Source organism: Chelonia mydas, chromosome 8 (genome assembly GCF_015237465.2).
Source record: "Chelonia mydas isolate rCheMyd1 chromosome 8, rCheMyd1.pri.v2, whole genome shotgun sequence".
Classification (NCBI taxonomy): Eukaryota; Metazoa; Chordata; order Testudines; family Cheloniidae; genus Chelonia; species Chelonia mydas.
The window spans coordinates 2068230-2139349 of NC_057854.1; the positions used below are offsets into that span (position 1 = coordinate 2068230).

Here is a 71120-nt window from a genome sequence, read left to right on the forward strand (position 1 = left end):
TGGAAGTCTTTGCTTTGAGCATTATGGAGAATGCAGGTCGCACAATGAGGACAAGGAAAGAGAAGAGCTTTAGCATTTGGTTCCCACAAGCAGATCCCTGCATGGAGTCACGTTCTCCTCTCATCCATCGGTTCCAGACCTCTAAGAGCATCGCTGACTCCCCACCTGTCTATGCAATAAAGCAAACTCAGCAGAATTTGTGACCTCTGTGGGGTTTTTTTCCCCTTTCCAAGGAGGGACTCTGCTCTCCCGTGTCTCACACGAGCTCTCCCCAGCTTACAGACCAGAGTTAATGAGAACACAAAGTGCAATAACCAGTCACAGGCTTTAAGGGAGCCAGAGACTGGCAAGTATTATATCTCCTCCTGCCATGGCTTTTCCTACAAGATAAATCGATACACAAACCCCGGACACGTTCCCTGTGTCTGACTCCCTTCCAGGCCTGAGTCTTCTCCATGGACCAGAACATGAGCAGAGCTCACGTAAAAGGCCTTGACCTGGGAGAACAGCAAGGGATGGGAGGATACAGGATCCCCAACCCAGACATAGAGCCCAGGGGGCTACTTGTCGGGGTGGGAGGTGTAAAGGGCTTGTGGGCATGTGGATCCATGCTGTGCGTCACACCCTACACACCAACAAACCCCTGATCCTTCCGATACTGCCCCCCAGAGACCCACGAGCTGCCCAGCCTGTCCGTCTCCTCCATGGCGCACAGAGGACTGCAGAGTCCCTCTGACTGGGGTCTGAGCTGCGCTGATGCCCTGTGCAGCAGACCAACAACCTGCCACATTTGGCTCTTCATGTGCATGGAAGCTGCCTCACTTCTGGGCTGCCCTGGGGGAGCCTGACAGATCTCTGACCGTGCTGATACTTGCTGCAAGCCAGCGCCGCATCCCAGTGACTCATAGAATCATAGAATCATAGAATATCAGGGTTGGAAGGGACCTCAGGAGGTCATCTAGTCCAACCCCCTGCTCAAAGCAGGACGAGCCCCAATTAAATCATCCCAGCCAGGGCTTTGTCAAGCCTGACCTTAAAAACTTCTAAGGAAGGAGATTCCACCACCTCCCTAGGTAACGCATTCCAGTGTTTCACCACCCACCTAGTGAAAAGTTTTTCCTAATATCCAACCTAAATCTCCCCCACTGCAACTTGAGACCATTACTCCTTGTTCTGTCATCTGCTACCACTGAGAACAGTCTAAAGCCATCCTCTTTGGATCCCCCTTTCAGGTATTTGAAAGCAGCTATCAAATCCCCCCTCATTCTTCTCTTCCGTAGACTAAACATCCCCAGTTCCCTCAGCCTCTCCTCATAAGTCATGCGTTCCAGTCCCCTAATCATTTTTGTTGCCCTCTGCTGGACGCTTTCCAATTTTTCCATGTCCTTCTTGTAGTGTGGGGCCCAAAACTGGACCCAGTACTCCAGATGATGCCTCACCAATGTCGAATAGAGGGGAACGGTCACATCACTCAATCTGCTGGCAATGCCCCTACGTACACATCCCAAAATGCCATTGGCCTTCTTGGCAACAAGGGCACACTGTTGACTCATATCCAGCTTCTCGTCCACTGTAACCCCTAGGTCCTTTTCTGCAGAACTGCTGCCGAGTCATTCAGTCCCTAGTCTGTAGCGGTGCATGGGATTCTTTCGTCCTAAGTGCAGGACTCTGCACTTGTCCTTGTTGAACCTCATCAGATTTCTTTTGGCCCAATCCTCCAATTTGTCTAGATCCCTCTGTATCCTATCCCTACCCTCCAGCGTATCTACCTCTCCTCCCAGTTTAGAGTCATCTGCAAACTTGCTGAGGGTGCAATCCACACCATCCTCCAGATCATTTATGAAGATATTGAACAAAACCGGCCCCAGGACCAATCCTTGGAGCACTTCACTTGATACCGGCTGCCAGCTAGACATGGAGCCATTGATCACTACCCGTTGAGCCCAACAATCTAGCCAGCTTTCTACCCACCTTATAGTCCATTCATCCAGCCCATACTTCTTTAACTTGCTGGCAAGCATACTGTGGGAGACAGTGAGAGCCTTTTTCCAGTCGTCCGGGACTTCCCCCGATCGCCATGAGTTTTCAAAGATAATGGCCAATGGCTCTGCAATCACATTCCCCAACTCCTTTAGCACTCTCGGATGCAGCGCATCCAGCCCCATGGACCTGTGCTCGTCCAGCTTTTCTAAATAGTCCCGAACCACTTCTTTCTCCACAGAAGGCTGGTCACCTCCTCCCCATGCTGTGCTGCCCAGTGCAGTAGTCTGGGAGCTGACCTTGGTCGTGAAGACAGAGGCAAAAAAAGCATGGAATACATTAGCTTTTTCCACATCCTCTGTCACTAGGTTGCCTCCCTCATTCAATAAGGGGCCCACACTTCCCTTGACGTTCTTCTCGTTGCTAACATACATGAAGAAACCCTTCTTCTTACTCTTAACATCTCTTGCTAGCTGCAACTCCAGGTGTGATTTGGCCTTCCTGATATCACTCCTGCATGCCCAAGCAATATTTTTATACTCCTCCCTGGTCATTTGTCCAATCTTCCACTTCTTGTAAGCTTCTTTTTTGTATTTAAGATCAGCAAGGATTTCACTCTTAAGCCAAGCTGGTCGCCTCCCATATTTACTATTCTTTCTACACATCGGGATGGTTCGTCCCTGTAACCTCAATAAGGATTCTTTAAAATACAGCCAGCTCTTCTGGGCTCCTTTCCCCCTCATGTTATTCTCCGAGGGGATCTTGCCCATCAGTTCCCTGAGGGAGTCAAAGTCTGCTTTTCTGAAGTCCAGGGTCCGTATTCTGCTGCTTTCCTTTCTTCCTTGTGTCAGGATCCTGAACTCAGGAGAGTCTGGGGGCAGGGAGACGTCGGAGACAAAGAACGGGGAGGTTGGTATAAAGGGGCAGCCCGAAATGACTCTTGGGAAAGGGGGAATCTATACAGGAAGGATGGGCTCCACCTAAACCAGATTGGAACCAGATTGCTGCCACTTAAAATTAAAAAGGTCGTTGAGCAGTTTTAAAACTAAGGGCTGGGGGAAAGCCCAGAGGTGCGGAGGAGCACATGGTTGGGACAGAGACATCCCTTAGGGCAGGATCTACTAATGGAGATTTTCTATGTCCTAGTAAGGAGGAGAGGATGGAAGATGATAAAGTAAAGGTAGGATCTGATGAGAAACAGTCAAATGAAAAACGTCTCATTTAATTACATCATGCAACGGGAGACAGCTAAAAAGCGACACGTTTTAAAAGTGCTTATATACCAATAATAAGATGGGTGAACTAGAGCGCCTCGTATTAAATGAGGCTATTGATATAACAGGCATCACAGAAACCTGGTGGAATGAGGATAATCACTGGGACACAGTAATACCAGGGTACAAAATACATCGGAAGGACAGAACAGGTCATGCTGGTGGGGGAGCGGCACTGTATGTGAAAGAAAGTGTAGAATCAAATGAAGTAAAAATCTTAAATGAACCAAACTGTGCCATAGAATCTCTCTGGATAGTAATTCCATGCTGGAATGATAAGAATATACCAGTAGGGATATATTACCGACCCCCTGACCAGGATGGTGATAGTGACTGTGAAATGCTCAGGGAGATTAGAGAGGCTATTAAAATTAAAAACTTAATAATAATCGAGGATTTCAACTATCCCATATTGACTGGGTTCATGTCACCTCAGGACGGGATGCAGAGAGAAAGTTCTTGACACCTTAAATGACTGCTTCTTGGAGCAGCTAGTCCTGGAACCCACAAGAGGAGAGGTAATTCTTGATTTAGTCCTAAGTGGAGCACAGGATCAGGTCCAAGAGGTGACTATAGCTGGACCTCTTGGTAATAGTGACCATAATATAATTAAATTTAACATCCCTGTGGCGGGGAAAACACCACAGCGGCCCAACACTGTAGCATTTAGTTTCAGAAAGGGGAATGACACAAAAACGAGGAGGTTAGTTAAACAGAAATTAAAGGGTACAGCACCAAAAGTACAATCCCTGCAAGCTGCATGGAAACTTTTTAAAGAGACCATAATAGAGGCTCAACTTAAATGTATACCCCAAATTCAAAAACATAGTAAGAGAACCGAAAAAGAGCCGCCATGGCGAAACAACAAAGTAAGAGAAGCAGTGAGAGGCGAAAAAGGCATCCTACGAAAAGTGGAAGTTAAATCCTAGTGAGGAAAATAGAAAGGAGCATAAACTCTGGCAAATGAAGTATAAAAATATAATTAGGAAGGCCAAAAAAGAATTTGAGGAACAGCTAGCCAAAGACTCAAAAAGTAATAGCAAACATTTTTTTAATTACATCAGAAGCAGGAAGCCTGCTAAACAACCAGTGGGGCAACTGGACGATCAAGGTGCTAAAGGAGCACTCAAGGACGATAAGGCCATTGTGGAGAAACTAAATGAATTCTTTTTTTAAAAGGGCTCCAGAGGTAACCCCAGCAATTACAGGCCAGTGAGCCTGACTTCAGTAGTGGGCAAACTGGTTGAAACTATAGTAAAGAACAAAATTGTCAGACACAGAGATGAACATAATTTCTTGGGGAAGAGTCAACATGGTTTTTTAAAGGGAAATCATGCCTCACCAATCTACTAGAGCTCTTTGAGGGGGTCAACAAGCATTTGGACAAGGGGATCCAGTGGATATAGTGTACTTAGATTTTCAGAAAACCTTTGACAAGGTCCCTCGCCAGAGGCTATTAAGCAAAGTAAGCAGTCATGGGATAAGAGAGAAGGTTCTCTCATGGATTGGTAACTGGTTAAAAGATAGGAAACAAAGGGTAGGAGTAAATGGTCAGTTCTCAGAATGGAGAGAGGTGAACAGTGGTGTCCCCCAGGGGTCTGTACTGGGGCCAGTCCTATTCAACATGTTCATAAATGACCTGGAAAAAGGGATGAACAGTGAGGTGGCAAAATTTGCAGATGATACAAAACTACTCAAGATAGTTCAATCCCAGGCAGACTGTGAAGAGCTACAAAAGAATCTCACAAAACTGAGTGACTTGGCAACAAAATGGCAGATGAAATTCAACGTTGATAAAATGCAAAGCAGTGCACATTGGAAAACATCATCCCAACTATACATATAAAATGATGGGTCTAAATTAGCTGTTACCACTCAAGAAAGAGAGGTTGGAGTCATTGTGGAGAGTTCTCTGAAAACATCCACTCAGTGTGCAGCGGCCGTCAAAACAGCAAACAGAATGCTGGGAATCATTAGGAAAGGGATAGATAATAAGACAGAAAATACCATGTTGCTTCTACATAAATGCATGGTACTCCCACATCTTGAATACTGCGTGCAGATGTGTTCGCCCCATCTCAAAAAGATATATTGGACTTGGAAAAGGTTCAGAAAAGGGCAACAAAAATTATTACGGGTATGGAGCGTCTGCCATATGAGGAGAGATTAATAAGACTGGGACTTTACAGCTTGGAAAAAAGACAACTAAGGGGGGATATGATAGAGGTCTATAAAATCAAAACTGGTGTGGAGAAAGTAAATAAAGAAGTGTTATATACTCCTTCTCATAACACAAGAACTAGGGGTCACCAAATGAAATTAAGAGGCAGCAGGTTTAAAACAAACCAAAGGAAGTATTTTTTCACACAATGTTCAGTCACCTGTGGAACTCCTTGCCAGAGAATGTTGTGAAGGCCAAGACGATAACAAGGTTCAAAAAAGAATGAGATAAATTCATGGAAGATAGGTCATGGAGGATAGGAGGATGTACAGAGATGGTGTCCCCAACCTCTGTTTGCCAGAAGCTGGGATTGGGTGACAGGGGGTGGATCACTTGATGATTCCCTGTTCTGTTCATTCCCTCTGGGGCACCTGGCATTGGCCACTGTTGGCAGACAGAATACTGGGCTAGATGGACCTTTGGTCTGACCAGTGAGCCTGTTCTTATGTTCTTATGACTCAGGGACCCTGTTTTGGTTCTCAGACTGAGATGAGACTATAACCAAGAGGGCAAACGCCTGCTGGAAGGGTTTGATGGACTGGACTCTGCCATGGTCTCCATGTGGAAGCTGGGGACACCCAGACTGGCTTTTTTTTATTATGGGTTTTTCCCTCTAATGCTTTTTTTCCTAAATGAATGTACTGGTTCTGTGAAAGCCGGCTGGTCCAGGTAGCTTTGTCACCGCTGTAGGACAGAGCAGAATGGCATTTGCTGGATAATGATGATTCCCTGTTCTGTTCATTCCCTCAGGGGCCCCTGGCATTGGCCACTGTCGGAAGACAGGATACTGGGCTAGATGGACCTTTCGTCTGACCCACTATGGCCATTCTTATGTCCTTATGTTAAAGTCAGACTTGCAGCATGGTGAATTGCAAGGAGACTGCGAGCTTAAATCCAAACTCTGGAGGGAGAGGGACATGGCTCTTCGCCCTCTAAGACGTCCTCATGTTGCTAGCCCTGCTGAAGCCTGGGCCTCCACGTATTCCCCATTATTGTCTGCATGCTAGCTCTACTAAGGGTAGCTGCGTATGCCTACCGAGCTGCAATCACAGCTCCACTTGCACTGTGGACATAGCCAGGCACTCTGGGTGGTCAGAGTAACAGATTCCGTGGACTATTGTACACCCAGCACAGTCTGGGACAGGACTGGATGAGCCACAGGGAGCTACTCAGAGAGGGAACAGAAGAGGGGAAAAGTGGCTTTTGTAAAGCAGTCGTGTCAGTGCAGGAGTAACTAGCCCATCAATAAACACAAGAGGAAACAGAAGGTTGGTCAGGAACTCAGGTTCACGCCCATTCACACAGTATTTAGACCCAAGGAACAATTTGTTTCGTTTCTATAATTTCCAAATGTTTCATTTTGATTTTGACCTTTTCAAAAAGCTGTTTTAAAATATGTGGTTATGAAATAAAGGAAGTTTCGAACTGGAAAGTCACTTCTCAATGAAAAATCAGAACTCATCATTTTGACAGTGTCGATCGCACTTTTCCCATTTCTTTTTCCAAAATGAAATTTCACGTATATTTCCTTATTGAAAACCATTTCGTCAGAGTGTTTCTGGCCTATCTTTAGCCCGGAGAGCAACTGTCTGACTCTCACCTCTCACAGGTAGGCCCAAGAGCGCAGCGTCAATTCATTCCTGTAATGGGGACCTTTGCAGATGTTTTAACCTCTCTGCCCTCGAAGATTCCAGCTCTGAGTCAGTTCTGCATGGCAGGGCGAGGGGCGGGAATCTTGGCTTTGAGCACGGCAGAGAATGCTGAATTCTCCCTGGGACCAAGTGCTGAGAGGAAGCTGAATCCATTTTGCTTTCACTTTCCACCAACAGATCCCTGATGGAGACAAGTTCTCTGCTCATCCTCCATTCTGGAGCCCCTACAGCATTCCTGTCTCTCTGTCTGCTTGGTCAATAAATACACACAGCTGAATTCTTTCCCTGTCTGTATTTCCCCTTGCCAAGGAGTGGACGCTGCTCTCCAAGGTCACCTCGCTCGTAGGAGAGAGTTATTCTGCGGCGTGGACAGAGAATAGAAAGTGCAATAGCAGGACCAGGCACGACAGGCCCCACGTAGGCGTATCATATTTATATAGTACCTCCTCCTCCTCCCTCCCATCTGCTTTCCTTTCAGAGAAATCCACCTGCAACACCAGGTCTGTTCTGCACCCATCTCCTCTCAGACTCTGAGACTCCCCCCACCACACCCGATATTACTATATTTATAATGATAATACTAAGCAGCACTCTCCTATATTTGCCAGGGGTATTTCTTGCTGATTATTGCAGCGTTCAGCAACTCCCGTCTTGTTGTTCAGAGATGAAAGAGGCTGTCGCGGGGCCCAGTGACGAGTCAAGCAGGCTCATACCAGTATTTTCAATGGTGCAAGTCTGAAGCCAAGAGCGAAGCCAGAGTTCAAGGGCTTTGCCTGGGGCAGAGGGGAGGGGAATCCCCAGCCCAGAAGCAGGGCCCGGTGCACCCAGACAGTTACCCCTTCCCAGCTGCTCCTGCGTTTGGGAGCAGAGAAGGGAACATCCCACCGCTTCCCCCGCAGCAGCACTGGGGCCATGTGGTGTCCCCCTGTGCCATAGCCCACCGCGACCCCGCACCCCCCGATCCCCGCTGCAGAGACCTGTACGCTGAACCCAGCCACGACCTCCGTGGTGCACAAGGGGCGGAGGGGTCCCGCCGCATGGGCTCTGTGCTGCCTTCCTGCCCCATGCAGCCCAGCCACTGCTTGTCCCGCCCCTCTGGATCCCAGCAGACCTCTCTGCTGCCTTCGTTCGGGGCTGCCCCGAGGGAGCTCTGCCTGTGCCCATTAACATATGGACACGGGGCGACTGGCTGCACGCTGGTGCCACGTGGCCACTTCCCCTCCCTCCTGGCCCAGATCGAATTTCCCAGCTGCTGGTACCAACAGACTGGCAGGGGCTTGAATGGTAAAGGGGCTGGCAGTGCGCGAGGGACAGGGCGCACGGATCCTGGAGTATGCTGGTTTCTGGTGCGGGACAGCAAAGAGGAATGTGACGGGGATGCAAGGTGGCGGTTCTCAGCAACCTGCAGAGCCCGGACGCACCTGAAGTAACTAATCTGCCTTCCTCTGCAGGTGCGTCAAGATTTACAAAGGCTTACGCTGAATTCACCCATGTATGTCAGGGCAGTTTAACCTTTCCCCACGAATATTTATTGCAGTCCCCAAAGAGTATTTGATACAGACACATTCTTGCCCTACTTACGAGCATCCGGTAATGTGGGATTGTTAACATTAGGGTTGGTGAACTGCTCTTCTTCATGCCAACACCTGTGCTCATGTGACAATGACGAGTGTCGCTCATAAGAAAAGCATTTGTTATGTGTTAATTGGCACACGCAATCCTCCTTTTGCAAAAGTTTCAACCAACGAATCAGGGGGCACCAAATGTCCATTTGGCTTGGACGACCAGCCAGACATGATGAATTAGGAATCGGGAATGACCAATCACTGTATTGGTTTGTAGCGTCAGTGACCATTTCGACAGGGATTTCATAATCCAAGTGGAGAGAGAACCCAACCTCTTGTCTACATATATGAGATCTCCTCCCTTGGGCTGCACTGTGAGATCATCTGCAGAGCTCAGCACCAACAGACTCCAGCAGACCCACGAACCACTTCCACCCTGAAGACAGCAGCTGTCGTTGTGTTCCTTGCTCTGGGGCTCCTCCCCAGCTTTCAGGGGGAGTAACTTTTGCTGCAGCCTGTACAGAGCTCTGTGTTCTGACCCTCTAACCTTCAGCACGGACTCGACTGTTAAAAAGCATCTCAGCACCAGCTACGGATGTTTGGGTGTCAGGATTAAGCCAGGGAAGTGGCTCATGGCAGAAACAGCATTTTCCTTTGGAAAGATGTTACCTGAGGAGCCATTATGGGCTTTTAAACCAAACTCCAGTCTGGGAACTACAAACAATCGCACCTGCAATTAATTGTAGGCCCAGTGATGCTATTCGGGGGTTGGACTAGTTGACCTCCTGAGGTCTCTTCCAACCCTAATTTTCTATGATTCTATGATTTCAGGTCAGACTGTGGGTGCATTACTCTCCATGTTTCTATTTGTCACAGCAATTGGATGAGGGTGCAGGACTCCTTCCCATGGCCCCAGTTGCTGGTTAGCAATCTGCATCCGTCGTCCTAGGCAGAGATGACTGTTTTTTAGCTGGTTTCTCTCTGACATTGTGTCCTTTGTGTCTGTGTTTTGTTCCAGATGCTGTCGGCCAGGGTCATGGGGTGAGTCGAACTCTCACTGTGAATGAATTGTCACTTGCCCCAGTCTCTGGTATGTAGCATCATGGAGACCAGGACCTCCGGGTTAGAAACATGCTGGAACTCATTGAGGCAATGTGGGAGCAGATTGTACCCCAGGCCCTAATGAGGGGGAGAGCGGAATCCCTGTGGTCAGACTGATGGATTCCATGCACTATTGGACAGGACACCATCTGTGATGGGCCTGTGGGAGGCACCGGGAGCAACTCAGAGATGGAACGAGAGAGGGGATGGTATCACAAGAACACGAGGTTCTTTATATTTGAGTTAGACCTGCCCTCTAGCTCCTCCTAAACTAGGCCAGGCACCGGCTCCGGGCAGAATACGTGCAAGATCGGGACAGCAGGACCGTCGCTTACGCTCAGCTTTCCCCTGCTGTGGGGACCGACTGCAGAGTCTGGCCAAAAGAGGCTGGTAACATGGTAACTGTCAGGTGCTTTTGCTGGCTCGGTGCCTTTAACGTGCAGCGTGACGAATATGTTCCACGCTCACAGTCCTGACAATCAGGAATGTCAAGGTTTGGGTGCCCACGTGCGCCATGCTGAGCACTCAGCCCACATAACTACTCCATTATTCACCAAATCAAGGGTGTGACTTTTCCTCCAACTTATCCTGGAAACTTGTTGTGGAGGAAACATTGTTCACAGCTTGGGCATTCCCACTGAGAGCTTTGCTTCCGGTTGCCGGAGTTGTGAGTGACTATTTAGGGGTGAGTCACAATTGAAGCGTGGGTTCTCCGACACCCTATATATAGTGGGGCTCTGTGTGGGAGGTTTACTGAGGGAGCAGAGCACCAAGAGCCCACTGCAGACCAGACAGCCACGTCCGCCATGAAGATAACAGGGGCCGTTCTGCTCTTCGCTCTGGCACTTTGCTTGCTTCTACTCAGGTGAGTCACTTTGGCTGTAGCCTGTGCTGAGCCCCTGCCCTATACCCGAAAGGATGGGGCCAGCCTCACTCTCATCTATATAGGGGTTCGCACACCCCCACAGTGCCTGATTCCAGGAGCAGCTGGTTTATTTCTGAGATGCCACTGCACAGCCTGGACACTGAGCAGCAGGCTGATTCCAGGAGCGCTGACCTCCCTGCACGGATCCCAGAGCTCGAAGGGCTGTTCCCGGGCTTCTCTCTGGGTTGGGGTCTCACTGACTCTGCCAGAAAACTGAGGCAGCTCAAAAGATTCACAGCCACTAGAAAACAAACATCCATGGAATCCCCTTTCTTTTTGAATTTCTTCTCATCCACGGTTCTGGTTGTTTTCTGATTATTTTGTTGGGGACAAGGGGGTTGGTTGGCAGTAAAATTCTTGATCTAGTTGCCTAAATAATTTTAATTCCTGTCATTGTTTATTATGAAACTCCACAAAGAGGCCATTAGGTAGGGTGACCAGATGTACCGACTTTATAGGGACACTCCCAATATTTGGGGCTTTTTTCTTCTATAGGCGCCTATTTCCCCTCCCCTTCCCCCCAATTTTTCACAATTTTTATCTACTTACCCTACCATCAGGAGTCAAAAATTCCCACCCTGGATCAGACCAGGCACCCTTCTACCCAATCTCTGTTTCCAACACTAGCCTGTGCCAGTGTATTTAGAGTGATGTACAAGGCCCTCAGCAGTTCTGAGGGAAGCTTCCCACAGGAAAAATTTCTTCTTACCTTGTATTACGTAGGAGTTGCTTTATGGCCTGAATTAATTCAATTCAACGATACTTTATTAGCATGACAAGATCTATGGCATTGCCAAAGTAGAAAGCGGAGGATTTAGATCCTCTCCAAACATTTGCTTTTTTGGGGTTAAATCCCTACCTTGTAATGCTGGATGATCCCGTTATCCATAGCTCCTTAATACAGATAATCTTCACTTGGGGGGCTGATATCTTAGTCAATTGGATAGAGTTTCATTAACAAACAGAGTCAGACCTGTTCAGAATGAAACGTCTCATTAGAATTGAGTCATTGTTGATGTAATTCTGTGCTATGGCTTAACTCTGAAGACACACTCAAATAATGGAGGTTACAGAGTAGCTGCCGCGTTAGTCTGTATTCCAAAAAGAACAGGAGGACTTGTGGCACCTTAGACACTAACCAATTTATTTGAGCATAAGCTTTCGTGAGCTACAGCTCACTTCATCGGATACGGAGCGAGAGAGTCAAAAGCTGCTGAGGTTTTTATGGATGCCCGTGAGATCCTGGATCCTGCAAAATAGCTGCTGAGACACAACCTTTAGTGTTCTGGTCTTTTTCAGACAGTGTCAATGAACGGACCAGACAGGGTCCGTGGCAGAGTGTGCAGTGTTATGGTCACACCATCCAAACGGATGTTAGAGTAAAATGTAAAACTCTCTTTCTGGATGTTGTAATGTACTATGACATGATTTCTCAGAATCCAGAACCCTAACACACAAGAACCCAAAACACAGAGAGAGACAAAGCAGGCTGCTCCTGAAGGCACCGAGGCACAATTCAATCCCTATTGCTCTAGGTTGCAGGACTCCGTAACAGGCTTTTGAAAGCAAAGCCATTAACCACTTTTGTTGTGGATAGTTTTGGGTCCAATCCTGCTACACTGGTGTCAATGAATGTTTCTTGGCCTCTGTTGGCTGGATGTAGCTTTGAAAGAACATCAGGTATTATGGAGCTGGCAGCTAACAGAGCTAGTCCTTAGGCTCAAGTGGCAGGGGCCTGTGTTTCAAAAGCTAAAGAGGAGATCAACATGTGGGTGTTGTTTTATTATAGGTGGCTTAAGACAAGCATGATCCCGCTCTATGGTTGAACTGATCCCCCATGAAACTCCAAAGAAAGAAAGAAAGAAAGTTCTTTGCATTTTTATGATTAAGTCTTGCTGACAACATGAATGTTTTCTGAACCCTTTCACTGAATTGAGTGAGTAGATACAATGTTACCCTTCATCCAGAAGGAGAAGGGTTAAAACAAATAGCACTGATATCTTCTCAGAAGTTCCTGGAAAAGTAGGAAACTCCCCAGCCTCCCCAAAGGTGAGGGTGAGATCCTGTAGAGGAGACACCTGTCTAGAGTAGGATCACTCTGGAATGTCCCAAGAATGTTTGCCTCTTCCTCCGTTCCTCCTTTGCGACGTCAATTAGGTTAATACAGATATACAAGAGCTGACATCCCTAGTGCACAGCCCCATACCAGAACATTTGAAAAGGCTCTGTATAAAAGTAAAGGAGAGACTTGGTCAGAACTCGGGACATCAATAACCCCAGCACCAGGATGGGAGAGAGAATCTGAAACAGTCTCATTCTGTCTGTATGTTTTGTTCCAGATGCTGCTGGCCAGGCTGGTAAGGTAAGTCGAACTCTCCCTGTTCATTAATAATCACTTTCCCCAGTCTCTGGCTTGTAACATCACAGGGACCATGATCTCTGGGTTAGAAACATGCTAGAACTCATGACTCAAAGCAGAAGCAGAGGTCTACCTCGTGCCCAGCCAGGGGAGAGTGAATCTCTGGGGCTGAGAATCCCGGGTACATCTACACTGGAACAAAAGATCCAGGGCTTGGCCATGGCTGGACCGGCTGAGCTGACATGGGCTCAGGGGGCTTGGGCTGCAGGCCTAAAAATTGCGGTGTAGATGTTCGGGCTCTGGGATCCTCCCCCTCGTGAGGTACCAACGCTCGGGCTCCAGCCCAAGCCCGAATGTCTACACAGCAATTGTACAGCCCGAGCCCAAGTCAGCTGACCTGAGCTAGCCAGGAGTGTCTCATTGCCGAGTAGACGTAAGCCATGGGGTCAGAGTGATGGATTCCATAGACTGTTGTACAGGGCAGTCTGTGATGGGCCTGGGGGAGACACAGGGAGCAACTGAGACAGAACAGAGGAGGTGACAGTATGACAAGAGCATGAGGTTTTTTATTTATGAGCATCTGCTGCCTGTGGAGATGCTCTTTCACTCACATTCTATATGATGTAGGTTCAGAAGCGTCTCTTAGACCAGCCTGTACCCGTATGTTCACCCCTTTAAGAAGACTGTGATAAATTTTGTACAAAGTATGCAGTGTAAGGTATGGTTTGGAAACTCATAATGTGCTGAACATTATTGTCCTGTTAAGTATGTGAGGCACCATTGTATGTAAAGTTATAAGATTCTACTGTATAAGACATGTCCCCAGGCTGGGGAAACAGTCATAACCAGAGACAAAAGACAAACTAACACCTCAGCCAGGTCTCAACATAATCAAACGGACCATCACGTGGTTAAGGGGCCATTTTTTGGCAGCAAAAAGCCTGTGAGCGAGAAATTTACTTGTTGGCAAAGGAACAGCTGGAAGTTCCCATCCCCCACAAACTTTCTGTTGCATGAACCCCAGCTGGAAATGATGCTCAAAGAGGAGGGAAAAAATATAAACATGGGGAACAAACTCCCCAAGTCACTCCTCCCTTTCTCTCTGCCCATGACATCAACAACACCTCAAAGACAAGGAAAGTAACACTGGACTGGGGGAGGGGTCCTGGTGGAAATGACAGTCAGAAAGCCTGCTGAAGCATTTGGTGAGAGAGACCTTTTGCTTTGAATTCACTTAGCTTGATAAGTCAGGCATTAGTGGTGTTTTGCTTTTATTTTCTTGTAGCCAGTTCTGACTTTGATGCCTTCTTACTTGTAATCACTTAAAATCTATCTTTCTGTAGTTAAGAATCTTGTTTAATCTAAACCAGTGTGTTTTGGATTGAAGTGTTTGGAAAACTCCATTTGCGACAATAGGATTTGTGCATTTCATTTTCTATTAATAAAATGACAGACTTTATAGGAGCTTATATGGTCCAGGAGGGTGCTGGGCAATACAAGATGCACACTTCTGAGGGAAAGTCTGGGACTGGAAATTTGCTGCTCTTCCCCTGCAGTGTAATTCAAGAGTGGCTTGCCAAAGGACTCATACCGTACAGCTCGGAGTAATTTACATGCTGGAAGCTGTGTGTGAGTAGGAACAGGAGTGGTTGCTTCATAGCAAAGCAGTGTAAAAGGCACCCCAGGCTGGAGAATTGAGGGGACACAGCTGTTCATCAGTCCAGATTGTACCCTGGGTAATGTCAGATTAGCAACTGATGCCTACGGAGATGCCCCTTCGCTCACACACCATGTGATGTGGGTTCAGAAACGTCTCTTCCACCAGGGAGACGGGCCCGGCTCCTCCTGGCAGCGAGAGGGGAATTGGGAAGTCAGTTAATCAGAACGTCAGTAGAGACTAGGGACAGGATCAGGTACTGTGAGCTCTGGGGGGCAGGACCGTCCCTTCCTCTCTATTCAGAGAGTGCCCAGCCCCATGGGCGAGTGGGGGCATCGGGGCACTACTGAAATGCAGACAATAACTGTAACAGCAATACTAATGTTCTCTGTAGGGTTTCTGCAGTGAGTACAAGAAGCCTCCGGAAATGTGCACCTTACAGTACGACCCGGTCTGTGGCACTGATGGCAAGACATATGGAAACAAATGTGTCTTTTGTGGAGGAGTCTAGTAAGTATCAGAATAAAGGGCCCATTAACAAAAACTAAAATACAATCGCGAGGTAATTCAAGGCTCTGCCTGCGCCCATATCTTTACCTCGCAGAGGCTGGGTCGACTTCCTCAGTGTAATTTTTCCTGTCAGCAAATAAGCTCTGGTGAATTTGACCTACTGGGGCCTTGACAGATGCTTTGCTCTCGTTGGCCATCAGGTTGCAGCCCTGAGTTCTGTGTCTCTCTCTTTCCTCTAGTGAAAACCTTGGAAGTCTTTGCTTTGAGCATTATGGAGAATGCAGGTCGCACAATGAGGACAAGGAAAGAGAAGAGCTTTAGCATTTGGTTCCCACAAGCAGATCCCTGCATGGAGTCACGTTCTCCTCTCATCCATCGGTTCCAGACCTCTAAGAGCATCGCTGACTCCCCACCTGTCTATGCAATAAAGCAAACTCAGCAGAATTTGTGACCTCTGTGGGGTTTTTTTCCCCTTTCCAAGGAGGGACTCTGCTCTCCCGTGTCTCACACGAGCTCTCCCCAGCTTACAGACCAGAGTTAATGAGAACACAAAGTGCAATAACCAGTCACAGGCTTTAAGGGAGCCACAGACTGGCAAGTATTATATCTCCTCCTGCCATGGCTTTTCCTACAAGATAAATCGATACACAAACCCCGGACACGTTCCCTGTGTCTGACTCCCTTCCAGGCCTGAGTCTTCTCCATGGACCAGAACATGAGACCATGAGCAGAGCTCACGTAAAAGGCCTTGACCTGGGAGAACAGCAAGGGATGGGAGGATACAGGATCCCCAACCCAGACATAGAGCCCAGGGGGCTACTTGTCGGGGTGGGAGGTGTAAAGGGCTTGTGGGCATGTGGATCCATGCTGTGCGTCACACCCTACACACCAACAAACCCCTGATCCTTCCGATACTGCCCCCCAGAGACCCACGAGCTGCCCAGCCTGTCCGTCTCCTCCATGGCGCACAGAGGACTGCAGAGTCCCTCTGACTGGGGTCTGAGCTGCGCTGATGCCCTGTGCAGCAGACCAACAACCTGCCACATTTGGCTCTTCATGTGCATGGAAGCTGCCTCACTTCTGGGCTGACCTGGGGGAGCCTGACAGATCTCTGACCGTGCTGATACTTGCTGCAAGCCAGCGCCGCATCCCAGTGACTCATAGAATCATAGAATCATAGAATATCAGGGTTGGAAGGGACCTCAGGAGGTCATCTAGTCCAACCCCCTGCTCAAAGCAGGACCGAGCCCCAATTAAATCATCCCAGCCAGGGCTTTGTCAAGCCTGACCTTAAAAACTTCTAAGGAAGGAGATTCCACCACCTCCCTAGGTAACGCATTCCAGTGTTTCACCACCCACCTAGTGAAAAAGTTTTTCCTAATATCCAACCTAAATCTCCCCCACTGCAACTTGAGACCATTACTCCTTGTTCTGTCATCTGCTACCACTGAGAACAGTCTAAAGCCATCCTCCTTGGATCCCCCTTTCAGGTATTTGAAAGCAGCTATCAAATCCCCCCTCATTCTTCTCTTCCGTAGACTAAACATCCCCAGTTCCCTCAGCCTCTCCTCATAAGTCATGCGTTCCAGTCCCCTAATCATTTTTGTTGCCCTCTGCTGGACGCTTTCCAATTTTTCCATGTCCTTCTTGTAGTGTGGGGCCCAAAACTGGACCCAGTACTCCAGATGATGCCTCACCAATGTCGAATAGAGGGGAACGGTCACATCACTCAATCTGCTGGCAATGCCCCTACGTACACATCCCAAAATGCCATTGGCCTTCTTGGCAACAAGGGCACACTGTTGACTCATATCCAGCTTCTCGTCCACTGTAACCCCTAGGTCCTTTTCTGCAGAACTGCTGCCGAGTCATTCAGTCCCTAGTCTGTAGCGGTGCATGGGGTTCTTCCGTCCTAAGTGCAGGACTCTGCACTTGTCCTTGTTGAACCTCATCAGATTTCTTTTGGCCCAATCCTCCAATTTGTCTAGATCCCTCTGTATCCTATCCCTACCCTCCAGCGTATCTACCTCTCCTCCCAGTTTAGAGTCATCTGCAAACTTGCTGAGGGTGCAATCCACACCATCCTCCAGATCATTTATGAAGATATTGAACAAAACCGGCCCCAGGACCAATCCTTGGAGCACTCCACTTGATACCGGCTGCAACTAGACATGGAGCCATTGATCACTACCCGTTGAGCCCAACAATCTAGCCAGCTCTCTATCCACCTTATAGTCCATTCATCCAGCCCATACTTCTTTAACTTGCTGGCAAGCATACTGTGGGAGACAGTGAGAGCCTTTTTCCAGTCGTCCGGGACTTCCCCCGATCGCCATGAGTTTTCAAAGATAATGGCCAATGGCTCTGCAATCACATTCCCCAACTCCTTTAGCACTCTCGGATGCAGCGCATCCAGCCCCATGGACCTGTGCTCGTCCAGCTTTTCTAAATAGTCCCGAACCACTTCTTTCTCCACAGAAGGCTGGTCACCTCCTCCCCATGCTGTGCTGCCCAGTGCAGTAGTCTGGGAGCTGACCTTGGTCGTGAAGACAGAGGCAAAAAAAGCATGGAATACATTAGCTTTTTCCACATCCTCTGTCACTAGGTTGCCTCCCTCATTCAATAAGGGGCCCACACTTCCCTTGACGTTCTTCTCGTTGCTAACATACCTGAAGAAACCCTTCTTGTTACTCTTAACATCTCTTGCTAGCTGCAACTCCAGGTGTGATTTGGCCTTCCTGATATCACTCCTGCATGCCCAAGCAATATTTTTATACTCCTCCCTGGTCATTTGTCCAATCTTCCACTTCTTGTAAGCTTCTTTTTTGTATTTAAGATCAGCAAGGATTTCACTCTTAAGCCAAGCTGGTTGCCTCCCATATTTACTATTCTTTCTACACATCGGGATGGTTCGTCCCTGTAACCTCAATAAGGATTCTTTAAAATACAGCCAGCTCTCCTGGACTCCTTTCCCCCTCATGTTATTCTCCGAGGGGATCTTGCCCATCAGTTCCCTGAGGGAGTCAAAGTCTGCTTTTCTGAAGTCCAGGGTCCGTATTCTGCTGCTTTCCTTTCTTCCTTGTGTCAGGATCCTGAACTCAGGAGAGTCTGGGGGCAGGGAGACGTCGGAGACAAAGAACGGGGAGGTTGGTATAAAGGGGCAGCCCGAAATGACTCTTGGGAAAGGGGGAATCTATACAGGAAGGATGGGCTCCACCTAAACCAGATTGGAACCAGATTGCTGCCACTTAAAATTAAAAAGGTCGTTGAGCAGTTTTAAAACTAAGGGCTGGGGGAAAGCCCAGAGGTGCGGAGGAGCACATGGTTGGGACAGAGACATCCCCTTAGGGCAGGATCTACTAATGGAGATTGTCTATGTCCTAGTAAGGAGGAGAGGATGGAAGATGATAAAGTACAGGTAGGATCTGAGGAGAAACAGTCAAATGAAAAACGTCTCATTTAATTACATCATGCAACGGGAGACAGCTAAAAAGCGACACGTTTTAAAAGTGCTTATATACCAATAATAAGATGGGTGAACTAGAGCGCCTCTTATTAAATGAGGCTATTGATATAACAGGCATCACAGAAACCTGGTGGATTGAGGATAATCGCTGGGACACAGTAATACCAGGGTACAAAATACATCGGAAGGACAGAACAGGTCATGCTGGTGGGGGAGCGGCACTGTATGTGAAAGAAAGTGGAGAATCAAATGAAGTAAAAATCTTAAATGAACCAAACTGTGCCATAGAATCTCTCTGGATAGTAATTCCATGCTGGAATGATAAGAATATACCAGTAGGGATATATTACCGACCCCCTGACCAGGATGGTGATAGTGACTGTGAAATGCTCAGGGAGATTAGAGAGGCTATTAAAATTAAAAACTTAATAATAATCGAGGATTTCAACTATCCCATATTGACTGGGTTCATGTCACCTCAGGACGGGATGCAGAGAGAAAGTTTCTTGACACCTTAAATGACTGCTTCTTGGAGCAGCTAGTCCTGGAACCCACAAGAGGAGAGGTAATTCTTGATATAGTCCAAAGTGGAGCACAGGATCAGGTCCAAGAGGTGACTATAGCTGGACCGCTTGGTAATAGTGACCATAATATAATTAAATTTAACATCCCTGTGGCAGGGAAAACACCACAGCGGCCCAACCCAGTAGCATTTAGTTTCAGAAAGGGGAACGACACAAAAACGAGGAGGTTAGTTAAACAGAAATTAAAGGGTACAGCACCAAAAGTACAATCCCTGCAAGCTGCATGGAAACTTTTTAAAGAGACCATAATAGAGGCTCAACTTAAATGTATACCCCAAATTCAAAAACATAGTAAGAGAACTGAAAAAGAGCCGCCATGGCGAAACAACAAAGTAAGAGAAGCAGTGAGAGGCAAAAAAGGCATCCTACGAAAAGTGGAAGTTAAATCCTAGTGAGGAAAATAGAAAGGAGCATAAACTCTGGCAAATGAAGTATAAAAATATAATTAGGAAGGCCAAAAAAGAATTTGAGGAACAGCTAGCCAAAGACTCAACAAGTAATAGCAAACATTTTTTTAATTACATCAGAAGCAGGAAGCCTGCTAAACAACCAGTGGGGCAACTGGACCATCAAGGTGCTAAAGGAGCACTCAAGGACGATAAGGCCATTGTGGAGAAACTAAATGAATTCTTTGCATCAGTCTTCACGGCTGAGGGTGTGAGGGAGATTCCTAAACCTGAGCACTCTTTTTAGGTGACAAATCTGAGGAACTGTCCCAGACTGAGGTGTCATCAGAGGAGGTTTTGGAACAAATTGATAAATTAAAGAGTAATAAGTCACCAGGACCAGGTGGGATTCACCCAAGAGTTCTGAAGGAACTCAAATGTGAAATTGCAGGACTACTAACTGTAGTCTCTAACCTATCATGTCAATCAGCTTCTGTGCCAAATGGCTGGAGGTTAGTTAATGTGGGGCCAATTTTTTAAAAGGGCTCCAGAGGTAACCCCAGCAATTACAGGCCAGTGAGCCTGACTTCAGTAGCGGGCAAACTGGTTGAAACTATAGTAAAGAACAAAATTGTCAGACACAGAGATGAACATAATTTCTTGGGGAAGAGTCAACATGGTTTTTTAAAGGGAAATCATGCCTCACCAATCTACTAGAGCTCTTTGAGGGGGTCAACAAGCATTTGGACAAGGGGGATCCAGTGGATATAGTGTACTTAGATTTTCAGAAAACCTTTGACAAGGTCTCTCGCCAGAGGCTATTAAGCAAAGTAAGCAGTCATGGGATAAGAGAGAAGGTTCTCTCATGGATTGGTAACTGGTTAAAAGATAGGAAACAAAGGGTAGGAGTAAATGGTCAGTTCTCAGAATGGAGAGAGGTGAACAGTGGTGTCCCCCAGGGGTCTGTACTGGGGCCAGTCCTATTCAACATGTTCATAAATGACCTGGGAAAAGGGATAAACAGTGAGGTGGCAAAATTTGCAGATGATACAAAACTACTCAAGATAGTTCAATCCCAGGCAGACTGTGAAGAGCTACAAAAGAATCTCACAAAACTGAGTGACTTGGCAACAAAATGGCAGATGAAATTCAACGTTGATAAATGCAAAGCAGTGCACATTGGAAAACATCATCCCAACTATACATATAAAATGATGGGTCTAAATTAGCTGTTACCACTCAAGAAAGAGAGCTTGGAGTCATTGTGGAGAGTTCTCTGAAAACATCCACTCAGTGTGCAGCGGCCGTCAAAACAGCAAACAGAATGCTGGGAATCATTAGGAAAGGGATAGATAATAAGACAGAAAATACCATGTTGCTTCTACATAAATGCATGGTACTCCCACATCTTGAATACTGTGTGCAGATGTGTTCGCCCCATCTCAAAAAAGATATATTGGACTTGGAAAAGGTTCAGAAAAGGGCAACAAAAATTATTACGGGTATGGAGCGTCTGCCATATAAGGAGAGATTAATAAGACTGGGACTTTTCAGCTTGGAAAAAAGACAACTAAGGGGGGATATGATAGAGGTCTATAAAATCAAAACTGGTGTGGAGAAAGTAAATAAAGAAGTGTTATATACTCCTTCTCATAACACAAGAACTAGGGGTCACCAAATGAAATTAAGAGGCAGCAGGTTTAAAACAAACCAAAGGAAGTATTTTTTCACACAATGTTCAGTCAACCTGTGGAACTCCTTGCCAGAGAATGTTGTGAAGGCCAAGACGATAACAAGGTTCAAAAAAGAATGAGATAAATTCATGGAAGATAGGTCATGGAGGATAGGAGGATGTACAGAGATGGTGTCCCCAACCTCTGTTTGCCAGAAGCTGGGATTGGGTGACAGGGGATGGATCACTTGATGATTCCCTGTTCTGTTCATTCCCTCTGGGGCACCTGGCATTGGCCACTGTTGGCAGACAGAATACTGGGCTAGATGGACCTTTGGTCTGACCAGTGAGCCTGTTCTTATGTTCTTATGACTCAGGGACCCTGTTTTGATTCTCAGACTGAGATGAGACTATAACCAAGAGGGCAAACGCCTGCTGGAAGGGTTTGATGGACTGGACTCTGCCATGGTCTCCATGTGGAAGCTGGGGACACCCAGACTGGCTTTTTTTTATTATGGGTTTTTCCCTCTAATGCTTTTTTTCCTAAATGAATGTACTGGTTCTGTGAAAGCCGGCTGGTCCAGGTAGCTTTGTCACCGCTGTAGGACAGAGCAGAATGGCATTTGCTGGATAATGATGATTCCCTGTTCTGTTCATTCCCTCAGGGGCCCCTGGCATTGGCCACTGTCGGAAGACAGGATACTGGGCTAGATGGACCTTTCGTCTGACCCACTATGGCCATTCTTATGTCCTTATGTTAAAGTCAGACTTGCAGCATGGTGAATTGCAAGGAGACTGCGAGCTTAAATCCAAACTCTGGAGGGAGAGGGACATGGCTCTTCGCCCTCTAAGACGTCCTCATGTTGCTAGCCCTGCTGAAGCCTGGGCCTCCACGTATTCCCCATTATTGTCTGCATGCTAGCTCTACTAAGGGTAGCTGCGTATGCCTACCGAGCTGCAATCACAGCTCCACTTGCACTGTGGACATAGCCAGGCACTCTGGGTGGTCAGAGTAACAGATTCCGTGGAGTATTGTACACCCAGCACAGTCTGGGACAGGACTGGATGAGCCACAGGGAGCTACTCAGAGAGGGAACAGAAGAGGGGAAAAGTGGCTTTTGTAAAGCAGTCGTGTCAGTGCAGGAGTAACTAGCCCATCAATAAACACAAGAGGAAACAGAAGGTTGGTCAGGAACTCAGGTTCACGCCCATTCACACCAGTATTTAGACCCAAGGAACAATTTGTTTCGTTTCTATAATTTCCAAATGTTTCATTTTGATTTTGACCTTTTCAAAAAGCTGTTTTAAAATATGTGGTTATGAAATAAAGGAAGTTTCGAACTGGAAAGTCACTTCTCAATGAAAAATCAGAACTCATCATTTTGACAGTGTCGATCGCACTTTTCCCATTTCTTTTTCCAAAATGAAATTTCACGTATATTTCCTTATTGAAAACCATTTCGTCAGAGTGTTTCTGGCCTATCTTTAGCCCGGAGAGCAACTGTCTGACTCTCACCTCTCACAGGTAGGCCCAAGAGCGCAGCGTCAATTCATTCCTGTAATGGGGACCTTTGCAGATGTTTTTAACCTCTCTGCCCTCGAAGATTCCAGCTCTGAGTCAGTTCTGTATGGCAGGGCGTAGGGGCGGGAATCTTGGCTTTGAGCACGGCAGAGAATGCTGAATTCTCCCTGGGACCAAGTGCTGAGAGGAAGCTGAATCCATTTTGCTTTCACTTTCCACCAACAGATCCCTGATGGAGACAAGTTCTCTGCTCATCCTCCATTCTGGAGCCCCTACAGCATTCCTGTCTCTCTGTCTGCTTGGTCAATAAAATACACACAGCTGAATTCTTTCCCTGTCTGTATTTCCCCTTGCCAAGGAGTGGACGCTGCTCTCCAAGGTCACCTCGCTCGTAGGAGAGAGTTATTCTGCGGCGTGGACAGAGAATAGAAAGTGCAATAGCAGGACCAGGCACGACAGGCCCCACGTATTATTGTACCTCCTCCTCCTCCCGCCATCTGCTTTCCTTTCAGAGAAATCCACCTGCAAACACCAGGTACGTGTTCTGCACCCATCTCCTCTCAGACTCTGAGACTCCCCCCACCACACCCGATATTACTATATTTAGTAATGATAATACTAAGCAGCACTCTCCTATATTTGCCAGGGGTATTTCTTGCTGATTATTGCAGCGTTCAGCAACTCCCAGTCTTGTTGTTCAGAGATGAAAGAGGCTGTCGCGGGGCCCAGTGACGAGTCAGCAGGCTCATACCAGTATTTTCAATGGTGCAAGTCTGAAGCCAAGAGCGAAGCCAGAGTTCAAGGGCTTTGCCTGGGGCAGAGGGGAGGGGGGAATCCCCAGCCCAGAAGCAGGGCCCGGTGCACCCAGACAGTTACCCGCTTCCCAGCTGCTCCTGCGTTTGGGAGCAGAGAAGGGAACATCCCACTGCTTCCCCCCGCAGCAGCACTGGGGCCATGTGGTGTCCCACTTTGCCATAGCCCACCGCGACCCCGCACCCCCCCCCGATCCCCGCTGCAGAGACCTGTACGCTGAACCCAGCCACGACCTCCGTGGTGCACAAGGGGCGGAGGGGTCCCGCCGCACGGGCTCTGTCCTGCCTTCCTGCCCCATGCAGCCCAGCCACTGCTTGTCCCGCCCCTCTGGATCCCAGCAGACCTCTCTGCTGCCTTCGTTCGGGGCTGCCCCGAGGGAGCTCTGCCTGTGCCCATTAACATATGGACACGGGGCGACTGGCTGCACGCTGGTGCCACGTGGCCACTTCCCCTCCCTCCTGGCCCAGATCGAATTTCCCAGCTGCTGGTACCAACAGACTGGCAGGGGCTTGAATGGTAAAGGGGCTGGCAGTGCGCGAGGGACAGGGCGCACGGACCCTGGAGTATGCTGGTTTCTGGTGCGGGACAGCAAAGAGGAATGTGACGGGGACGCAAGGTGGCGGTTCTCAGCAACCTGCAGAGCCCTGGACGCACCTGAAGTAACTAATCTGCCTTCCTCTGCAGGTGCGTCAAGATTTACAAAGGCTTACGCTGAATTCACCCATGTGTGTCAGGGCAGTTTAACCTTTCCCCACGAATATTTATTGCAGTCCCCAAAGAGTATTTGATACAGACACATTCTTGCCCTACTTACGAGCATCCGGTAATGTGGGATTGTTAACATTAGGGTTGGTGAACTGCTCTTCTTCATGCCAACACCTGTGCTCATGTGACAATGACGAGTGTCGCTCATAAGAAAAGCATTTGTTATGTGTTAATTGGCACACGCAATCCTCCTTTTGCAAAAGTTTCAACCAACGAATCAGGGGGCACCAAATGTCCATTTGGCTTGGACGACCAGCCAGACATGATGAATTAGGAATCGGGAATGACCAATCACTGTATTGGTTTGTAGCGTCAGTGACCATTTCGACAGGGATTTCATAATCCAAGTGGAGAGAGAACCCAACCTCTTGTCTACATATATGAGATCTCCTCCCTTGGGCTGCACTGTGAGATCATCTGCAGAGCTCAGCACCAACAGACTCCAGCAGACCCACGAACCACTTCCACCCTGAAGACAGCAGCTGTCGTTGTGTTCCTTGCTCTGGGGCTCCTCCCCAGCTTTCAGGGGGAGTAACTTTTGCTGCAGCCTGTACAGAGCTCTGTGTCTGACCCTCTAACCTTCAGCACGGACTCGACTGTTAAAAAGCATCTCAGCACCAGCTACGGACGTTTGGGTGTCAGGATTAAGCCAGGGAAGTGGCTCATGGCAGAAACAGCATTTGCCTTTGGAAAGATGTTACTGAGGAGCCATTATGGGCTTTTAACCAAACTCCAGTCTGGGAACTACAAACAATCGCACCTGCAATTAATTGTAGGCCCAGTGATGCTATTCGGGGGTTGGACTAGTTGACCTCCTGAGGTCTCTTCCAACCCTAATTTTCTATGATTCTATGATTTCAGGTCAGACTGTGGGTGCATTACTCTCCATGTTTCTATTTGTCACAGCAATTGGATGAGGGTGCAGGACTCCTTCCCATGGCCCAGTTGCTGGTTAGCAATCTGCATCCGTTGTCCTAGGCAGAGATGACTGTTTTTAGCTGGTTTCTCTCTGACATTGTGTCCTTTGTGTCTGTGTTTTGTTCCAGATGCTGTCGGCCAGGGTCATGGGGTGAGTCGAACTCTCACTGTGAATGAATTGTCACTTGCCCCAGTCTCTGGTATGTAGCATCATGGAGACCAGGACCTCCGGGTTAGAAACATGCTGGAACTCATGAGGCAATGTGGGAGCAGATTGTACCCCAGGCCCTAATGAGGGGAGAGCGAATCCCTGTGGTCAGACTGATGGATTCCATGCACTATTGGACAGGACACCATCTGTGATGGGCCTGTGGGAGGCACCGGGAGCAACTCAGAGATGGAACGAGAGAGGGGATGGTATCACAAGAACACGAGGTTCTTTATATTTGAGTTAGACCTGCCCTCTAGCTCCTCTAAACTAGGCCAGGCACCGGCTCCGGGCAGAATACGTGCAAGATCGGGACAGCAGGACCGTCGCTTACGCTCAGCTTTCCCCCTGCTGTGGGGACCGACTGCAGAGTCTGGCCAAAAGAGGCTGGTAACATGGTAACTGTCAGGTGCTTTGCTGGCTCGGTGCCTTTAACGTGCAGCGTGACGAATATGTTCCACGCTCACAGTCCTGACAATCAGGAATGTCCAGGTTTGGGTGCCCACGTGCGCCATGCTGAGCACTCAGCCCACATAACTACTCCATTATTCACCAAATCAAGGGTGTGACTTTTCCTCCAACTTATCCTGGAAACTTGTTGTGGAGGAAACATTGTTCACAGCTTGGCATTCCCACTGAGAGCTTTGCTTCCGGTTGCCGGAGTTGTGAGTGACTATTTAGGGTGAGTCACAATGAAGGTGGGTTCTCCGACACCCTATATATAGTGGGGCTCTGTGTGGGAGGTTTACTGAGGGAGCAGAGCACCAAGAGCCCACTGCAGACCAGACAGCCACGTCCGCCATGAAGATAACAGGGGCCGTTCTGCTCTTCGCTCTGGCACTTTGCTGCTTCTACTCAGGTGAGTCACTTTGGCTGTAGCCTGTGCTGAGCCCTGCCCTATACCCGAAAGGATGGGGCCAGCCTCACTCTCATCTATATAGGGGTTCGCACACCCCCACAGTGCCTGATTCCAGGAGCAGCTGGTTTATTTCTGAGATGCCACTGCACAGCCTGGACACTGAGCAGCAGGCTGATTCCAGGAGCGCTGACCTCCCTGCACGGATCCCAGAGCTCGGAAGGGCTGTTCCCGGGCTTCTCTCTGGGTTGGGGTCTCACTGACTCTGCCAGAAACTGAGGCAGCTCAAAAGATTCACAGCCACTAGAAAACAAACATCCATGGAATCCCCTTTCTTTTTGAATTTCTTCTCATCCACGGTTCTGGTTGTTTTCTGATTATTTTGTTGGGGACAAGGGGGTTGGTTGGCAGTAAAATTCTTGATCTAGTTGCCTAAATAATTTTAATTCCTGTCATTGTTTATTATGAAACTCCACAAAGAGGCCATTAGGTAGGGTGACCAGATGTACCGACTTTATAGGGACACTCCCAATATTTGGGGCTTTTTCTTCTATAGGCGCCTATTTCCCCTCCCCTTCCCCCCAATTTTTCACAATTTTTATCTACTTACCCTACCATCAGGAGTCAAAAATTCCCACCCTGGATCAGACCAGGCACCCTTCTACCCAATCTCTGTTTCCAACACTAGCCTGTGCCAGTGTATTTAGAGTGATGTACAAGGCCCTCAGCAGTTCTGAGGGAAGCTTCCCACAGGAAAAATTTCTTCTTACCTTGTATTACGTAGGAGTTGCTTTATGGCCTGAATTAATTCAATTCAACGATACTTTATTAGCATGACAAGATCTATGGCATTGCCAAAGTAGAAAGCGGAGGATTTAGATCCTCTCCAAACATTTGCTTTTTTGGGGTTAAATCCCTACCTTGTAATGCTGGATGATCCCGTTATCCATAGCTCCTTAATACAGATCATCTTCACTTGGGGGGCTGATATCTTAGTCAATTGGATAGAGTTTCATTAACAAACAGAGTCAGACCTGTTCAGAATGAAACGTCTCATTAGAATTGAGTCATTGTTGATGTAATTCTGTGCTATGGCTTAACTCTGAAGACACACTCAAATAATGGAGGTTACAGAGTAGCTGCCGCGTTAGTCTGTATTCCAAAAAGAACAGGAGGACTTGTGGCACCTTAGACACTAACCAATTTATTTGAGCATAAGCTTTCGTGAGCTACAGCTCACTTCATCGGATACGGAGCGAGAGAGTCAAAAGCTGCTGAGGTTTTTATGGATGCCCGTGAGATCCTGGATCCTGCAAATAGCTGCTGAGACACAACCTTTAGTGTTCTGGTCTTTTTCAGACAGTGTCAATGAACGGACCAGACAGGGTCCGTGGCAGAGTGTGCAGTGTTATGGTCACACCATCCAAACGGATGTTAGAGTAAAATGTAAAACTCTCTTTCTGGATGTTGTAATGTACTATGACATGATTTCTCAGAATCCAGAACCCTAACACACAAGAACCCAAAACACAGAGAGAGACAAAGCAGGCTGCTCCTGAAGGCACCGAGGCACAATTCAATCCCTATTGCTCTAGGTTGCAGGACTCCGTAACAGGCTTTTGAAAGCAAAGCCATTAACCACTTTTGTTGTGGATAGTTTTGGGTCCAATCCTGCTACCACTGGTGTCAATGAATGTTTCTTGGCCTCTGTTGGCTGGATGTAGCTTTGAAAGAACATCAGGGTATTATGGAGCTGGCAGCTAACAGAGCTAGTCCTTAGGCTCAAGTGGCAGGGGCCTGTGTTTCAAAAGCTAAAGAGGAGATCAACATGTGGGTGTTGTTTTATTATAGGTGGCTTAAGACAAGCATGATCCCGCTCTATGGTTGAACTGATCCCCATGAAACTCCAAAGAAAGAAAGAAAGAAAGTTCTTTGCATTTTTATGATTAAGTCTTGCTGACAACATGAATGTTTTCTGAACCCTTTCACTGAATTGAGTGAGTAGATACAATGTTACCCTTCATCCAGAAGGAGAAGGGTTAAAACAAATAGCACTGATATCTTCTCAGAAGTTCCTGGAAAAGTAGGAAACTCCCCAGCCTCCCCCAAAGGTGAGGGTGAGATCCTGTAGAGGAGACACCTGTCTAGAGTAGGATCACTCTGGAATGTCCCAAGAATGTTTGCCTCTTCCTCCGTTCCTCCTTTGCGACGTCAATTAGGTTAATACAGATATACAAGAGCTGACATCCCTAGTGGCACAGCCCCATACCAGAACATTTGAAAAGGCTCTGTATAAAAGTAAAGGGAGAGACTTGGTCAGAACTCGGGACATCAATAACCCCAGCACCAGGATGGGAGAGAGAATCTGAAACAGTCTCATTCTGTCTGTATGTTTTGTTCCAGATGCTGCTGGCCAGGCTGGTAAGGTAAGTCGAACTCTCCCTGTTCATTAATAATCACTTTCCCCAGTCTCTGGCTTGTAACATCACAGGGACCATGATCTCTGGGTTAGAAACATGCTAGAACTCATGACTCAAAGCAGAAGCAGAGTCTACCTCGTGCCCAGCCAGGGGAGAGTGAATCTCTGGGGCTGAGAATCCCTGGGTACATCTACACTGGAACAAAAGATCCAGGGCTTGGCCATGGCTGGACCGGCTGAGCTGACATGGGCTCAGGGGGCTTGGGCAGCAGGCCTAAAAATTGCGGTGTAGATGTTCGGGCTCTGGGATCCTCCCCCCTCGTGAGGTACCAACGCTCGGGCTCCAGCCCAAGCCTGAATGTCTACACAGCAATTGTACAGCCCGAGCACAAGTCAGCTGACCTGAGCTAGCCAGGAGTGTCTCCTTGCCGAGTAGACGTAAGCCATGGGGTCAGAGTGATGGATTCCATAGACTATTGTACAGGGCAGTCTGTGATGGGCCTGGGGGAGACACAGGGAGCAACTGAGACAGAACAGAGGAGGTGACGGAATGACAAGAGCATGAGGTTTTTTATTTATGAGCATCTGCTGCCTGTGGAGATGCTCTTTCACTCACATTCTATATGAGGTAGGTTCAGAAGCGTCTCTTAGACCAGCCTGTACCCCTATGTTCACCCCTTTAAGAAGACTGTGATAAATTTTGTACAAAGTATGCAGTGAAAGGTATGGTTTGAAAACTCATAATGTGCTGAACATTATTGTCCTGTTAAGTATGTGAGGCACCATTGTATGTAAAGTTATAAGATTCTACTGTATAAGACATGTCCCCAGGCTGGGGAAACAGTCATAAACCAGAGACAAAAGACAAACTAACACCTCAGCCAGGTCTCAACATAATCAAACGGACCATCATGTGGTTAAGGGGCCATTCTTTGGCAGCAAAAAGCTGTGAGCGAGAAATTTACTTGTTGGCAAAGGAACAGCTGGAAGTTCCCATCCCCACAAACTTTCTGTTGCATGAACCCCAGCTGGAGATGATGCTCAAAGAAGAGGGAAAAATATAAGAATGGGGAACAAACCCCCCAAGTCACTCCTCCTTTTCTCTCTGCCCATGACATCAACAACACCTCAAAGACAAGGAAAGTAACACTGGACTGGGGGAGGGGTCCTGGTGGAAATGACAGTCAGAAAGCTTGCTGAAGCATTTGGTGAGAGAGACCTTTTGCTTTCAATTCACTTAGCTTGATAAGTCAGGCATTAGTGGTGTTTTGCTTTTATTTTCTTGTAGCCAATTCTGACTTTGATGCCTCCTTACTTGTAATCACTTAAAATCTATCTTTCTGTAGTTAAGAATCTTGTTTTATCTACACCAGTGTGTTTGGATTGAAGTGTTTGGAAAACTCCATTTGCGACAATAGGATTTGTGCATTTCATTTTCTATTAATAAAATGACAGACTTTATAGGAGCTTATATGGTCCAGGAGGGTGCTGGGCAGTACAAGATGCACACTTCTGGGGGAAAGTCTGGGACTGGAAATTTGCTGCTCTTCCCCTGCAGTGTAATTCAAGAGTGGCTTGCCAAAGGACTCATACCGTACAGCTCGGAGTAATTTACATGCTGGAAGCTGTGTGTGAGTAGGAACAGGAGTGGTTGCTTTCATAGCAAAGCAGTGTAAAAGGCACCCCAGGCTGGAGAATTGAGGGGACACAGCTGTTCATCAGTCCAGATTGTACCCTGGGTAATGTCAGATTAGCATCTGATGCCTACGGAGATGCCCCTTCGCTCACACACCATGTGATGTGGGTTCAGAAACGTCTCTTCCACCAGGGAGACGGGCCCGGCTCCTCCTGGCAGCGAGAGGGGAATTGGGAAGTCAGTTAATCAGAACGTCAGTAGAGACTAGGGACAGGATTAGGTACTGTGAGCTCTGGGGGGCAGGACCGTCCCTTCCTCTCTATTCAGAGAATGCCCAGCCCCATGGGCGAGTGGGGGCATCGGGGCACTACTGAAATGCAGACAATAACTGTAACAGCAATACTAATGTTCTCTGTAGGGTTTCTGCAGTGAGTACAAGAAGCCTCCGGAAATGTGCACCTTAGAGTACGACCCGGTCTGTGGCACTGATGGCAAGACATATGGAAACAAATGTGTCTTTTGTGGAGCAGTCTAGTAAGTATCAGAATAAAGGGCCCATTAAGAAAAACTAAAATACAATCGCGAGGGAATTCAAGGCTCTGCCTGTGCCCATATCTTTACCTCGCAGAGGCTGGGTCGACTTCCTCAGTGTAATTTTTCCTGTCAGCAAATAAGCTCTGGTGAATTTGACCTACTGGGGCCTTGACAGATGCTTTGCTCTCGTTGGCCATCAGGTTGCAGCCCTGAGTTCTGTGTCTCTCTCTTTCCTCTAGTGAAAACCTTGGAAGTCTTTGCTTTGAGCATTATGGAGAATGCAGGTCGCACAATGAGGACAAGGAAAGAGAAGAGCTTTAGCATTTGGTTCCCACAAGCAGATCCCTGCATGGAGTCACGTTCTCCTCTCATCCATCGGTTCCAGGCCTCTAAGAGCATCGCTGACTCCCCACCTGTCTATGCAATAAAGCAAACTCAGCAGAATTTGTGACCTCTGTGGGGTTTTTTTTCCCCTTTCCAAGGAGGGACTCTGCTCTCCCATGTCTCACACGAGCTCTCCCCAGCTTACAGACCAGAGTTAATGAGAACACAAAGTGCAATAACCAGTCACAGGCTTTCAGGGAGCCACAGACTGGCAAGTATTATATCTCCTCCTGCCATGGCTTTTTCCTACAAGATAAATCGATACACAAACCCCGGACACGTTCCCTGTGTCTGACTCCCTTCCAGGCCTGAGTCTTCTCCATGGACCAGAACATGAGACCATGAGCAAAGCCCACGTAAAAGGCCTTGACCTGGGAGAACAGCAAGGGATGGGAGGATACAGGATCCCCAACCCAGACACAGAGCCCAGGGGGCTACTTGTCGGGGTGGGAGGTGTAAAGGGCTTGTGGGCATGTGGATCCATGCTGTGCGTCACACCCTACACACCAACAAACCCTTGATCTTCCGATACTGCCCCCCAGAGACCCACGAGCTGCCCAGCCTGTCCGTCTCCTCCATGGCGCACAGAGGACTGCAGAGTCCCTCTGACTGGGGTCTGAGCTGCGCTGATGCCTTGTGCAGCAGACCAACAACCTGCCACATTTGGCTCTTCACGTGCATGGAAGCTGCCTCACTTCTGGGCTGCCCTGGGGGAGCCTGACAGATCTCTGACCGTGCTGATACTTGCTGCAAGCCAGCGCCGCATCCCAGTGACTCATAGAATCGTTAGAATCATAGAATATCAGGGTTGGAAGGGACCTCAGGAGGTCATCTAGTCCAACCCCCTGCTCAAAGCAGGACCGAGCCCCAATTAAATCATCCCAGCCAGGGCTTTGTCAAGCCTGACCTTAAAAACTTCTAAGGAAGGAGATTCCACCACCTCCCTAGGTAACGCATTCCAGTGTTTCACCACCCTCCTAGTGAAAAAGTTTTTCCTAATATCCAACCTAAACCTCCCCCACTGCAACTTGAGACCATTACTCCTTGTTCTGTCATCTGCTATCACTGAGAACAGTCTAGAGCCATCCTCTTTGGATCCCCCTTTCAGGTATTTGAAAGCAGCTATCAAATCCCCCCTCATTCTTCTCTTCCGTAGACTAAACAATCCCAGTTCCCTCAGTCTCTCCTCACAAGTCATGCGTTCCAGTCCCCTAATCATTTTTGTTGCCCTCTGCTGGACGTTTTCCAATTTTTCCATGTCCTTCTTGTAGTGTGGGGCCCAAAACTGGACCCAGTACTCCAGATGACGCCTCACCAATGTCGAATAAAGGGGAACGATCACGTCCCTCCATCTGCAGGCAATGCCCCTACGTACACATCCCAAAATGCCATTGGCTTTCTTGGCAACAAGGGCACACTGTTGACTCATATCCAGCTTCTCGTCCACTGTAACCCCTAGGTCCTTTTCTGCAGAACTGCTGCCGAGTCATTCGGTCCCTAGTCTGTAGCGGTGCATTGGATTCTTCCGTCCTAAGTGCAGGACTCTGCACTTGTCCTTGTTGAACCTCATCCGATTTCTTTTGGCCCAATCCTCCAATTTGTCTAGATCCCTCTGTACCCTATCCCTACCCTCCAGCGTATCTACCTCTCCTCCCAGTTTAGAGTCATCTGCAAACTTGCTGAGGGTGCAATCCACACCATCCTCCAGATCATTTATGAAGATATTGAACAAAACCGGCCCCAGGACCAACCCTTGGAGCACTCCACTTGATACCGGCTGCCAACTAGACATAGAGCCATTGATCACTACCCGTTGAGCCCAACAATCTAGCCAGCTCTCTATCCACCTTATAGTCCATTCATCCAGCCCATACTACTTTAACTTGCTGGCAAGCATACTGTGGGAGACAGTGAGAGCCTTTTTCCAGTTGTCCGGGACTTCCCCTGATCGCCATGAGTTTTCAAAGATAATGGCCAATGGCTCTGCAATCACATTCCCCAACTCCTTTAGCACTCTCGGATGCAGCGCATCCAGCCCCATGGACTTGTGCTTGTCCAGCTTTTCTAAATAGTCCTGAACCACTTCTTTCTCCACAGAGGGCTGGTCACCTCCTCCCCATGCTGTGCTGCCCAGTGCAGTAGTCTGGGAGCTGACCTTGGTCGTGAAGACAGAGGCAAAAAAAGCATTGAGTACATTAGCTTTTTCCACATCCTCTGTCACTAGGTTGCCTCCCTCATTCAATAAGGGGCCAACACTTCCCTTGACGTTCTTCTCGTTGCTAACATACCTGAAGAAACCCTTCTTCTTACTCTTAACATCTCTTGCTAGCTGCAACTCCAGGTGTGATTTGGCCTTCCTGATATCACTCCTGCATGCCCGAGCAATATTTTTATACTCCTCCCTGGTCATTCGTCCAATCTTCCACTTCTTGTAAGCTTCTTTTTTGTATTTAAGATTAGCAAGGATTTCACTCTTAAGCCAAGCTGGTCGCCTCCTATATTTACTATTCTTTCTACACATCGGGATGGTTTGTTCCTGCAACCTCAATAAGGATTCTTTAAAATACAGCCAGCTCTCTTGGACTGCTTTCCCCCTCATGTTATTCTCGCAGGGGATCCTCCCCATCAGTTCCCTGAGGGAGTCAAAGTCTGCTTTTCTGAAGTCCAGGGTCCGTATTCTGCTGCTTTGCTTTCTTCCTTGTGTCAGGATCCTGAACTCGGGAGAGTCTGGGGGCAGGGAGATGTCGGAGACAAAGAACGGGGAGGTTGGTATAAAGGGGCAGCCCGAAATGACTCTTGGGAAAGGGGGAGTCTATACAGGAAGGATGGGCTCCACCTAAACCAGATTGGAACCAGATTTGCTGCCACTTAAAATTAAAAAGGTCGTTGAGCAGTTTTAAAACTAAGGGCTGGGGGAAAGCCCAGAGGTGCGGAGGAGCACGTGGTTGGGACAGAGACATCCCTTAGGGCAGGATCTACTAATGGAGATTGTCTATGTCCTAGTAAGGAGGAGAGGATGGAAGATGGTAAAGTACAGGTAGGATCTGATGAGAAACAGTCAAATGAAAAAAAGTCTCATTTAATTACATCATGCAACGGGAGACAGCTAAAAAGCGACACGTTTTAAAAGTGCTTATATGCCAATAATAAGATGGGTGAACTAGAGCGCCTCGTATTAAATGAGGCTATTGATATAACAGGCATCACAGAAACCTGGTGGAATGAGGATAATCACTGGGACACAGTAATACCAGGGTACAAAATACATCGGAAGGACAGAACAGGTCATGCTGGTGGGGGAGTGGCACTGTATGTGAAAGAAAGTGGAGAATCAAATGAAGTAAAAATCTTAAATGAACCAAACTGTGCCATAGAATCTCTCTGGATAGTAATTCCATGCTCGAATAATAAGAATATACCAGTAGGGATATATTACCGACCAGCTGACCAGGATGGTGATAGTGACTGTGAAATGCTCAGGGAGATTAGAGAGGCTATTAAAATAAAAAACTCAATAATAATCGAGGATTTCAACTATCCCATATTGACTGGGTTCATGTCACCTCAGGACGGGATGCAGAGAGAAAGTTTCTTGACACCTTAAATGACTGCTTCTTGGAGCAGCTAGTCCTGGAACCCACAAGAGGAGGGGTAATTCTTGATTTAGTCCTAAGTGGAGCACAGGATCAGGTCCAAGAGGTGACTATAGCTGGACCGCTTGGTAATAGTGACCATAATATAATTAAATTTAACATCCCTGTGGCGGGGAAAACACCACAGCGGCCCAACCCAGTAGCATTTAGTTTCAGAAAGGGGAACGACACAAAAACGAGGAGGTTAGTTAAACAGAAATTAAAGGGTACAGCACCAAAAGTACAATCCCTGCAAGCTGCATGGAAACTTTTTAAAGACACCATAATAGAGGCTCAACTTAAATGTATACCCCAAATTCAAAAACATAGTAAGAGAACCGAAAAAGAGCCGCCATGGCGAAACAACAAAGTAAGAGAAGCAGTGAGAGGCAAAAAAGGCATCCTACGAAAAGTGGAAGTTAAATCCTAGTGAGGAAAATAGAAAGGAGCATGAACTCTGGCAAATGAAGTATAAAAATACAATTAGGAAGGCCAAAAGAGAATTTGAGGAACAGCTAGCCAAAGACTCAAAAAGTAATAGCAAACATTTTTTTAATTACATCAGAAGCAGGAAGCCTGCTAAACAACCAGTGGGGCAACTGGACGATCAAGGTGCTAAAGGAGCACTCAAGGACGATAAGGCCATTGTGGAGAAACTAAATGAATTCTTTGCATCAGTCTTCACAGCTGAGGGTGTGAGGGAGATTCCTAAACCTGAGCCATTCTTTTTAGGTGACAAATCTGAGGAACTGTCCCAGACTCAGGTGTCATCAGAGGAGGGTTTGGAACAAATTGATAAATTAAAGAGTAATAAGTCACCAGGACCAGGTGGGATTCACCCAAGAGTTCTGAAGGAACTCAAATGTGAAATTGCAGGACTACTAACTGTAGTCTCTAACCTATCATGTCAATCAGCTTCTGTGCCAAATGGCTGGAGGTTAGTTAATGTGGGGCCAATTTTTTAAAAGGGCTCCAGAGGTGATCCCAGCAATTACAGGCCAGTAAGCCTGACTTCAGTACCGGGCAAACTGGTTGAAACTATAGTAAAGAACAAAATTGTCAGACACAGAGATGAACATAATTTCTTGGGGAAGAGTCAACATGGTTTTTTAAAGGGAAATCATGCCTCACCAATCTACTAGAACTCTTTGAGGGGGTCAACAAGCATTTGGACAAGGGGGATCCAGTGGATATAGTGTACTTAGATTTTCAGAAAACCTTTGACAAGGTCCCTCGCCAGAGGCTATTAAGCAAAGTAAGCAGTCATGGGATAAGAGAGAAGGTTCTCTCATGGATTGGTAACTGGTTAAAAGATAGGAAACAAAGGGTAGGAATAAATGGTCAGTTCTCAGAATGGAGAGAGGTGAACAGTGGTGTCCCCCAGGGGTCTGTTCTGGGGCCAGTCCTATTCAACATGTTCATAAATGATCTGGAAAAAGGGATGAACAGTGAGGTGGCAAAATTTGCAGATGATACAAAACTACTCAAGATAGTTAAATCCCAGGCAGACGTGAAGAGCTACAAAAGAATCTCACAAAACTGGGTGACTTGGCAACAAAATGGCAGATGAGATTCAACGTTGATAAATGCAAAGCAGTGCACATTGGAAAACATCATCCCAACTATACCTATAAAATGATGGGTCTAAATTAGCTGTTACCACTCAAGAAAGAGAGCTTGGAGTCATTGTGGAGAGTTTACTGAAAACACCCACTCAGTGTGCAGCGGCCGTCAAAACAGCAAACAGAATGCTGGGAATCATTAGGAAAGGGGTAGATAAGAAGACAGAGGGGAGGAGGGAATCCCCAGCCCAGAAGCAGGGCCCGGTGCACCGAGACAGTTACCCACTTCCCAGCTGCTCCTGCGTTTGGGAGCAGAGAAGGGAACATCCCACCGCTTCCCCCGCAGCAGCACTGGGGCCATGTGGTGTCCCCCTGTGCCATAGCCCACCGCGACCCCGCACCCTCCCGATCCCCGCTGCAGAGACCTGTACGCTGAACCCAGCCACGACCTCCGTGGTGCACAAGGGGCGGAGGGGTCCCGCCGCATGGGCTCTGTGCTGCCTTCCTGCCCCATGCAGCCCAGCCACTGCTTGTCCCGCCCCTCTGGATCCCAGCAGACCTCTCTGCTGTCTTCGTTCAGGGCTGCCCCGAGGGAGCTCTGCCTGTGCCCATTAACATATGGACACGGGGCGACTGGCTGCACGCTGGTGCCACGTGGCCACTTCCCCTCCCTCCTGGCCCAGATCGAATTTCCCAGCTGCTGGTACCAACAGACTGGCAGGGGCTTGAATGGTAAAGGGGCTGGCAGTGCGCGAGGGACAGGGCGCACGGATCCTGGAGTATGCTGGTTTCTGGTGCGGGACAGCAAAGAGGAATGTGACGGGGATGCAACGTGGTGGTTCTCAGCAACCTGCAGAGCCCTGGACGCACCTGAAGTAACTAATCTGCCTTCCTCTGCAGGTGCGTCAAGATTTACAAAGGCTTACGCTGAATTCACCCATGTATGTCAGGGCAGTTTAACCTTTCCCCACGAATATTTATTGCAGTTCCCAAAGAGTATTTGATACAGACACATTCTTGCCCTACTTACGAGCATCCGGTAATGTGGGATTGTTAACATTAGGGTTGGTGAACTGCTCTTCTTCATGCCAACACCTGTGCTCATGTGACAATGACGAGTGTCGCTCATAAGAAAAGCATTTGTTATGTGTTAATTGGCACACGCAATCCTCCTTTTGCAAAAGTTTCAACCAACGAATCAGGGGGCACCAAATGTCCATTTCGCTTGGACGACCAGCCAGACATGATGAATTAGGAATCGGGAATGACCAATCACTGTATTGGTTTGTAGCGTCAGTGACCATTTCGACAGGGATTTCATAATCCAAGTGGAGAGAGAACCCAACCTCTTGTCTACATATATGAGATCTCCTCCCTTGGGCTGCACTGTGAGATCATCTGCAGAGCTCAGCACCAACAGACTCCAGCAGACCCACGAACCACTTCCACCCTGAAGACAGCAGCTGTCGTTGTGTTCCTTGCTCTGGGGCTCCTCCCCAGCTTTCAGGGGGAGTAACTTTTGCTGCAGCCTGTACAGAGCTCTGTGTCTGACCCTCTAACCTTCAGCACGGGCTCGACTGTTAAAAAGCATCTCAGCACCAGCTACGGACGTTTGGGTGTCAGGATTAAGCCAGGGAAGTGGCTCATGGCAGAAACAGCATTTTCCTTTGGAAAGATGTTGCTGAGGAGCCATTATGGGCTTTTAACCAAACTCCAGTCTGGGAACTACAAACAATCGCACCTGCAATTAATTGTAGGCCCAGTGATGCTATTCGGGGGTTGGACTAGTTGACCTCCTGAGGTCTCTTCCAACCCTAATTTTCTATGATTCTATGATTTCAGGTCAGACTGTGGGTGCATTACTCTCCATGTTTCTATTTGTCACAGCAATTGGATGAGGGTGCAGGACTCCTTCCCATGGCCCAGTTGCTGGTTAGCAATCTGCATCCGTCGTCCTAGGCAGAGATGACTGTTTTTAGCTGGTTTCTCTCTGACATTGTGTCCTTTGTGTCTGTGTTTTGTTCCAGATGCTGTCGGCCAGGGTCATCGGGTGAGTTGAACTCTCACTGTGAATGAATTGTCACTTGCCCCAGTCTCTGGTATGTAGCATCATGGAGACCAGGACCTCCGGGTTAGAAACATGCTGGAACTCATGAGGCAATGTGGGAGCAGATTGTACCCCAGGCCCTAATGAGGGGAGAGCGAATCCCTGTGGTCAGACTGATGGATTCCATGCACTATTGGACAGGACACCATCTGTGATGGGCCTGTGGGAGGCACCGGGAGCAACTCAGAGATGGAACGAGAGAGGGGATGGTATCACAAGAACACGAGGTTCTTTATATTTGAGTTAGACCTGCCCTCTAGCTCCTCTAAACTAGGCCAGGCACCGGCTCCGGGCAGAATACGTGCAAGATCGGGACAGCAGGACCATCGCTTACGCTCAGCTTTCGCCCTGCTGCGGGGAACGACTGCAGAGTCTGGCCGAAAGAGGCTGGTAACACGGTAACTGTCAGGTGCTTTGCTGGCTCGGTGCCTTTAATGTGCAGCGTGACGAATATGTTCCACGCGCACAGTCCTGACAATCAGGAATGTCCAGGTTTGGGTGCCCATGTGCGCCATGCTGAGCACTCAGCCCACATAACTACTCCATTATTCACCAAATCAAGGGTGTGACTTTTCCTCCAACTTATCCTGGAAACTTGTTGTGGAGGAAACATTGTTCACAGCTTGGCATTCCCACTGAGAGCTTTGCTTCCGGTTGCCGGAGTTGTGAGTGACTATTTAGGGTGAGTCACAATGAAGGTGGGTTCGCCGACACCCTATATATAGTGGGGCTCTGTGTGGGAGGTTTACTGAGGGAGCAGAGCACCAAGAGCCCACTGCAGACCAGACAGCCACGTCCGCCATGAAGATAACAGGGGCCGTTCTGCTCTTTGCTCTGGCACTTTGCTGCTTCTACTCAGGTGAGTCACTTTGGCTGTAGCCTGTGCTGAGCCCTGCCCTATACCCGAAAGGATGGGGCCAGCCTCACTCTCATCTATATAGGGGTTCGCACACCCCCACAGTGCCTGATTCCAGGAGCAGCTGGTTTATTTCTGAGATGCCACTGCACAGCCTGGACATTGAGCAGCAGGCTGATTCCAGGAGCGCTGACCTCCCTGCATGGATCCCAGAGCTCGGAAGGGCTGTTCCCGGGCTTCTCTCTGGGCTGGGGTCTCACTGACTCTGCCAGAAACCGAGGCAGCTCAAAAGATTCACAGCCCCTAGAAAACAAACATCCATGGAATCCCCTTTCTTTCTGAATTTCTTCTCATCCACGGTTCTGGTTGTTTTCTGATTATTTTGTTGGGGACAAGGGGGTTGGTTGGCAGTAAAATTCTTGATCTAGTTGCCTAAATAATTTTAATTCCTGTCATTGTTTATTATGAAACTCCACAAAGAGGCCATTAGGTAGGGTGACCAGATGTATCGACTTTATAGGGACACTCCCAATATTTGGGAGTTTTTCTTCTATAGGCGCCTATTTCCCCTCCCCTTCCCCCCAATTTTTCACAATTTTTATCTACTTACCCTACCATCAGGAGTCAAAAATTCCCACCCTGGACCAGACCAGGCACCCTTCTACCCAATCTCTGTTTCCAACACTAGCCTGTGCCAGTGTATTTAGAGTGATGTACAAGGCCCTCAGCAGTTCTGAGGGAAGCTTCCCACAGGAAAAATTTCTTCTTACCTTGTATTACGTAGGAGTTGCTTTATGGCCTGAATTAATTCAATTCAACGATATCTTCACTTGGGGGGCTGATATCTTAGTCAATTGGATAGAGTTTCATTAACAAACAGAGTCAGACCTGTTCAGAATGAAACGTCTCATTAGAATTGAGTCATTGTTGATGTAATTCTGTGCTAGGGCTTAACTCTGAAGACACACTCAAATAATGGAGGTTTCAGAGTAGCAGCCGCGTTAGTCTGTATTCCAAAAAGAACAGGAGGACTTGTGGCACCTTAGAGACTAACCAATTTATTTGAGCATAAGCTTTCGTGAGCTACAGCTCACTTCATCGGATACGGAGGGAGAGAGAGTCAAAAGCTGCTGAGGTTTTTATGGATGCCCGTGAGATCCTGGATCCTGCAAAATAGCTGCTGAGACACAACCTTTAGTGTTCTGGTCTTTTTCAGACAGTGTCAATGAATGGACCAGACAGGGTCCGTGGCAGAGTGTGCAGTGTTATGGTCACACCATCCAAACGGATGTTAGAGTAAAATGTAAAACTCTCTTTCTGGATGCTTGTAATGTACTACGACATGATTTCTCAGAATCCAGAACCCTAACACACAAGAACCCAAAACACAGAGAGAGACAAAGCAGGCTGCTCCTGAAGGCACCGAGGCACAATTCAATCCCTATTGCTCTAGGTTGGCTCTTTGAAAATGGACTCCTGAAGACCCAGATCACAAGTTTCCCAACAGAGCCCCTAATTAGCAGGACCAAGAAGCAGAACCAGGAAACCCCGCACACTTAAAGGGAGATCAGGGAACAACAGAGACACCTGAAGTGGAGTCCAATGTGAGAGGCCAGCACCAGACAGTGTCAATGAATGGACTAGGCAGCCTGTTGAGAAGAGGAGAACCCAATGGCAGAAAAGTGGCTGTGGTATGAAATGCCTCTGAAATGCAGGACTCCGTAACAGGCTTTTGAAAGCAAAGCCATTAACCACTTTTGTTGTGGATAGTTTTGGGTCCAATCCTGCTACCACTGGTGTCAATGAATGTTTCTTGGCCTCTGTTGGCTGGATGTAGCTTTGAAAGAACATCAGGGTATTATGGAGCTGGCAGCTAACAGAGCTAGTCCGTAGGCTCAAGTGGCAGGGGCCTGTGTTTCAAAAGCTAAAGAGGAGATCAACATGTGGGTGTTGTTTTATTATAGGTGGCTTAAGACAAGCATGATCCCGCTCTATGGTTCAACTGATCCCCCATGAAACTCCAAAGAAAGAAAGAAAGAAAGTTCTTTGCATTTTTATGATTAAGTCTTGCTGACAACAGGAATGTTTTCTGAACCCTTTCACTGAATTGAGTGAGTAGATACAGTGTTACCCTTCATCCAGAAGGAGAAGGGTTAAAACAAATAGCACTGATATCTTCTCAGAAGTTCCTGGAAAAGTAGGAAACTCCCCAGCCTCCCCCAAAGGTGAGGGTGAGATCCTGTAGAGGAGACACCTGTCTAGAGTAGGATCACTCTGGAACGTCCCAAGAATGTTTGCCTCTTCCTCCGTTCCTCCTTTGCGACGTCAATTCAGTTAATACAGATATACAAGAGCTGACATCCCTAGTGGCACAGCCCCATACCAGAACATTTGAAAAGGCTCTGTATAAAAGTAAAGAGAGAGACTTGGTCAGAACTCGGGACATCAATAACCCCAGCACCAGGATGGGAGAGAGAATCTGAAACAGTCTCATTCTGTCTGTATGTTTTGTTCCAGATGCTGCTGGCCAGGCTGGTAAGGTAAGTCGAACTCTCCCTGTTCATTAATAATCACTTTCCCCAGTCTCTGGCTTGTAACATCACAGGGACCATGATCTCTGGGTTAGAAACATGCTAGAACTCATGACTCAAAGCAGAAGCAGAGTCTACCTCGTGCCCGAGCCAGGGGAGAGTGAATCTCTGGGGCTGAGAATCCCGGGTACATCTACACTGGAACAAAAGATCCAGGGCTTGGCCATGGCTGGACCGGCTGAGCTGACATGGGCTTAGGGGGCTTGGGCTGCAGGCCTAAAAATTGCGGTGTAGATGTTCGGGCTCTGGGATCCTCCCCCCTCGTGAGGTACCAACGCTCGGGCTCCAGCCCAAGCCCGAATGTCTACACAGCAATTGTACAGCCCGAGCCCAAGTCAGCTGACCTGAGCTAGCCAGGAGTGTCTCCTTGCCGAGTAGACGTAAGCCATGGGGTCAGAGTGATGGATTCCATAGACTATTGTACAGGGCAGTCTGTGATGGGCCTGGGGGAGACACAGGGAGCAACTGAGACAGAACAGAGGAGGTGACGGTATGACAAGAGCATGAGGTTTTTTATTTATGAGCATCTGCTGCCTGTGGAGATGCTCTTTCACTCACATTCTATATGAGGTAGGTTCAGAAGCGTCTCTTAGACCAGCCTGTACCCGTATGTTCACCCCTTTAAGAAGACTGTGATAAATTTTGTACAAAGTATGCAGTGTAAGGTATGGTTTGGAAACTCATAATGTGCTGAACATTATTGTCCTGTTAAGTATGTGAGGCACCATTGTATGTAAAGTTATAAGATTCTACTGTATAAGACATGTCCCCAGGCTGGGGAAACAGTCATAAACCAGAGACAAAAGACAAACTAACACCTCAGCCAGGTCTCAACATAATCAAACGGACCATCACGTGGTTAAGGGGCCATTTTTTGGCAGCAAAAAAGCCGTGAGCGAGAAATTTACTTGTTGGCAAAGGAACAGCTGGAAGTTCCCATCCCCACAAACTTTCTGTTGCATGAACCCCAGCTGGAAATGATGCTCAAAGAGGAGGGAAAAATATAAACATGGGGAACAAACTCCCCAAGTTACTCCTCCCTTTCTCTCTGCCCATGACATCAACAACACCTCAAAGACAAGGAAAGTAACACTGGACTGGGGGAGGGGTCCTGGTGGAAATGACAGTCAGAAAGCCTGCTGAAGCATTTGGTGAGAGAGACCTTTTGCTTTGAATTCACTTAGCTTGATAAGTCAGGCATTAGTGGTGTTTTGCTTTTATTTTCTTGTAGCCAGTTCTGACTTTGATGCCTTCTTACTTGTAATCACTTAAAATCTATCTTTCTGTAGTTAAGAATCTTGTTTAATCTAAACCAGTGTGTTTGGATTGAAGTGTTTGGAAAACTCCATTTGCGACAATAGGATTTGTGCATTTCATTTTCTATTAATAAAATGACAGACTTTATAGGAGCTTATATGGTCCAGGAGGGTGCTGGGCAGTACAAGATGCACACTTCTGGGGGAAAGTCTGGGACTGGAAATTTGCTGCTCTTCCCCTGCAGTGTAATTCAAGAGTGGCTTGCCAAAGGACTCATACCGTACAGCTCGGAGTAATTTACATGCTGGAAGCTGTGTGTGAGTAGGAACAGGAGTGGTTGCTTTCATAGCAAAGCAGTGTAAAAGGCACCCCAGGCTGGAGAATTGAGGGGACACAGCTGTTCATCAGTCCAGATTGTACCCTGGGTAATGTCAGATTAGCATCTGATGCCTACGGAGATGCCCCTTCGCTCACACACCATGTGATGTGGGTTCAGAAACGTCTCTTCCACCAGGGAGACGGGCCCGGCTCCTCCTGGCAGCGAGAGGGGAATTGGGAAGTCAGTTAATCAGAACGTCAGTAGAGACTAGGGACAGGATTAGGTACTGTGAGCTCTGGGGGGCAGGACCGTCCCTTCCTCTCTATTCAGAGAGTGCCCAGCCCCATGAGCGAGTGGGGGCATCGGGGCACTACTGAAATGCAGACAATAACTGTAACAGCAATACTAATGTTCTCTGTAGGGTTTCTGCAGTGAGTACAAGAAGCCTCCGGAAATGTGCACCTTAGAGTACGACCCGGTCTGTGGCACTGATGGCAAGACATATGGAAACAAATGTGTCTTTTGTGGAGGAGTCTAGTAAGTATCAGAATAAAGGGCCCATTAACAAAAACTAAAATACAATCGCGAGGTAATTCAAGGCTCTGCCTGCGCCCATATCTTTACCTCGCAGAGGCTGGGTCGACTTCCTCAGTGTAATTTTTCCTGTCAGCAAATAAGCTCTGGTGAATTTGACCTACTGGGGCCTTGACAGATGCTTTGCTCTCATTGGCCATCAGGTTGCAGCCCTGAGTTCTGTGTCTCTCTCTTTCCTCTAGTGAAAACCTTGGAAGTCTTTGCTTTGAGCATTATGGAGAATGCAGGTCGCACAATGAGGACAAGGAAAGAGAAGAGCTTTAGCATTTGGTTCCCACAAGCAGATCCCTGCATGGAGTCACGTTCTCCTCTCATCCATCGGTTCCAGACCTCTAAGAGCATCGCTGACTCCCCACCTGTCTATGCAATAAAGCAAACTCAGCAGAATTTGTGACCTCTGTGGGGTTTTTTTTCCCCTTTCCAAGGAGGGACTCTGCTCTCCCGTGTCTCACACGAGCTCTCCCCGGCTTACAGACCAGAGTTAATGAGAACACAAAGTGCAATAACCAGTCACAGGCTTTAAGGGAGCCAGAGACTGGCAAGTATTATATCTCCTCCTGCCATGGCTTTTCCTACAAGATAAATCGATACACAAACCCCGGACACGTTCCCTGTGTCTGACTCCCTTCCAGGCCTGAGTCTTCTCCATGGACCAGAACATGAGCAGAGCTCACGTAAAAGGCCTTGACCTGGGAGAACAGCAAGGGATGGGAGGATACAGGATCCCCAACCCAGACATAGAGCCCAGGGGGCTACTTGTCGGGGTGGGAGGTGTAAAGGGCTTGTGGGCATGTGGATCCATGCTGTGCGTCACACCCTACACACCAACAAACCCCTGATCCTTCCGATACTGCCCCCCAGAGACCCACGAGCTGCCCAGCCTGTCCGTCTCCTCCATGGCGCACAGAGGACTGCAGAGTCCCTCTGACTGGGGTCTGAGCTGCGCTGATGCCCTGTGCAGCAGACCAACAACCTGCCACATTTGGCTCTTCATGTGCATGGAAGCTGCCTCACTTCTGGGCTGCCCTGGGGGAGCCTGACAGATCTCTGACCGTGCTGATACTTGCTGCAAGCCAGCGCCGCATCCCAGTGACTCATAGAATCATAGAATCATAGAATATCAGGGTTGGAAGGGACCTCAGGAGGTCATCTAGTCCAACCCCCTGCTCAAAGCAGGACCGAGCCCCAATTAAATCATCCCAGCCAGGGCTTTGTCAAGCCTGACCTTAAAAACTTCTAAGGAAGGAGATTCCACCACCTCCCTAGGTAACGCATTCCAGTGTTTCACCACCCACCTAGTGAAAAAGTTTTTCCTAATATCCAACCTAAATCTCCCCCACTGCAACTTGAGACCATTACTCCTTGTTCTGTCATCTGCTACCACTGAGAACAGTCTAAAGCCATCCTCTTTGGATCCCCCTTTCAGGTATTTGAAAGCAGCTATCAAATCCCCCCTCATTCTTCTCTTCCGTAGACTAAACATCCCCAGTTCCCTCAGCCTCTCCTCATAAGTCATGCGTTCCAGTCCCCTAATCATTTTTGTTGCCCTCTGCTGGACGCTTTCCAATTTTTCCATGTCCTTCTTGTAGTGTGGGGCCCAAAACTGGACCCAGTACTCCAGATGATGCCTCACCAATGTCGAATAGAGGGGAACGGTCACATCACTCAATCTGCTGGCAATGCCCCTACGTACACATCCCAAAATGCCATTGGCCTTCTTGGCAACAAGGGCACACTGTTGACTCATATCCAGCTTCTCGTCCACTGTAACCCCTAGGTCCTTTTCTGCAGAACTGCTGCCGAGTCATTCAGTCCCTAGTCTGTAGCGGTGCATGGGATTCTTTCGTCCTAAGTGCAGGACTCTGCACTTGTCCTTGTTGAACCTCATCAGATTTCTTTTGGCCCAATCCTCCAATTTGTCTAGATCCCTCTGTATCCTATCCCTACCCTCCAGCGTATCTACCTCTCCTCCCAGTTTAGAGTCATCTGCAAACTTGCTGAGGGTGCAATCCACACCATCCTCCAGATCATTTATGAAGATATTGAACAAAACCGGCCCCAGGACCAATCCTTGGAGCACTTCACTTGATACCGGCTGCCAGCTAGACATGGAGCCATTGATCACTACCCGTTGAGCCCAACAATCTAGCCAGCTCTCTATCCACCTTATAGTCCATTCATCCAGCCCATACTTCTTTAACTTGCTGGCAAGCATACTGTGGGAGACAGTGAGAGCCTTTTTCCAGTCGTCCGGGACTTCCCCCGATCGCCATGAGTTTTCAAAGATAATGGCCAATGGCTCTGCAATCACATTCCCCAACTCCTTTAGCACTCTCGGATGCAGCGCATCCAGCCCCATGGACCTGTGCTCGTCCAGCTTTTCTAAATAGTCCCGAACCACTTCTTTCTCCACAGAAGGCTGGTCACCTCCTCCCCATGCTGTGCTGCCCAGTGCAGTAGTCTGGGAGCTGACCTTGGTCGTGAAGACAGAGGCAAAAAAAGCATGGAATACATTAGCTTTTTCCACATCCTCTGTCACTAGGTTGCCTCCCTCATTCAATAAGGGGCCCACACTTCCCTTGACGTTCTTCTCGTTGCTAACATACCTGAAGAAACCCTTCTTCTTACTCTTAACATCTCTTGCTAGCTGCAACTCCAGGTGTGATTTGGCCTTCCTGATATCACTCCTGCATGCCCAAGCAATATTTTTATACTCCTCCCTGGTCATTTGTCCAATCTTCCACTTCTTGTAAGCTTCTTTTTTGTATTTAAGATCAGCAAGGATTTCACTCTTAAGCCAAGCTGGTCGCCTCCCATATTTACTATTCTTTCTACACATCGGGATGGTTCGTCCCTGTAACCTCAATAAGGATTCTTTAAAATACAGCCAGCTCTTCTGGGCTCCTTTCCCCCTCATGTTATTCTCCGAGGGGATCTTGCCCATCAGTTCCCTGAGGGAGTCAAAGTCTGCTTTTCTGAAGTCCAGGGTCCGTATTCTGCTGCTTTCCTTTCTTCCTTGTGTCAGGATCCTGAACTCAGGAGAGTCTGGGGGCAGGGAGACGTCGGAGACAAAGAACGGGGAGGTTGGTATAAAGGGGCAGCCCGAAATGACTCTTGGGAAAGGGGGAATCTATACAGGAAGGATGGGCTCCACCTAAACCAGATTGGAACCAGATTGCTGCCACTTAAAATTAAAAAGGTCGTTGAGCAGTTTTAAAACTAAGGGCTGGGGGAAAGCCCAGAGGTGCGGAGGAGCACATGGTTGGGACAGAGACATCCCTTAGGGCAGGATCTACTAATGGAGATTTTCTATGTCCTAGTAAGGAGGAGAGGATGGAAGATGATAAAGTAAAGGTAGGATCTGATGAGAAACAGTCAAATGAAAAACGTCTCATTTAATTACATCATGCAACGGGAGACAGCTAAAAAGCGACACGTTTTAAAAGTGCTTATATACCAATAATAAGATGGGTGAACTAGAGCGCCTCGTATTAAATGAGGCTATTGATATAACAGGCATCACAGAAACCTGGTGGAATGAGGATAATCACTGGGACACAGTAATACCAGGGTACAAAATACATCGGAAGGACAGAACAGGTCATGCTGGTGGGGGAGCGGCACTGTATGTGAAAGAAAGTGTAGAATCAAATGAAGTAAAAATCTTAAATGAACCAAACTGTGCCATAGAATCTCTCTGGATAGTAATTCCATGCTGGAATGATAAGAATATACCAGTAGGGATATATTACCGACCCCCTGACCAGGATGGTGATAGTGACTGTGAAATGCTCAGGGAGATTAGAGAGGCTATTAAAATTAAAAACTTAATAATAATCGAGGATTTCAACTATCCCATATTGACTGGGTTCATGTCACCTCAGGACGGGATGCAGAGAGAAAGTTTCTTGACACCTTAAATGACTGCTTCTTGGAGCAGCTAGTCCTGGAACCCACAAGAGGAGGGGTAATTCTTGATTTAGTCCTAAGTGGAGCACAGGATCAGGTCCAAGAGGTGACTATAGCTGGACCGCTTGGTAATAGTGACCATAATATAATTAAATTTAACATCCCTGTGGCAGGGAAAACACCACAGCGGCCCAACCCAGTAGCATTTAGTTTCAGAAAGGGGAATGACACAAAAACGAGGAGGTTAGTTAAACAGAAATTAAAGGGTACAGCACCAAAAGTACAATCCCTGCAAGCTGCATGGAAACTTTTTAAAGAGACCATAATAGAGGCTCAACTTAAATGTATACCCCAAATTCAAAAACATAGTAAGAGAACCGAAAAAGAGCCGCCATGGCGAAACAACAAAGTAAGAGAAGCAGTGAGAGGCGAAAAAGGCATCCTACGAAAAGTGGAAGTTAAATCCTAGTGAGGAAAATAGAAAGGAGCATAAACTCTGGCAAATGAAGTATAAAAATATAATTAGGAAGGCCAAAAAAGAATTTGAGGAACAGCTAGCCAAAGACTCAAAAAGTAATAGCAAACATTTTTTTAATTACATCAGAAGCAGGAAGCCTGCTAAACAACCAGTGGGGCAACTGGACGATCAAGGTGCTAAAGGAGCACTCAAGGACGATAAGGCCATTGTGGAGAAACTAAATGAATTCTTTTTTTAAAAGGGCTCCAGAGGTAACCCCAGCAATTACAGGCCAGTGAGCCTGACTTCAGTAGTGGGCAAACTGGTTGAAACTATAGTAAAGAACAAAATTGTCAGACACAGAGATGAACATAATTTCTTGGGGAAGAGTCAACATGGTTTTTTAAAGGGAAATCATGCCTCACCAATCTACTAGAGCTCTTTGAGGGGGTCAACAAGCATTTGGACAAGGGGGATCCAGTGGATATAGTGTACTTAGATTTTCAGAAAACCTTTGACAAGGTCCCTCGCCAGAGGCTATTAAGCAAAGTAAGCAGTCATGGGATAAGAGAGAAGGTTCTCTCATGGATTGGTAACTGGTTAAAAGATAGGAAACAAAGGGTAGGAGTAAATGGTCAGTTCTCAGAATGGAGAGAGGTGAACAGTGGTGTCCCCCAGGGGTCTGTACTGGGGCCAGTCCTATTCAACATGTTCATAAATGACCTGGAAAAAGGGATGAACAGTGAGGTGGCAAAATTTGCAGATGATACAAAACTACTCAAGATAGTTCAATCCCAGGCAGACTGTGAAGAGCTACAAAAGAATCTCACAAAACTGAGTGACTTGGCAACAAAATGGCAGATGAAATTCAACGTTGATAAATGCAAAGCAGTGCACATTGGAAAACATCATCCCAACTATACATATAAAATGATGGGTCTAAATTAGCTGTTACCACTCAAGAAAGAGAGGTTGGAGTCATTGTGGAGAGTTCTCTGAAAACATCCACTCAGTGTGCAGCGGCCGTCAAAACAGCAAACAGAATGCTGGGAATCATTAGGAAAGGGATAGATAATAAGACAGAAAATACCATGTTGCTTCTACATAAATGCATGGTACTCCCACATCTTGAATACTGCGTGCAGATGTGTTCGCCCCATCTCAAAAAAGATATATTGGACTTGGAAAAGGTTCAGAAAAGGGCAACAAAAATTATTACGGGTATGGAGCGTCTGCCATATGAGGAGAGATTAATAAGACTGGGACTTTACAGCTTGGAAAAAAGACAACTAAGGGGGGATATGATAGAGGTCTATAAAATCAAAACTGGTGTGGAGAAAGTAAATAAAGAAGTGTTATATACTCCTTCTCATAACACAAGAACTAGGGGTCACCAAATGAAATTAAGAGGCAGCAGGTTTAAAACAAACCAAAGGAAGTATTTTTTCACACAATGTTCAGTCAACCTGTGGAACTCCTTGCCAGAGAATGTTGTGAAGGCCAAGACGATAACAAGGTTCAAAAAAGAATGAGATAAATTCATGGAAGATAGGTCATGGAGGATAGGAGGATGTACAGAGATGGTGTCCCCAACCTCTGTTTGCCAGAAGCTGGGAATGGGTGACAGGGGGTGGATCACTTGATGATTCCCTGTTCTGTTCATTCCCTCTGGGGCACCTGGCATTGGCCACTGTTGGCAGACAGAATACTGGGCTAGATGGACCTTTGGTCTGACCAGTGAGCCTGTTCTTATGTTCTTATGACTCAGGGACCCTGTTTTGGTTCTCAGACTGAGATGAGACTATAACCAAGAGGGCAAACGCCTGCTGGAAGGGTTTGATGGACTGGACTCTGCCATGGTCTCCATGTGGAAGCTGGGGACACCCAGACTGGCTTTTTTTTATTATGGGTTTTTCCCTCTAATGCTTTTTTTCCTAAATGAATGTACTGGTTCTGTGAAAGCCGGCTGGTCCAGGTAGCTTTGTCACCGCTGTAGGACAGAGCAGAATGGCATTTGCTGGATAATGATGATTCCCTGTTCTGTTCATTCCCTCAGGGGCCCCTGGCATTGGCCACTGTCGGAAGACAGGATACTGGGCTAGATGGACCTTTCGTCTGACCCACTATGGCCATTCTTATGTCCTTATGTTAAAGTCAGACTTGCAGCATGGTGAATTGCAAGGAGACTGCGAGCTTAAATCCAAACTCTGGAGGGAGAGGGACATGGCTCTTCGCCCTCTAAGACGTCCTCATGTTGCTAGCCCTGCTGAAGCCTGGGCCTCCACGTATTCCCCATTATTGTCTGCATGCTAGCTCTACTAAGGGTAGCTGCGTATGCCTACCGAGCTGCAATCACAGCTCCACTTGCACTGTGGACATAGCCAGGCACTCTGGGTGGTCAGAGTAACAGATTCCGTGGACTATTGTACACCCAGCACAGTCTGGGACAGGACTGGATGAGCCACAGGGAGCTACTCAGAGAGGGAACAGAAGAGGGGAAAAGTGGCTTTTGTAAAGCAGTCGTGTCAGTGCAGGAGTAACTAGCCCACCAATAAACACAAGAGGAAACAGAAGGTTGGTCAGGAACTCAGGTTCACGCCCATTCACACCAGTATTTAGACCCAAGGAACAATTTGTTTCGTTTCTATAATTTCCAAATGTTTCATTTTGATTTTGACCTTTTCAAAAAGCTGTTTTAAAATATGTGGTTATGAAATAAAGGAAGTTTCGAACTGGAAAGTCACTTCTCAATGAAAAATCAGAACTCATCATTTTGACAGTGTCGATCGCACTTTTCCCATTTCTTTTTCCAAAATGAAATTTCACGTATATTTCCTTATTGAAAACCATTTCGTCAGAGTGTTTCTGGCCTATCTTTAGCCCGGAGAGCAACTGTCTGACTCTCACCTCTCACAGGTAGGCCCAAGAGCGCAGCGTCAATTCATTCCTGTAATGGGGACCTTTGCAGATGTTTTAACCTCTCTGCCCTCGAAGATTCCAGCTCTGAGTCAGTTCTGTATGGCAGGGCGAGGGGCGGGAATCTTGGCTTTGAGCACGGCAGAGAATGCTGAATTCTCCCTGGGACCAAGTGCTGAGAGGAAGCTGAATCCATTTTGCTTTCACTTTCCACCAACAGATCCCTGATGGAGACAAGTTCTCTGCTCATCCTCCATTCTGGAGCCCCTACAGCATTCCTGTCTCTCTGTCTGCTTGGTCAATAAAATACACACAGCTGAATTCTTTCCCTGTCTGTATTTCCCCTTGCCAAGGAGTGGACGCTGCTCTCCAAGGTCACCTCGCTCGTAGGAGAGAGTTATTCTGCGGCGTGGACAGAGAATAGAAAGTGCAATAGCAGGACCAGGCACGACAGGCCCCACGTATTATTGTACCTCCTCCTCCTCCCGCCATCTGCTTTCCTTTCAGAGAAATCCACCTGCAAACACCAGGTACGTGTTCTGCACCCATCTCCTCTCAGACTCTGAGACTCCCCCCACCACACCCGATATTACTATATTTAGTAATGATAATACTAAGCAGCACTCTCCTATATTTGCCAGGGGTATTTCTTGCTGATTATTGCAGCGTTCAGCAACTCCCAGTCTTGTTGTTCAGAGATGAAAGAGGCTGTCGCGGGGCCCAGTGACGAGTCAGCAGGCTCATACCAGTATTTTCAATGGTGCAAGTCTGAAGCCAAGAGCGAAGCCAGAGTTCAAGGGCTTTGCCTGGGGCAGAGGGGAGGGGGGAATCCCCAGCCCAGAAGCAGGGCCCGGTGCACCCAGACAGTTACCCGCTTCCCAGCTGCTCCTGCGTTTGGGAGCAGAGAAGGGAACATCCCACCGCTTCCCCCCGCAGCAGCACTGGGGCCATGTGGTGTCCCACTTTGCCATAGCCCACCGCGACCCCGCACCCCCCCGATCCCCGCTGCAGAGACCTGTACGCTGAACCCAGCCACGACCTCCGTGGTGCACAAGGGGCGGAGGGGTCCCGCCGCATGGGCTCTGTGCTGCCTTCCTGCCCCATGCAGCCCAGCCACTGCTTGTCCCGCCCCTCTGGATCCCAGCAGACCTCTCTGCTGCCTTCGTTCGGGGCTGCCCCGAGGGAGCTCTGCCTGTGCCCATTAACATATGGACACGGGGCGACTGGCTGCACGCTGGTGCCACGTGGCCACTTCCCCTCCCTCCTGGCCCAGATCGAATTTCCCAGCTGCTGGTACCAACAGACTGGCAGGGGCTTGAATGGTAAAGGGGCTGGCAGTGCGCGAGGGACAGGGCGCACGGACCCTGGAGTATGCTGGTTTCTGGTGCGGGACAGCAAAGAGGAATGTGACGGGGACGCAAGGTGGCGGTTCTCAGCAACCTGCAGAGCCCCGGACGCACCTGAAGTAACTAATCTGCCTTCCTCTGCAGGTGCGTCAAGATTTACAAAGGCTTACGCTGAATTCACCCATGTGTGTCAGGGCAGTTTAACCTTTCCCCACGAATATTTATTGCAGTCCCCAAAGAGTATTTGATACAGACACATTCTTGCCCTACTTACGAGCATCCGGTAATGTGGGATTGTTAACATTAGGGTTGGTGAACTGCTCTTCTTCATGCCAACACCTGTGCTCATGTGACAATGACGAGTGTCGCTCATAAGAAAAGCATTTGTTATGTGTTAATTGGCACACGCAATCCTCCTTTTGCAAAAGTTTCAACCAACGAATCAGGGGGCACCAAATGTCCATTTGGCTTGGACGATCAGCCAGACATGATGAATTAGGAATCAGGAATGACCAATCACTGTATTGGTTTGTAGCGTCAGTGACCATTTCGACAGGGATTTCATAATCCAAGTGGAGAGAGAACCCAACCTCTTGTCTACATATATGAGATCTCCTCCCTTGGGCTGCACTGTGAGATCATCTGCAGAGCTCAGCACCAACAGACTCCAGCAGACCCACGAACCACTTCCACCCTGAAGACAGCAGCTGTCGTTGTGTTCCTTGCTCTGGGGCTCCTCCCCAGCTTTCAGGGGGAGTAACTTTTGCTGCAGCCTGTACAGAGCTCTGTGTCTGACCCTCTAACCTTCAGCACGGGCTCGACTGTTAAAAAGCATCTCAGCACCAGCTACGGACGTTTGGGTGTCAGGATTAAGCCAGGGAAGTGGCTCATGGCAGAAACAGCATTTTCCTTTGGAAAGATGTTACTGAGGAGCCATTATGGGCTTTTAACCAAACTCCAGTCTGGGAACTACAAACAATCGCACCTGCAATTAATTGTAGGCCCAGTGATGCTATTCGGGGGTTGGACTAGTTGACCTCCTGAGGTCTCTTCCAACCCTAATTTTCTATGATTCTATGATTTCAGGTCAGACTGTGGGTGCATTACTCTCCATGTTTCTATTTGTCACAGCAATTGGATGAGGGTGCAGGACTCCTTCCCATGGCCCAGTTGCTGGTTAGCAATCTGCATCCGTCGTCCTAGGCAGAGATGACTGTTTTTAGCTGGTTTCTCTCTGACATTGTGTCCTTTGTGTCTGTGTTTTGTTCCACATGCTGTCGGCCAGGGTCATCGGATGAGTTGAACTCTCACTGTGAATGAATTGTCACTTGCCCCAGTCTCTGGTATGTAGCATCATGGAGACCAGGACCTCCGGGTTAGAAACATGCTGGAACTCATGAGGCAATGTGGGAGCAGATTGTACCCCAGGCCCTAATGAGGGGAGAGCGAATCCCTGTGGTCAGACTGATGGATTCCATGCACTATTGGACAGGACACCATCTGTGATGGGCCTGTGGGAGGCACCGGCAGCAACTCAGAGATGGAACGAGAGAGAGGATGGTATCACAAGAACACGAGGTTCTTTATATTTAAGTTAGACCTGCCCTCTAGCTCCTCTAAACTAGGCCAGGCACCGGCTCCGGGCAGAATACGTGCAAGATCGGGACAGCAGGACCGTCGCTTACGCTCAGCTTTCCCCCTGCTGTGGGGACCGACTGCAGAGTCTGGCCGAAAGAGGCTGGTAACACGGTAACTCTCAGGTGCTTTGCTGGCTCGGTGCCTTTAACGTGCAGCGTGACGAGTATGTTCCACGCTCACAGTCCTGACAATCAGGAATGTCCAGGTTTGGGTGCCCATGTGCGCCATGCTGAGCACTCTGCCCACATAACTACTCCATTATTCACCAAATCAAGGGTGTGACTTTTCCTCCAACTTATCCTGGAAACTTGTTGTGGAGGAAACATTGTTCACAGCTTGGCATTCCCACTGAGAGCTTTGCTTCCGGTTGCCGGAGTTGTGAGTGACTATTTAGGGTGAGTCACAATGAAGGTGGGTTCTCCGACACCCTATATATAGTGGGGCTCTGTGTGGGAGGTTTACTGAGGGAGCAGAGCACCAAGAGCCCACTGCAGACCAGACAGCCACGTCCGCCATGAAGATAACAGGGGCCGTTCTGCTCTTCGCTCTGGCACTTTGCTGCTTCTACTCAGGTGAGTCACTTTGGCTGTAGCCTGTGCTGAGCCCTGCCCTATACCCGAAAGGATGGGGCCAGCCTCACTCTCATCTATATAGGGGTTCGCACACCCCCACAGTGCCTGATTCCAGGAGCAGCTGGTTTATTTCTGAGATGCCACTGCACAGCCTGGACACTGAGCAGCAGGCTGATTCCAGGAGCGCTGACCTCCCTGCACGGATCCCAGAGCTCGGAAGGGCTGTTCCCGGGCTTCTCTCTGGGTTGGGGTCTCACTGACTCTGCCAGAAACCGAGGCAGCTCAAAAGATTCACAGCCACTAGAAAACAAACATCGATGGAATCCCCTTTCTTTTTGAATTTCTTCTCATCCACGGTTCTGGTTGTTTTCTGATTATTTTGTTGGGGACAAGGGGGTTGGTTGGCAGTAAAATTTTTGATCTAGTTGCCTAAATAATTTTAATTCCTGTCATTGTTTATTATGAAACTCCACAAAGAGGCCATTAGGTAGGGTGACCAGATGTACCGACTTTATAGGGACACTCCCAATATTTGGGACTTTTTCTTCTATAGGTGCCTATTTCCCCTCCCCTTCCCCCCAATTTTTCACAATTTTTATCTACTTACCCTACCATCAGGAGTCAAAAATTCCCACCCTGGATCAGACCAGGCACCCTTCTACCCAATCTCTGTTTCCAACACTAGCCTGTGCCAGTGTATTTAGAGTGATGTACAAGGCCCTCAGCAGTTCTGAGGGAAGCTTCCCACAGGAAAAATTTCTTCTTACCTTGTATTACGTAGGAGTTGCTTTATGGCCTGAATTAATTCAATTCAACGATACTTTATTAGCATGACAAGATCTATGGCATTGCCAAAGTAGAAAGCGGAGGATTTAGATCCTCTCCAAACATTTGCTTTTTTGGGGTTAAATCCCTACCTTGTAATGCTGGATGATCCCGTTATCCATAGCTCCTTAATACAGATCATCTTCACTTGGGGGGCTGATATCTTAGTCAATTGGATAGAGTTTCATTAACAAACAGAGTCAGACCTGTTCAGAATGAAACGTCTCATTAGAATTGAGTCATTGTTGATGTAATTCTGTGCTATGGCTTAACTCTGAAGAGACACTCAAATAATGGAGGTTTCAGAGTAGCAGCCGCGTTAGTCTGTATTCCAAAAAGAACAGGAGGACTTGTGGCACCTTAGAGACTAACCAATTTATTTGAGCATAAGCTTTCGTGAGCTACAGCTCACTTCATCGGATACGGAGCGAGAGAGTCAAAAGCTGCTGAGGTTTTTATGGATGCCCGTGAGATCCTGGATCCTGCAAAATAGCTGCTGAGACACAACCTTTAGTGTTCTGGTCTTTTTCAGACAGTGTCAATGAACGGACCAGACAGGGTCCGTGGCAGAGTGTGCAGTGTTATGGTCACACCATCCAAACGGATGTTAGAGTAAAATGTAAAACTCTCTTTCTGGATGTTGTAATGTACTATGACATGATTTCTCAGAATCCAGAACCCTAACACACAAGAACCCAAAACACAGAGAGAGACAAAGCAGGCTGCTCCTGAAGGCACCGAGGCACAATTCAATCCCTATTGCTCTAGGTTGCCTCTTTGAAAATGGACTCCTGAAAACCCAGATCACAAGTTTCCCAACAGAGCCCCTAATTAGCAGGACCAAGAAGCAGAACCAGGAAACCCCGCACACTTAAAGAGAGATCAGGGAACAACAGAGACACCTGAAGTGGAGTCCAATGTGAGAGGCCAGCACCAAACAGTGTCAATGAATGGACTAGGCAGCCTGCTGAGAAGAGGAGAACCCAATGGCAGAAAAGTGGCTGTGGTATGAAATGCCTCTGAAATGCAGGACTCCGTAACAGGCTTTTGAAAGCAAAGCCATTAACCACTTTTGTTGTGGATAGTTTTGGGTCCAATCCTGCTACCACTGGTGTCAATGAATGTTTCTTGGCCTCTGTTGGCTGGATGTAGCTTTGAAAGAACATCAGGGTATTATGGAGCTGGCAGCTAACAGAGCTAGTCCTTAGGCTCAAGTGGCAAGGGCCTGTGTTTCAAAAGCTAAAGAGGAGATCAACATGTGGGTGTTGTTTTATTATAGGTGGCTTAAGACAAGCATGATCCCGCTCTATGGTTGAACTGATCCCCCATGAAACTCCAAAGAAAGAAAGAAAGAAAGAAAGAAAGTTCTTTTCATTTTTATGATTAAGTCTTGCTGACAACATGAATGTTTTCGGAACCCTTTCACTGAATTGAGTGAGTAGATACAATGTTACCCTTCATCCAGAAGGAGAAGGGTTAAAACAAATAGCACTGATATCTTCTCAGAAGTTCCTGGAAAAGTAGGAAACTCCCCAGCCTCCCCCAAAGGTGAGGGTGAGATCCTGTAGAGGAGACACCTGTCTAGAGTAGGATCACTCTGGAATGTCCCAAGAATGTTTGCCTCTTCCTCCGTTCCTCCTTTGCGACGTCAATTCAGTTAATACAGATATACAAGAGCTGACATCCCTAGTGGCACAGCCCCATACCAGAACATTTGAAAAGGCTCTGTATAAAAGTAAAGAGAGAGACTTGGTCAGAACTCGGGACATCAATAACCCCAGCACCAGGATGGGAGAGAGAATCTGAAACAGTCTCATTCTGTCTGTATGTTTTGTTCCAGATGCTGCTGGCCAGGCTGGTAAGGTAAGTCGAACTCTCCCTGTTCATTAATAATCACTTTCCCCAGTCTCTGGCTTGTAACATCACAGGGACCATGATCTCTGGGTTAGAAACATGCTAGAACTCATGACTCAAAGCAGAAGCAGAGTCTACCTCGTGCCCAGCCAGGGGAGAGTGAATCTCTGGGGCTGAGAATCCCTGGGTACATCTACACTGGAACAAAAGTTCCAGGCCTTGGCCATGGCTGGACCGGCTGAGCTGACATGGGCTTAGGGGCTTGGGCTGCAGGCCTAAAAATTGCGGTGTAGATGTCCGGGCTCTGGGATCCTCCCCCCTCGTGAGGTACCAACGCTCGGGCTCCAGCCCAAGCCCGAATGTCTACACAGCAATTGTACAGCCCGAGCACAAGTCAGCTGACCTGAGCTAGCCAGGAGTGTCTCATTGCCGAGTAGACGTAAGCCATGGGGTCAGAGTGATGGATTCCATAGACTATTGTACAGGGCAGTCTGTGATGGGCCTGGGGGAGACACAGGGAGCAACTGAGACAGAACAGAGGAGGTGACGGTATGACAAGAGCATGAGGTTTTTTATTTATGAGCATCTGCTGCCTGTGGAGATGCTCTTTCACTCACATTCTATATGAGGTAGGTTCAGAAGCGTCTCTTAGACCAGCCTGTACCCCTATGTTCACCCCTTTAAGAAGACTGTGATAAATTTGTACAAAGTATGCAGTGTAAGGTATGGTTTGAAAACTCATAATGTGCTGAACATTATTGTCCTGTTAAGTATGTGAGGCACCATTGTATGTAAAGTTATAAGATTCTACTGTATAAGACATGTCCCCAGGCTGGGGAAACAGTCATAAACCAGAGACAAAAGACAAACTAACACCTCAGCCAGGTCTCAACATAATCAAACGGACCATCACGTGGTTAAGGGGCCATTCTTTGGCAGCAAAAAAGCTGTGAGCGAGAAATATACTTAGAATCATAGAATATCAGGGTTGGAAGGGACCTGAGGAGGTCATCTAGTCCAACCCCCTGCTCAAAGCAGGACCAATCCCCAATCAAATCATCCCAGCCAGGGCTTTGTCAAGCCTGACCTTAAAAACGTCCAAGGAAGGAGATTCTACCACCTCCCTAGGTACTTGTTGGCAAAGGAACAGCTGGAGGTTCCCATCTCCACAAACTTTCTGTTGCATGAACCCCAGCTGGAGATGATGCTCAAAGAAGAGGGAAAAATATAAGAATGGGGAACAAACTCCCCAAGTCACTCCTCCCTTTCTCTCTGCCCATGACATCAACAACACCTCAAAGACAAGGAAAGTAACACTGGACTGGGTGAGGGGTCCTGGTGGAAATGACAGTCAGAAAGACTGCTGAAGCATTTGGTGAGAGAGACCTTTTGCTTTGAATTCACTTAGCTTGATAAGTCAGGCATTAGTGGTGTTTTGCTTTTATTTTCTTGCAGCCAATTCTGACTTTGATGCCTCCTTACTTGTAATCACTTAAAATCTATCTTTCTGTAGTTAAGAATCTTGTTTTATCTAAACCAGTGTGTTTGGATTGAAGTGTTTGGAAAACTCCATTTGCGACAATAGGATTTGTGCATTTCATTTTCTATTAATAAAATGACAGACTTTATAGGAGCTTATATGGTCCAGGAGGGTGCTGGGCAGTACAAGATGCACACTTCTGGGGGAAAGTCTGGGACTGGAAATTTGCTGCTCTTCCCCTGCAGTGTAATTCAAGAGTGGCTTGCCAAAGGACTCATACCGTACAGCTCGGAGTAATTTACATGCTGGAAGCTGTGTGTGAGTAGGAACAGGAGTGGTTGCTTTCATAGCAAAGCAGTGTAAAAGGCACCCCAGGCTGGAGAATTGAGGGGACACAGCTGTTCATCAGTCCAGATTGTACCCTGGGTAATGTCAGATTAGCATCTGATGCCTACGGAGATGCCCCTTCGCTCACACACCATGTGATGTGGGTTCAGAAACGTCTCTTCCACCAGGGAGACGGGCCCGGCTCCTTCTGGCAGCGAGAGGGGAATTGGGAAGTCAGTTAATCAGAACGTCAGTAGAGACTAGGGACAGGATTAGGTACTGTGAGCTCTGGGGGGCAGGACCGTCCCTTCCTCGCTATTCAGAGAATGCCCAGCCCCATGGGCGAGTGGGGGCGTCGGGGCACTACTGAAATGCAGACAATAACTGTAACAGCAATACTAATGTTCTTTGTAGGGTTTCTGCAGTGAGTACAAGAAGCCTCCGGAAATGTGCACCTTACAGTACGACCCGGTCTGTGGCACTGATGGCAAGACATATGGAAACAAATGTGTCTTTTGTGGAGCAGTCTAGTAAGTATCAGAATAAAGGGCCCATTAACAAAAACTAAAATACAATCGTGAGGGAATTCAAGGCTCTGCCTGTGCCCATATCTTTACCTCGCAGAGGCTGGGTCGACTTCCTCAGTGTAATTTTTCCTGTCAGCAAATAAGCTCTGGTGAATTTGACCTACTGGGGCCTTGACAGATGCTTTGCTCTCATTGGCCATCAGGTTGCAGCCCTGAGTTCTGTGTCTCTCTCTTTCCTCTAGTGAAAACCTTGGAAGTCTTTGCTTTGAGCATTATGGAGAATGCAAGTGGCACAATGAGGACAAGGAAAGAGAAGAGCTTTAGCATTTGGTTCCCACGAGCAGATCCCTGCATGGAGTCACATTCTCCTCTCATCCATCGGTTCCAGGCCTCTAAGAGCATCGCTGACTCCCCACCTGTCTATGCAATAAAGCAAACTCAGCAGAATTTGTGACCTCTCTGGGGTTTTTTTCCCCTTTCTAAGGAGGGACTCTGCTCTCCCGTGTCTCACACGAGCTCTCCCCAGCTTACAGACCAGAGTTAATGAGAACACAAAGTGCAATAACCAGTCACAGGCTTTCAGGGAGCCACAGACTGGCAAGTATTATATATCCTCCTGCCATGGCTTTTCCTACAAGATAAATCGATACACAAACCCCAGACACGTTCCCTGTGTCTGACTCCCTTCCAGGCCTGAGTGTTCTCCATGGACCAGAACATGAGACCATGAGCAAAGCCCACGTAAAAGGCCTTGACCTGGGAGAAGAGCAAGGGATGGGAGGATACAGGATCCCCAACCCAGACACAGAGCCCAGGGGGCTACTTGTCGGGGTGGGAGGTGTAAAGGGCTTGTGGGCATGTGGATCCATGCTGTGCGTCACACCCTACACACCAACAAACCCTTGATCCTTCCGATACTGCCCCCCAGAGACCCACGACCTGCCCAGCCTGTCCGTCTCCTCCATGGCGCACAGAGGACTGTAGAGTCCCTCTGACTGGGGTCTGAGCTGCGCTGATTCCCTGTGCAGCAGACCAACAACCCGCCACATTTGGCTCTTCACGTGCATGGAAGCTGCCTCATTTCTGGGCTGCCCTGGGGGACTCCCAGTGACTCGGGAGAGTCTGGGGGCAGGGAGACGTCGGAGACAAAGAACGGGGAGGTTGGTATAAAGGGGCAGCCCGAAATGACTCTTGGGAAAGGGGGAGTCTAAACAGGAAGGATGGGCTCCACCTAAACCAGATTGGAACCAGATTGCTGCCACTTAAAATTAAAAAGGTCGTTGAGCAGTTTTAAAACTAAGGGCTGGGGGAAAGCCCAGAGGTGCGGAGGAGCACGTGGTTGGGACAGAGACATCCCTTAGGGCAGGATCTATTAATGGAGATTGTCTATGTCCGAGTAAGGAGGAGAGGATGGAAGATGATAAAGTACAGGTAGGATCTGATGAGAAACATCAAATGGAAAAAAGTCTCATTTAATTACATCATGCAACGGGAGACAGCTAAAAAGCGACACGTTTTAAAAGTGCTTATATACCAATAATAAGATGGGTGAACTAGAGCGCCTCGTATTAAATGAGGCTATTGATATAACAGGCATCACAGAAACCTGGTGGAATGAGGATAATCACTGGGACACAGTAATACCAGGGTACAAAATACATCGGAAGGACAGAACAGGTCATGCTGGTGGGGGAGTGGCACTGTATGTGAAAGAAAGTGGAGAATCAAATGAAGTAAAAATCTTAAATGAACCAAACTGTGCCATAGAATCTCTCTGGATAGTAATTCCATGCTCGAATAATAAGAATATACCAGCAGGGATATATTACCGACCAGCTGACCAGGATGGTGATAGTGACTGTGAAATGCTCAGGGAGATTAGAGAGGCTATTAAAATAAAAAACTTAATAATAATCGAGGATTTCAACTATCCCATATTGACTGGGTTCATGTCACCTCAGGAGGGGATGCAGAGAGAAAGTTTCTTGACACCTTAAATGACTGCTTCTTGGAGCAGCTAGTCCTGGAACCCACAAGAGGAGAGGTAATTCTTGATTTAGTCCTAAGTGGAGCACAGGATCAGGTCCAAGAGGTGACTATAGCTGGACCGCTTGGTAATAGTGACCATAATATAATTAAATTTAACATCCCTGTGGTGGGGAAAACACCACAGCGGCCCAACCCAGTAGCATTTAGTTTCAGAAAGGGGAACGACACAAAAACGAGGAGGTTAGTTAAACAGAAATTAAAGGGTACAGCACCAAAAGTACAATCCCTGCAAGCTGCATGGAAACTTTTTAAAGACACCATAATAGAGGCTCAACTTAAATGTATACCCCAAATTCAAAAACATAGTAAGAGAACTGCAAAAGAGCCGCCATGGCGAAACAACAAAGTAAGAGAAGCAGTGAGAGGCAAAAAAGGCATCCTACGAAAAGTGGAAGTTAAATCCTAGTGAGGAAAATAGAAAGGAGCATGAACTCTGGCAAATGAAGTATAAAAATACAATTAGGAAGGCCAAAAAAGAATTTGAGGAACAGCTAGCCAAAGACTCAACAAGTAATAGCAAACATTTTTTTAATTACATCAGAAGCAGGAAGCCTGCTAAACAACCAGTGGGGCAACTGGACCATCAAGGTGCTAAAGGAGCACTCAAGGACGATAAGGCCATTGTGGAGAAACTAAATGAATTCTTTGCATCAGTCTTCACGGCTGAGGATGTGAGGGAGATTCCTAAACCTGAGCCACTCTTTTTAGGTGACAAATCTGAGGAACTGTCCCAGACTGAGGTGTCATCAGAGGAGGTTTTGGAACAAATTGATAAATTAAAGAGTAATAAGTCACCAGGACCAGGTGGGATTCACCCAAGAGTTCTGAAGGAACTCAAATGTGAAATTGCAGGACTACAGAAACTGTAGTCTCTAACCTATCATGTCAATCAGCTTCTGTGCCAAATGGCTGGAGATTAGTTAATGTGGGGCCAATTTTTTAAAAGGGCTCCAGAGGTGACCCCAGCAATTACAGGCCAGTAAGCCTGACTTCAGTACCGGGCAAACTGGTTGAAACTATAGTAAAGAACAAAATTGTCAGACACAGAGATGAACATAATTTCTTGGGGAAGAGTCAACATGGTTTTTTAAAGGGAAGTCATGCCTCACCAATCTACTAGAACTCTTTGAGGGGGTCAACAAGCATTTGGACAAGGGGGATCCAGTGGATATAGCGTACTTAGATTTTCAGAAAACCTTTGATAATGTCCCTCACCAAAGTCTCTTAAGCAAAGTAAGCAGTCATGGAATAAGAGGGAAGGTCCTCTCATGGATTGGTAACCGGTTAAAAGACAGGAAACAAAGGGTAGGAATAAATGGTCAGTTCTCAGAATGGAGAGAGGTGAACAGTGGTGTCCCCCACGGGTCTGTACTGGGGCCAGTCCAATACAACATGTTCATAAATGACCTGGGAAAAGGGATGAACAGTGAGGTGGCAAAATTTGCAGATGATACAAAACTACTCAAGATAGTTAAATCCCAAGCAGACTGTGAAGAGCTACAAAACAATCTCACAAAACTGGGTGACTTGGCAACAAAATGGCAGAAGAGATTCAACGTTGATAAATGCAAAGCAGTGCACATTGGAAAACATCATCCCAACTATACCTATAAAATGATGGGTCTAAATTAGCTGTTACCACTCAAGAAAGAGAGCTTGGAGTCATTGTGCAGAGTTTACTGAAAACACCCACTCAGTGTGCAGCGGCCGTCAAAACAGCGAACAGAATGCTGGGAATCATTAGGAAAGGGGTAGATAAGAAGACAGAGGGGAGGAGGGAATCCCCAGCCCAGAAGCAGGGCCCGGTGCACCCAGACAGTTACCCACTTCCCAGCTGCTCCTGCGTTTGGGAGCAGAGAAGGGAACATCCCACCACTTCCCCCGCAGCAGCACTGGGGCCATGTGGTGTCCCCCTGTGCCATAGCCCACCGTGACCCCGCACCCCCCCGATCCCCGCTGCAGAGACCTGTACGCTGAACCCAGCCACGACCTCCGTGGTGCACAAGGGGCGGAGGGGTCCCGCCGCACGGGCTCTGTCCTGCCTTCCTGCCCCATGCAGCCCAGCCACTGCTTGTCCCGCTCCTCTGGATCCCAGCAGACCTCTCTGCTGCCTTCGTTCGGGGCTGCCCCGAGGGAGCTCTGCCTGTGCCCATTAACATATGGACACGGGGCGACTGGCTGCACGCTGGTGCCACGTGGCCACTTCTCCTCCCTCCTGGCCCAGATCAAATTTCCCAGCTGCTGGTACCAACAGACTGGCAGGGGCTTGAATGGTAAAGGGGCTGGCAGTGCGCGAGGGACAGGGCGCACGGACCCTGGAGTATGCTGGTTTCTGGTGCTGGACAGCAAAGAGGAATGTGACGAGGATGCAAGGTGGTGGTTCTCAGCAACCTGCAGAGCCCTGGACACACCTGAAGTAACTAATCTGCCTTCTTCTGCAGGTGCGTCAAGATTTACAAAGGCTTACGCTGAATTCACCCATGTATGTCAGGGCAGTTTAACCTTTCCCCATGAATATTTATTGCAGTCCCCAAAGAGTATTTGATACAGACACATTCTTGTCTGACTTACAACTTACAAGGGAATGACGATTTGCTGTATTGGTTTGTAGAATCAGTGACCATTTCAACAATGATTTCATAATCCAAGTGGAGAACCCAACCTCTTGTCTATATATATGAGATCTCCGCCCTTGGGCTGCATTGAGAGAGCATCTGCAGAGCTCAGCACTAACAGACTCCAGCAGATCCAGGAACCACTTCCACCATGAAGACAGCAGCTGCCGTTGTGTTCCTCACTCTGGGGCTCTTCTCCAGCTTTCAGGGTGAGTAACTTTTGCTGCAGCCTGTACAGAACTCTGTGTCTGACCCTCTAACCTTCAGCACGGGCTCGACTGTTAAAAACTAGCTTGGCATGAGCTAAGGACATTTGGGTGTCGAGACTAAGCCGGGGAAGTGGTTTATGGCAGAAACAGCAATTTCCTTTGGAAAGATGTAACTGAGGGGCCATTAAGGGCCTTTCCCCAAATTCCAGTCTGGGAGCTTCAAACAATCGCACCTGCAATTAGTTGTGGGCCCCGGTGATGATATTTCAGGTCAGGCTGTGGGTGCATTACGCTCATGTTTCTATTTGTCACACCAATTGGATGAGGGAGCAGAAAACCTTCCCATGGCCCAGTTGCTGGTTAGGAAGCTGCATCCATTGTCCTAGGCAGAGATGAATGTTATTAACTGATTTCCTTCTGACATTCCCTTCGTGGTATGGTTTGTGTCTGTGTTTTCTTCCAGATGCTGTCGGCCAGGGTCGTCGGGTGAGTCTAACTTTCACTTTGAATGAATTGTCACTTGCCCCGATCCGTGGTATGTAGTATCATGGAGACCAGGACCTCCGGGTTAAAAACACGCTGGAACTCATGAGGGAATGTGGGAGCAGACTGTACCCCAGGTCCTAGTGAGGGGAGAGCGAATCCGTGGGGCGGAGACTACATGTGGTCAGAGTGATGGATTCCATACGCTATTCCACAGGACACCATCTGTGATGGGCCTGTGGGAGTCTCAAAAAGCAACTCAGAGACAGAACGGGGAGGGGATGGTATAACAAGTGCATGAGGCTTTTTATATTTGAGCATCTGCTTCCTGCGGAGATGCCCCTTCGCTCACACACCTTGTGATGCAGGTTCGGAAGAGTCTCGTGGACCAGGGAGACGGGCTCAGCTCCTCCAGGCAGTGAGAGGAGAATTTGGAAGTCAGAACCACAGTAGAAAGAGACAAGGGACAGGATAAGATAAGTGCGGTGGGGGCGAGGGTGTGACTGTCCCTTCCTCTGTGTTCATAGCATGCCCAGCACCATGGGAATGTCAGGGAACTACTGCAGTACAGACAATAACACTGATATTAATTTCACTTGTAGGGTTTCTGCAGTGAGTACCAGAGTCGTCCGACTTCCTGCACCTTGGAGTACAACCCGATCTGTGGCACCGATGGCAAGACATACGGCAACAAATGTGCCTTTTGTAGTGCAGTCTTGTAAGTAGATAGGACGAAATTCAATAAGGACAATGCAAAGTGCTCCACTGAGGAAGGAACAATCCGTTGTACACATACAAATTGGGAAACGACTGCCTAGGAAGGAGTCCTGCGGAAAGGGATCTGGGGGTCAGAGTGGATCACAAGTGAAATATGAGTCAACAGTGTAACACTGTTGCAGAAAAAGCAAACATCATTCTGGGTGTATTAGCAAGAGTGCTGTACGCAAAACATGAGAAGTAATTCTTCTGCTCTACTCTGCACTGATATGGCCTCAACTGGAGTGTTGTGTCCAGTTCTGGATGGCACTTTTCAGGGGAAATGTGGAGAAATTGGAGGAAGTCCAGAGAAGAGCAAGAAAAATGATGAAAGGCCTAGAAAACATGACCTATGAGGGAAGCTTGAAAAAACTGGGTTTGTTTAGTCTGGAGAAGAGAAGACTGAGAGGGGACATGATAACAGTTTTCGAGTACATAAAAGGTTGTTACAAGCAGGAGGGAGAAAAGTTGTTTTAATTAACCTCTGAGGATAGGACAAGAAGCAATGGGCTTCAATTGCAGCAAGGGCAGTAGTTAAGCACTGGAATAAATTGCATTGGGAGGTGGTGGAATCTCCATCACTGGAGATTTTTAAGAGCAGGTTAGACAAACACCTGTCATGGATGGTCTAGATCAGTGGTTGGCAACCTGCATGCAGCCCATCAGAGTAATCTGATTGTGGGCTGCGAGACATTGTGCTGACCTTGACTGTCTGCAGGCGCTGCCCCCCACAGCTCCCAGTGGCCTCAGTTTGCTGATCCCGGCCAATGGGAGCTGCGGGAAGTGGCCGGCAGCACATTCCTGGAGCCCACCACTTCCCGCATTGGCCAGGAATGGCAAACCACAGCCACTGGGAGCTGAGAGGGGGGGCTGTGCCTGCAGACAGTCAACATCAGCACAATGTCTCACAGCCCTCAATCAGATTACCCTGATGGGCTGCATGCAGGCCGCAGGCCACAGGCTGCCCACCACTGGTCTTGATCAGGAGTGCTGGGGACTGGACTAGATGACCTCTCAAGGTCCCTTCCAGTCCTACGATTCTATGATTCTAAAGCAATAAATAGCCCATTAATAAAAAAAAAAAAGCATAACTGTGGTGTGATTCAAGCCCCTGCCTGCGCCCATGTCTTTACCTCCTAGATGTTGGGTCAACGTCCTCCGTCTAATTTTTCCTGTCAGCAAATAAACTCTGGTTAATTTGACACAATGGGCCCTTGACAGAAGCTTTGATCTCATTGCCATAGGGGTTGCAACCCTGAATTCTGTGTCTCTTATTTTCCCCCTAGTGAAAACCTTGGAAATCTTTGCTTTGAGCAGTATGGAGAATGCTGAATCCTCAGGGGTGCCGAGTGCTGGTATGGAGCTGAACCCCATTTGCTTCTAGTTCCCACCAGCAGATCCCCACATGGAGCCACGTTTTCGACTCATCCTCCATTTCCAGGGCTCCTGACAGCATCACTGACTATCCCCTCATCTGTGCAATAAAGTAAACTCAGCAGAATTCATGATCTATGTTTTTTTTCTCTTTCCAAGGAGGGACTCTGCTCTCCCGTGTCTCACACAAGCCCCCACCAGCTTACAGACCGGAGTTAATGAGAACACAAAGTGCAGTAACCAGTCACAGGCATTAAGGGAGCCACAGACTGGCAATTATTATATCACCTCCTGCCATGGCTTTTCCTACTAGAGATATCGATACACAAACCCCAGACACGTTCCCTGTATCTGACTCCCTTCCAACTCTGAGCGTTCTCCTTGGACCAAATCATGAGACCATGAGCGAAGCCCCAGTAAAAGGTGCATAAAAAGGTGATGGCCGCGGGTTGGAGAGCTAAGGGGGGTGCCATTGAGTAGACCCCAGAGGGAGCAGAGATGCAGGGATTCAGTTAACCCCAGAAATGTGACACGCCCCACGTCACAGAGCCATGGATTCATAGAGCGTAAGGCCATTACATCGTCTAGTCTGACTTGCTGTATAACGCAGGTCTTACATTTCACCATTACCCCTGTGCCGGGCCCAGACTCGGTCTCCAGAGATGGTGAATCCACCATTTTTTCTTGGAGTTTGTTCCAACGGTTTGTCACACTCATCGCTAAAAATGTCCATCTAATTTCTAATTGGAATTTGTCTGGCTTTGGTTCCAGCCACTGACTTGTGTTCTGCCTTTCTCTGATCTCATAATGAACCCTTTAGTACCCAGTATTCTCTCCCCTTCAGGGTACTTACACACGGCAATCAAGTCACCTCTCTGCCTTCTTTCTGACAAGCTAAACAGAACGACCTCTTTAAGTCTCTCACTGCTCAGGCATTTTCTCCAGTGCTCGAGGCACACAATGCACAGTCAACCTGTGGAAATCTTTGCCAGGGGATGTTGTGAAGGCCAAAAATATGACAGGGTTCAATAAAGAACTAGATAAGTTCATAGAAGATAGGTCCATCAGTGGCTATTAGCCAGGATGGGCAGGGATGGTGTCCTTAGCCTCTGTTTGCCAGAAGCTGGGAATGGGCAACAGGAGATGGATCACTTGATGATTACCTGGTTCTGTTCATTCCCTCTGGGGCACCTGGCACTGGCCACTGTCGGAAGACAGGACACTGGGCTAGATGGACCTTTGGTCTGACCCATATGGCTGTTCTTATGTTCTTAAGTCATTTTTGTGGCTCTTTTCTGCACCTCCTCCAATTTTTAAACATCCTTTTTCAAATGTGGACACCACAGTTGGAGTCAATCTTCCAGTATTGGTCCCAGCAATCATGGAATCATAGAATCATAGGACTGGAAGGGTCCTCGAGAGGTCATCTAGTCCAGTCCCCTGCACTCAAAGCAGGACTAAGTATTATCTAGACCATTCCTGAGAGGTGTTTGTCTAACCTGCTCTTAAAAATCTCCGATGATGGAGATTCCACAACCTCCCCATACAATTTATTCCAGTGCTTAACCACCCTGACAGTTAGAAATTTTTTCTAATGTCCAACCTAAACCTCCGTTGCTGCAATTTAAGCCCATTGCTGCTTGCCCTATCCTCAGAGGTTAATTAAAACAACTTTTCTCCCTCCTGCTTGTAACAACCTTTTATGTACTCGAAAACTGTTATCATGTCCCCTCTCAGTCTTCTCTTCTCCAGACTAAACAAACCCAATTTTTTCAAGCTTCCCTCATAGGTCATGTTTTCTAGACCTTTCATCATTTGTGTTGCTCTTCTCTGGACTTTCTCCAGTTTGTCCGCATCTTTCCTGAAATGTGGCCCCCTGAACTGGACACAAAACTCCAGCTGAGGCCTAATCAGCGCAGACTAGAGCAGAAGAACTACTTCTCATGTCTTGCTTACAACTCTCCTGCTAACACATCCCGGAATGATGTTTGCTTTTTTTTGCAACAGCATTACACTGTTGACTCATATTTCACTTGTGGTCCACTATGGCCCCCAGATCCCTTTCCGCAGGACTCCTTCCTAGGCAGTCATTTCCCATTTTGTATGTGCAGCTGATTGTGCCTTCCTAAGTGGAGAACTTTGCATTTGTCCTTATTGTATTTCATGTCCCTATTTACTCCAGTTTGTCCAAATCATTTTGAATTTTAATCCTATCCTCCAAGCATGTGCAACTCCTCCCATCTTGGTATCGTCCACAAACTTTGTAAGTGTACTATCTATGCCATTATCTAAATCATTGATGAAGATATTGAACAGAACTGGACCCAGAACTGATCCTTGCAGGACCCTACTTGATATGCCCTTCCAGCTTGACTGTGTACCACTGATAACTACTTTCTGGGAATGGTTTTCCAACCAGTTTTGCACCCACCTTATAGTAGCTCCATCTAGGTTGCATTTCCCTAGTTTGTTTATGAGAAGGTCATGAGAGACAATATCAAAAGCTTTACTAAAGTCAAGATATACCACGTTTACTGTTTCCTCCCTTAACCATAATGCTTGCTACCCTGTCAAAGAAAGCTCTCAAGTTGGTTTGGCATGATTTGGCACAAATCCATGCTGACTGTTACTTATTACCTTATTATCTTCTAGATGTTTGCAAATTGATTGCTTAATTATTTGCTCCATTATCTTTCTGGGTACAGAAGTTAAGCTGACTGGTCTGTAATTCCCCGGGTTGTCCTTATTTCCCTTTTTATAGATTGGCCCTTTTCCAGTCTTCTGGAATTTTTCCCATCTTCCATGACTTCTCAAAGATAGTCGCTAATGGCTCAGATATCTCCTCAGTCCGCTCCTTGAGTATTCTAGGATGCATTTCATCAGACCCTGGTGACTGGAAGATATCTAAGTTGTCTAAGTAATATTTAACTTGCTCTTTTCCTATTTTTGCCTGTGATCCTACCTCATTTTCACTGGCATTCATTATGTTAGACGTCCAATCACCACCAACCTTCTTGGTGAAAACCAAAACAAAGAAGTCATTAAGCACCTCTGCCATTTCCACATTTTCTGTTATTATTCCCCGGACCCACCCTCATTGAGTAATGGGCCTATCTTGTCCTTGGTCTTCCTCTTGCTTCCAATGTATTTGTAGAAGGTTTTCTTGTTACCCTTTATGTCTCTAGCTAGTTTGATCTCGTTTTGTGCCTTGACCTTTCTAATTTTGTCGCTACATACTTCTGTTGTTTGTATTCATCCTTTGTCATTTGACCTTGTTTCCACTTTTTGCAGGACTCTTTTTTTATTTTTAGATCATTGAAGATCTCCTGGTTAAGCCAGGGTGACCTCTTGCCATACTTACTGTCTTTCCTACACAGTGGGATAGTTTGTTCTTGTGCCCTTAATAATTTATCTTTGAAGAACTGCCAACTGTCTTCAATTGTTTTTCCCTTAGACTT

The 71120-nt window shown here is 47.6% G+C and overlaps 3 protein-coding genes and 1 pseudogene across 3 annotated transcripts; all 4 read left to right on the forward strand.

Annotated features, from left to right (window-relative positions):
- The first annotated feature begins 10599 nt into the window (after positions 1–10599).
- LOC119566891 lies at positions 10600–15565 on the forward strand (annotated as a pseudogene).
- Positions 15566–26379: 10814 nt separating this feature from the next.
- LOC119566887 (ovomucoid-like) lies at positions 26380–31428 on the forward strand. The gene is made up of 4 exons (XM_037905991.2): positions 26380–26437; positions 28838–28860; positions 30908–31023; positions 31263–31428. The coding sequence occupies exons 1-4, from the start codon at positions 26380–26382 to the stop codon at positions 31342–31344; spliced, it is 279 nt and encodes a 92-aa protein (XP_037761919.1). The 3' UTR covers positions 31345–31428.
- An 8081-nt stretch (positions 31429–39509) lies between these two features.
- Positions 39510–44589, forward strand: LOC119566889 (ovomucoid-like). The gene is made up of 4 exons (XM_037905993.2): positions 39510–39567; positions 42082–42104; positions 44153–44268; positions 44508–44589. The coding sequence occupies exons 1-4, from the start codon at positions 39510–39512 to the stop codon at positions 44587–44589; spliced, it is 279 nt and encodes a 92-aa protein (XP_037761921.1).
- A 10486-nt stretch (positions 44590–55075) lies between these two features.
- On the forward strand, positions 55076–60500 carry LOC119566971 (ovomucoid-like). Its single transcript, XM_037907679.2, has 4 exons — positions 55076–55163; positions 57829–57851; positions 60064–60179; positions 60419–60500. The coding sequence occupies exons 1-4, from the start codon at positions 55106–55108 to the stop codon at positions 60498–60500; spliced, it is 279 nt and encodes a 92-aa protein (XP_037763607.1). The 5' UTR covers positions 55076–55105.
- The last annotated feature ends 10620 nt before the right edge of the window (positions 60501–71120 follow it).

Coding starts and splice junctions, on each gene's coding strand:
- LOC119566887 (XM_037905991.2), top strand. CDS start 26,380: ATGAAGATAACAGGGGCCGTTCTGCTCTTCGCTCTGGCACTTTGCTGC. Junction 26,438..28,837: donor ACTTTGCTGCTTCTACTCAG/GTGAGTCACTTT, acceptor GTTTTGTTCCAG/ATGCTGCTGGCCAGGCTGGT. Junction 31,024..31,262: donor GTCTTTTGTGGAGCAGTCTA/GTAAGTATCAGA, acceptor TCTTTCCTCTAG/TGAAAACCTTGGAAGTCTTT.
- LOC119566971 (XM_037907679.2), top strand. CDS start 55,106: ATGAAGATAACAGGGGCCGTTCTGCTCTTCGCTCTGGCACTTTGCTGC. Junction 55,164..57,828: donor ACTTTGCTGCTTCTACTCAG/GTGAGTCACTTT, acceptor GTTTTGTTCCAG/ATGCTGCTGGCCAGGCTGGT. Junction 57,852..60,063: donor CTGCTGGCCAGGCTGGTAAG/GTAAGTCGAACT, acceptor TGTTCTTTGTAG/GGTTTCTGCAGTGAGTACAA.
- LOC119566889 (XM_037905993.2), top strand. CDS start 39,510: ATGAAGATAACAGGGGCCGTTCTGCTCTTTGCTCTGGCACTTTGCTGC. Junction 42,105..44,152: donor CTGCTGGCCAGGCTGGTAAG/GTAAGTCGAACT, acceptor TGTTCTCTGTAG/GGTTTCTGCAGTGAGTACAA. Junction 44,269..44,507: donor GTCTTTTGTGGAGGAGTCTA/GTAAGTATCAGA, acceptor TCTTTCCTCTAG/TGAAAACCTTGGAAGTCTTT.